Genomic DNA, 72,089 nt, shown 5'->3' with positions numbered 1-72,089 from the left:
CTTGCAAGAGCTGCTGGGTCCTACAGGACCCCAGATCAGTTCTGTATACCGTGTATAGAAGTGTGCAGGAGGCTGTATTCCTCCTGCAACTGGGGCTAAATGTACCAGCTCCAGTTATAGGAGAAATCAGCCTCTAATACAAAAAAAAAAAGTGATCAGATGTTCCCAAAGGTCTCTTATGACCTTAAGGGGACACCATCTGAAAAAAAAAAATATTAAAAAATTAAAGTTTAAAAAAAATATATATAAATGAAAAAAATAAGTAAAATAATACGCCAATAAAATGACATTATTAAAGGTTATAGCCCCACCTCTGACAATGCCATATAAAAGTTACCGTAATGGAGAGGAAAAACTATTTTATAAAGTTTTTCAGTTGTACTTTGTGTTATTAAATTTAAAAAAAAAAAAAAAAGTGAAAACCAGACACAATTTCCCTCCTATTTTGTTTATATTTTCCTGGATATAAAAAAAATGAAAACACATTCGAAAATAAAGACAACATAATTATGGGCTTTATTTATCCCTATGTGTCCCCGAAAAAAGACGCAGAAATTACTTGAATGAGAGGTCTGAGAAAAATGTTACAGCCTTCTAAACTGCACATACAAAATAAACCTAAAACGTGTCTGGTCCTGGACCACAAATTGGCCCGGTACTGAAGTGGTTAAAGAAAAAAAAAAAAAAAAAAAAAAACGGACACCCTAGCATCACTAGTGTCAGTTACTGTCCATTTTTGTTTGTGCTTTCTGAGCATGCACAGAAAATAACGGACAGTAACTGATGGCTATCAGCTACTCTACGTAATAAGTCCATTGCCCATAGACTTCGTAGTTTAAAAAAATAAAAAATAAATAAATAACAGACATTAGCCGTCTGTTTTTTTTTCAATGGACAGAAAAGTCCTGCATGTAGAATTTTTTGTCCACTAGAAAAACAACGGACTTCTGACAGATTGGGTGTAAATGGGCACAAGTTAAATTCCCATTGAAATGAATGGACATTTTAACAGGTTTGTGACGGTTTAGCGAGTGTCAGTTGCTAAAATCCTGTAACAGACAATAGTTATGAACACTGCTGACTGTCACCAACGGCTGGTCCACAGCATTGGCAGCCATCATGCCGGTGGAATGTTGTGGTCCAAGGGCAAGGAGCAGGGGCGTAACTACCATAGAGGCAGCGGAGGCGGCTGCCACAGGGCCCAGGCCATTAGGGGGCCCGGTGACAGCCGCTACCGCTGCGTTTTTTTTAAATCGGCTGTTACGGGCCCTATTTACTTGCCGATCCTGGACATAATACTGTGTGCAGGGCAACTAAGGGAAATAATACTGTATGCAGGGCCCACTATGGGGTATAATACTTTGTGTGCAGGGGCCACTAATGGACATAATACTGTGTGCAGGGGCCACTAATGGACATAATACTGTGTGCAGGGCTTACTAAGGGACATAATAGAGTGCGGAGGAGGGGGTCGGTCAAGGTCTTCGGCGTCAGTGTCTGTTGGGGGGGTCCCATGTCAAAAGTTCGCCACGGGGCCCCGCCATTCCTAGTTACGCCACTGGCAGGGAGCTTACCCTGAGGGGTGCTGGTGGTCTGCTAGGTTGGTCTTCCCAGGAGAGCTGTGGTCAGTGACGCACCCAATAGAGGAGGGACCCACAACACACCATGAAGTGACTAGTGGGCTTATATACCTTGAACAGAATGTATGCTAAAACTTAATTGATGTAGATTTCTCAGAGACGCATAGAGCAATGCTTAATACTGGGCTACGTGGTTCATGTCTAAAATGTTACAGGCTCTACTCCTACTTGTACATACAGTTCAGCAGGGTTGGTCATGTGACAGAGTTGAAGTATCAGCAGGGCAGGCACAGGAACAAGACTCCTCCTCCCCCCCCCCCCATGGTGTTATGCAAACCTAAGAATGGGGTGATGGGGTACCTGCATATACACTCAAAAATACACTAAGTTCTTGGAATCGAATGAAACCTTCTATGTGTGAATCTAATGGTGATATATGTAATTACATGTATAATGTGAGGTCATAGAGACCCCATAAAAATTACCCCATTTTAGAAAAATGTACCCCTCAAATTATTAGAAACATATTTGCAGAACCCCAGAGGTGCCAGAACAGTGGAAAAAAAAAACATAGCCCTCAAGGAATTTATCTATAGGTTTTCTGAATATTTTGAGCACACAATTTTTAACTTATTTAAATTGGGCCTTGAAATTGAAGAAATGACTTTCTATCTATATGTAGTTTTTGATCAATTGATCAATAACATACCAATTTTGTTACACAATTTTTCCTGAGTATGGCAATAATCTCTTTCTGGTCAAGAAAGGGCATATGGGAGGGCTCAGAAGTGAAGAACCATGCACTTAGCAGCAGAAGAACTACAGCAATCATAAATGCAAGGGGGCAACACGGTGGCTCAGTGGTTAGCACTGCAGCCTTGCAGCGCTGGAGTCCTGGGTTTGAATCCTGCCAGGAACAACATCTGCAAGGAGTTTGTATGTTCTCTCTGTGTTTGTGTGGATTTCCTCCACTTCTATAAAGACATACTGATAGGGAAAAAAAAAAGAAAAAAAAAAAAGCATAAATGCAGAGCTCCTGAAGTACCAGTATAGTTGAGACCCCCTAAAAACTACACCCCTTACAGCATTTCCAAAAGGTAATGCACAGGACAAGGTGAAGAATGAGAATTCTAATTCTCATTCTCTCTCTCTATATATACACACAATTTCAGTGCCTGATGTAATACGCCCAGCATATGCCACTGAAGTCATTAATCCTCATGAACTGTAATGTGGGCCCCCCTGGGAATGGAAATTCCTACATGTGGGTGTTATGTGATATCTGAACTCAGAAGGGAGAGTGAAGCAGGATTCAGCTGGCCCCCCTTTTTTGACTCTCCCATTTTTCTAGTTTGGGGACCTTCTGAAAACTGTTGTACTGATAATATGCATGTGTCCTCCTTCCTGTTCTCAAAAAATTCCACAAAAGCATGATACGCATAGCCAGTTTCTTATACCACACCCTTGATTTCCATATGGCACTTTAGAACTTGAAAAGTCCACCCCATGTAGTCCGCAATGCTGTTGTTTTGGGGGATATATTTCAAGGTGGTGGGTTGGGTCCGGGTCTGTACTAGTACATGCTTGTTAGTGTGGTATTTAACACACTATGTTGCTGCAACATTCAGCACTGATCTCACTCCTGTTTGTCCATGAGTTACCAATATTGGAACACAAAATTCAGAACCCCAATCTCTAACAGAAGAGTAACATAAAATCTATGTACACTTTGTAAATGTGAGTCTTCACCTATATTGCATTGAGGCAGATCATACATGCCAACAACCCGCAGACAAAGTCGCGGGTAGAAGCTAGTACATACATAATAAGGAATGAGCATGCAAAAGATTTCCAAAACAGCAATCCACATGAGGCCTTATTGTGTAGCTCACTATTGGGAGATTTTTTCATTCTGGCTGGATCAATAATAAATCATAGTTTTATAATATTTTTAATTATCAAAAGGAAGAAAACTGTGTTTTGATCCACAATAGTGTAGCAGAACCATTTGCAAAAGTTTTCACTCACCTTAATGCCATTAGTAGAGGGGCTGACTATAAGTGTCAACCACTGAGGTAGATGCTTTGAGGACAACAGTAAGTACAGTCATGGCCAAAAGTTTTGAGAATGATACAAATATTAATTTTTACAAAGTCTACTGCTTCAGTTTTTCTAATGGCAATTTGCATATACTCCAGAATGTTATAAAGAGTGATCAGCTTAACAGCAATTACTTGCAAAGTCAATATTTGCCTAGAAAATGAACTTTATCCCCCAAAACACATTTCAACATCATTGCAGCCCTGCCTTAAAAGGACCAGCTAACATCGTTTCAGTGATTGCTCCATTAACACAGGTGTGGGTGTTGATGAGGACAGGGCTGGAGATCAATCTGTCATGATTAAGTAAGAATGACACCACTGGACACTTTAAAAGGAGGCTGGTGCTTGGCATCATTGTTTCTCTTCTGTTAACCATGGTTATCTCTAAAGAAACATGTGCAGTCATCATTGCACTGCACAAAAATGGCCTATCAGGGAAGAGTATCACAGCTAGAAAGATTGCACCTCAGTCAACAATCTATCGCATCATCAAGAACTTCAAGGTGAGAGGTTCCATTGTTGGCAAAAAGGCTCCAGGGCGCTCAAGAAAGACCAGCAAGCACCAGGACCGTCTCTTAAAAGTGTTTCAGCTGCGGGACCGGGCTACCAGCAGTGCAGAGCTTGCTCAGGAATGGCAGCAGGCAGGTGTGAGTGCATCTGCACGCACTGTGAGGCAGAGACTCTTGGAGCAAGGCCTGGTCTCAAGGAGGGCAGCATAGACGCCACTTCTCTCCAGAAAAAAAACATCAGGGACAGACTGATATTCTGCAAAAGGTACAGGGAGTGGACTGCTGAGGACTGGGGTAAAGTCATTTTCTCTGATGAATCCCCTTTTCGATTGTTTGGGACATCTGGAAAATAGCTTATTCGGAGAAGACGATGTGAGCGCTACCACCAGTCTTGTCTCATGCCAACTGTAAACCATCCTGAAACCATTCATGTGTGCGGTTGCTTCTCAGCCAAGGGAATCGGCTCTCTCACAGTCTTGCCTAAAAACACAGCCATGAATAAAGAATGGTACCAGAATGTCCTCCAAGAATAACTTCTCCCAACCGTCCAAGAGCAGTTTGGCAATCAACAATGCCTTTTCCAGCATGATGGAGCACCTTGCCATAAAGCAAAGGTGATAACTAAATGGCTCAGGGAACAAAACATAGAGATTTTGGGTCCATGGCCTGGAAACTCCCCATATCTTAATCCCATTGAGAACTTGTGGTCAATCATCAAGAGACGGGTGGGCAAACAAAAACCTACAAATTCTGACAAAATGCAAGCATTGATTGTGCAAGAATGGACTGCTATCAGTCAGGATTTGGTCCAGAAGTTGATTAAGAACATGCCAGGAGAATTGCAGAGGTCCTGAAGAAGAAGGGTCAACACTGCAAATATTGACTTGCTGCATTAACTCATTCTGTCAATATAAGCTTTTGTTACTCATAATATGACTGCAATTATATTTCCGTATGTGATAAAAACATCTGACAAACACATAAAAAAACCAGAGGGCAGCAGATCATGTGAAAACATATTTGTGTCATTCTCAAAACTTTTGGCCATGACTGTGGTATCGGAAACTGCAGCATTTACATAAATGAAGCTTATGGAAGTATAGAGCTACAAGGGACTTTTAGAAAGAAAGTTAAAATAGTAGGTCTCTTACATAGCACCAATGTAAATCAGGTTTCCTATAGGAGTCTATAACAGTTAACATTAGATTCTGCTTCCTTATAAATATATAGACTCATTGTTTACTTATTGGCATATATAGTGAGAAGAGTAAGTACATTGTGAATTGTGATGTTATGCTGAGACACTACAGCATATAGAGCAGGCAAAATCTGAAACCCAATATGTGTGATCTTAAAGGCAAAGAGCTGCACTGCAAGAAAGAAGAGCAGCGACTGATGGCAACTTGTGTTACATTAAGGTCCTCTTTAACAGAGTTGTCCCACGAACAACACCTTTCAAAGTGCAGCTACCCTGCAGAACACGGAGGTCCCACTCCTGGCAAACAGATATGTTAAATGTAGTATGACACAGCTCCACGTAAGACTCCATACTCATGAGAAGGTGATCTCTCCTTAGGGAGTAATATTATCCCCAGAAACTGGTCTAGAAGTCTCTCACATCTGCTAAGTTAGTTTTCCCTACACTGTGCTGAAGAGATCTAACAAGATCGAAACAGTGTTGTGAACAGGTGGGATACTGACTTGGCAAAATCCTGCATCATTGAAGTAAAGGCTTGTTGGAAAGTAGGGCATGATGTTCAAGGGAGCTACCCCTAGAGGGCAGCAAACAGAGGCATTGTTTCCCTATTTACATCTTGGGAAACATATTTTTCCCATAATCCCATAAGACTCCATACACCTGAGAAGGTGATCTCTCCTTAGGGAGTGATATTATCCCCGGAACATTCAAAGGAATAGTAATAAATGAATACATTTTGTCCAACAAAACAGGAGCAGAGCCTACATAAGAGGCTCTCTGCCTTGGCCGTTTCATTCACTTGCCATTTTCTGGTATGTGCAAAAAAAAAAAAAAGTCTAAATTTCACCTACATTATTGGGTAAGCTCAAACCACAGTTACCGTATTTTTCGGACTATAAGACGCACCTAGGTTTTAGAGGAGGAAAATAGAGGAAAAAAAAATTTGAAGCAAAAAATGGTAAAATATTTAATATATGGGAGTTGTAGTTTTGCAACAGCTGCAAGGCCACATTGACAGGTGACCCTGCAGCTGTACGGGGACGCAGTGTTTTTTTTGCGGGGCCAGAAGTACTTTTTAGTTTACCATTTTGGGGAATATCTATTGCTTAGATCACCTTGTATTGAAAAAAAAAAACAGTGGTTTATGACATATGATTTTCTACTTTTATATATATTCTAGGGACAGGAGGTGATTTAGAACTTATTTATTTTATATTTTTATTATATATTTTTAAAGCTTTTTTTTTTTTTTTTTACTATTTTATTCCCCCCCGGGGGCTTGAACCTGCGGTCACTTGATTGCAAGTCCCATAGACGGCAATACAACTGTATTGCCGTCTATGGGACATTCTGTATATTAGTATTACGGCTGGTCATAGAGACCAGCCGCAATACTAATATAGCAGTGACAGGCCTGGGAGCCTCATTAGGCTCCCGGCTGTCACCCGAACAGGTCGGCTCCTGCGATATCGCCGCGCAGGAGCCGGCCTGCAACTTTACAGGTACGGGGCCGGTGGGGACCGGCCCCGGGGGAGAAGGGACCACCGATACTGACCCGCCATCCGCTGTACTAGAGAGGCGGATGCCGGCACGGGATAGATGCCGGGGCCTGAGACATCGCTGCGCTCCTCTGCCCTGCATGAAGCCAGCGGCGGGGGGGGGGGACGGAGGAGCGGAATAGCATCACTCCTCCCGCTGCTGGCTTCATGCAGGGCAGAGGAGCGCAGCGATGTCTCAGGCCCCGGCACCTGCATCTATCCCTTGCCGGCATTCGCCTCTCTATTACGGCGGATGCCAGGCGCCACATTCAGACTATAAGACGCACCCTTCTTTTCCCCCCAAATTTTGGGGGAAAAAAGTGCGTCTTATAGTCCGAAAAATACGGTACCTACCACAGGCCCCTGCTGGACTTTCCCATTTTCTTTGGAAAAAGCAATTCCTATTACTTTCTACAGTTGTTGGCTGCTCAGAGTGTCAGCCATACTGAAGTTTTTCAGAGAACCCTCGAATAAACAATAGTCCCTCATCCCTACATGTGGATATCATGAGTGATAAATACCAGTTGTACATACTGAAGAATGTGAAGTTTGTGCATAGAACAAAAGTACCTGGAATTACCAGTTAAATTAACAACAAAGCTTAAAAAACAAGATCCCCTTTAATGAGCCGGAGCATAGAGATTAAGATGACACTGTCCAACATAAAACGTTACCACACAGAGAAACTCTAAAATGTTTTTAATTTATATCTGGAATAAATTATAATCTGGAATATAGACCAGTTGGAACATACAGTATGCTAGTGACAAGAAGGCATCTAAGCAGGGAGACCAGTCGCTATATATTGCCTTTATTACACTACAGGGGATTGGCAATAACCATGACCCCTTCAAGCTCAAAGCCAAATCCCTCAACGCATACTATTCAACAATTGGATCCATTGAATATCCTTGTGTGTCAGAGACAGCTGCCGATCTCTCTCCTTTGGTCTTTTAGAAAGCAATGAGGGGGAAAAAAAAGGAGTGAATTAAAAAAAAAAAAAAATCTTTATACACAGTGAGGAAATTGCTTTCCTCTTGTTCCTCAAACAAAATGACAACACGTGTGACCCCACAGAACCTGTCAGAGGGACCGGTGTGGATGTCAGCTTTGTAGAGATGGTTCTTCCTTTGCCGTAGTGAAGAAGAATGCAAGGCCATGCTCTGCAGACCTCTCCTGCAAGTGAAAAGTTTGTCACTTGGGAAAACACCGTAAGGAACCCTGCAACATATACCTGCATTCTTAGGTTCCCAGTCATCTGGCCTTCGTCCCCTTCCAATGGGGAAAGACAATTCACTGCTGCATGCTACCTTCCCACCCTTACCTGGGCAAAGATGCCGAGATCCAAAGTCAGTAGCAGCAGTTATTTAATTTAAAAAAAAAATAATGTTTTAATGAGAACTGGTGTTTCTCATTCCTCCCTACCTGCATTTTTATGTATTTTATTATTTTTTTTTCCTTCTTTCCCAAATATCTTTAGGGAAAATAAAAATAGATATTTATCATTCGTCCGTGAGATCCTGTACAAACAGAAGCTGTGCTCGACTAAGTCCAGCCTCTTGGAGGGTGGGAGGCACAGGGACTTCCTCGGTGGGAAGGCACGGCAACACCCTCCGGGGAAAATTCACCACTATCTGGAAATGTTCTGGAGTCTCTTTCAAGGAGAAGAGAAAATCGTGAATAACCTGAAATGAGAGGAAATATAAAGTATCACCCGGATTGTAACAATTTACTTTATTACACCAGTTATCGAGTATAAAATGTCTTATACATGAGAACTTACTGAAAGGGACTGTGTGAAGAGGAACCTTCGCTCCACTCTGGTGTCATTTGGCATCTTGAAGATTATTTTCAGACTGTCAGGATGGTCTGCCTCAGGCTCTGCAGGCAGACACTCGGACCGGCGTTCCTTCTCTTCTTGAAGGTTCTGTTAAAGGAGGAAGGTTTATTTAGAGGATTGCACTGTTCCATTTAATGCAGAGCTCTGTGTGCGAGAGCCTGTTCTCTGTAATGAGAGTTCAAGCTCCAGGGCTACAATCAATCACAACATTAACTAAAAGATAAAACGTATCTCCAATTATAAAACCACTTCTTATAATTGAGAGTAAGATGCTCTGTCACATATCTTATTTATTTAAATCTGTTTCCTTCTCCACTCAAAGGGTTAGAAGTTTGTAAGGTCCTCTATCAGGTGCCATTCCACGGATTCTGGTATAGTTGGAGTTTTTTCTTTAGTTCCCACCATTCCAGAGCCATCAGTGCTGTTAGTTTTGGTGCTGATATGCTATTAAGGCCATGTAATGTTAGTTGGGTGATGTCTGTCTGCATGCGCTCTCATGTTAAAAGGCATAATGGGAGCTTTCCTTACTTTTTGGATGGAAGAAAAAGGTTAGAAAAGTACACAAACCTCACAGACGAAGAAAGCTTGTTTATGTACTGTAACCGACAAAGACAGAATATAAGTCTGTTGCTCTCATTCTATGACAGACAACAGAAAAGGTACAACGGTAGTGTAAATGTTCCCTTGGTTTGCCTTTTCCAGCAGCCTCCTTATTTATAGACTAATTAAAAAAAAAAAAAAAACAGCCTCTGCTAGATAAGTGATGGAAACTTTCTTAAGATATATTACTACTAGGTCAAATAAGAAACGTTGTAATTAGAGATGAGCGAGTACTGTTCGGATCAGCCGATCCAAACAGCACGCTCGCATAGAAATGAATGGACGTAGCCGGCACGCGGGGGGTTAAGCGGCCGGCCGCCGTCAAAGCGGAAGTACCAGGTGCATCCATTCATTTCTATGGAGCGTGCTGTTCAGATCGGCTGATCCGAACAGTACTCGCTCATCTCTAATTACAATGTTTCTTATTTGACCTGTGCTATTCATTTACGAAAAGTTGCTTTATAATTGGAGGTACGCTTTAAAGGCAATCTTCATTTCTATAGGTTTTATTTCTCTCTGAATTGACACTTACTCTTTTCTTCCTCTCTTCTGCCTGCAGACGAAGTTGTGCTTCTTCCTCCTCTCGTCTCTTCTGCTCCTGTTTCTCTCTTTTTTTACGTTCCTTCTCTTGGTCAGCACGTAGGGATGCCAGATACGCCTCATCCTGCTGTTGCCTGAGAACCTGGGTCTGGTTTCTCTCCTCCCTAAAAATCACAAGAGTCCCAAGTAGATATAAGCCCAAGTCTTCACTTGCATGTTACCAACCATGTTATCAATGGGAAAAAAATAAAATACAGGATTTCACAGAAAGGAGCCAACATTTGTTAATAAAGTATATTTCAAAATTTATTAGTAACAAAAATACAGCTAGAAAATCACAAGTTTAGTTACACTTTAAAAGCCCATTTTTGTTCCTTCCAGTACTGGTGATATTTTTAAGAAGATATGTGGATGTAGATGCAGGCCTAAGCGATATGCATGAACTCTTACTTTTAGGAGGTGTGGTGCATTTAACGTTTTGTTTAGTTTACACATTTTTGCAATTAATAAATGTATATGTATTTTTTTTCTATAAAACCTACACTGTAAATCAAAACTGCACAAAGTTGGCTAAACTCATACAGTGCTAAGTGGCATTTTGACAAAGTTGCAGGTGTCTACTTTCATAAAATATATAGGTACAGGGGTATAGTATGATTTTTTTTTTTCAACTTTGTAAGTTAGGTTTTATTTGTACATCTAAAAGTGTGAAAAATTGTACTGGCTACCAGTGGTGCAAAATGGGCAAAAACTATTTGCCTATGATAAGGTAACTGTTACAATACCGTTTCTATCTGTAACTCACCGTTCCAGTCTCTCAGACACCAAGTATGTCTGGTTGGCCTCCATTATAAATGTCAGTTGATTTATCAAGTCCTGTGGCTGAATTAACCCTTCCAGCCTCCCAACTACAGTCATCCGGCGGTCCTTCAGCATTATCATGGCAAGAAATGGGTAAGTGTTCTCACGTAGAGCCTGGGAAACTGAATTGCCAACAAATAATACACGTATAAATATGACATCACCCACTGTGTTACATTCACATAATAGAATATAAAACTCACCTCTGAACCCCTCTGGCTTGTTGGTGGAGCATGCCCAAAATAGCATTCTGCCATTGACGAACTGAGTGACTTCTGTTGTACAGAGTGTGTTCCTATAAAAATATCACCTATAAGATCAAAAAGTCCCGAGACAACAAACATGTATAACAGAGTATAGAACTCACCGACAAAACTCATCAGAATCCTGATGATCTTCCCCATGCAAATAGACTAATAAGAAGCGCAGTTCCTGTTTGGCATCATTAAGTGCCTGGAAGAGAAAAGCAGCAATTACATGAAAAACTAAAGACCATCGATTGCTTCTCCAGACCACAGAAAGTTTCCCTTGGTCTGTACAAACTGAAGTGCTGACACTGCATTCTCTGTTATCAAAGCATACATGGCTTTCAGTCATAGAGCCCGAGAGAAAACCATATCCCAAATTGAAGTAAAGAATAATGTAAAATAGAAGTTTTTGCAGTAAAAAGAACATTCCTCTAAAGGCCATTGCACATCACAGATGAGAAATGACCTGTCTGTCGTAGTGTCCGTAACTTTTTTTAAATTTAATGTAGATTGTGAGCACAAATATATGAGCCCCATATTTTATGGGGATAAGTGCCTGTAGTGCACAACCCCTGTAAGATCTAGATTTATAATAATGAGATGTATTATAACAAGATCATTCTGTTTTACTCTCTTGTGACAGAGCTTGAACGAATGCATCCATGTACATTACCTGACTATAGGTCCCCTGATAAAACACAGGGTGTGTTCTGCCATATTTTTCTTCAAACATCTGTATAAAGGAAACTATGTCCCCAACTGGGTCAGTGACTCTGCTGCGTGGATCTGGTCGAATGAAACGGAGAGCAAACCTGAAAACAAGATGGAGAGTTGTGCTAGAGTTCTTAAATCTAAACGACTAAGAGGCAAATGTTGTCAGTCACTTACCTAAATATATCAAGCAGTGTATAGTATGTGATGCGGAATGGAAGCATGATCAGGTAGTAACCCCATCCTAGAAGCCCCTAAACACAAGAAGTCTTTGTGAAATGCCTGCGCACAGGGAGATGTACTTGTCTATAGACAGATGTGCAGAGGTGTCTGAAACTTACCCTCGGCTGTGGCCTGGATACCACATAACTATATACTCTGTGGTCTGCAGTATTCACTTGCAGTGGCCGGCTTGGCGTGGTGTTGAAGACACTGGGGACTCCTTCCTGTTCATTCAGCCTGTCCTGAACAGCTGCCTGAATATAAAGTAAACCACAGTGAATTGTAAAACTGTGAGAGATCAACGCTGTATCCACTGCCATCAGGAACCAGGCAATACATACCTCTATATTCCAGTTGTGCTGTTGCAAAGTTTGGCGACATTGGTCCATTGACTCTATTCCTGTCAAATCCTAAATGAAAATATACAGGATGGAGCATTACTGATATACTGGCTGAAAATGACATCACGCATCATAAACAATGTTGTACCCATAATTCTAAAGCCATTAATAAAGTTAATTTAATTAATTTTCCCTGGGTTTTTTTTTTTTTAAAGAATTGTGCAATTCCATTTACCCAACATGCATACAGTATGAGCTTTGTGTATTAGGAACCTTCACCCCATACTGGGGCCTGCAAGTAACGTCATTGAGGTCATCTGTTGGGATTGCTGGACACCAAATGATAAAACAATAAAGGCCTATTATAATGGTATGCTATCAAAAATAAGGGCCTGAAAAAAACCTTTAAACCATCAGCTAGGTCTGTCTTCAGCATCTGAAAATATTCAAGCTGTTCATTGGTTTAACATTTTTGGATTTGGTGTCCATTGGTTGTCACCATCTTTGACCCTGCTAGGGTCAACTAGTATTTATAGGGGGAAATGTGATCTTATACAAAAAAAAAAAGCAAATATGGAGCTCAGTGCTTCTCTTGTTGCTCACAGTCCTGGCAATAAGCCCAAAAAGTAACGAAACCCTCGCTCCATACTGGTTACTACTCTGTTTACACTGGGACAGCTCTGCTACATGTAACAATGTTTACTGAGGACAAGGTGAAGCTCTACAATGAATTCAGTTTTATGACTATTTACCAGAAAACGCCTTTAATAACTTCCCCGGTATCCACATTATTCCAGGCACATATTTCTCATCATGGAGGGCAGGCAGCACCAACAACAAAGATCAGGCTGTCTGCTTCCTTATTTCTTCTCCTATATCAGGGGTGTCAAACCCATTTCACCACATCAGCCTTATGGTTGACTTCAAAGGGCCGCTAGTAATTCTGCGACTGTATAAATGTAGCCATACCAGTTAGGTGTAGTTATATTTATAGTCCGTTGGAGACAACCTTAATAGATGTGAATGTATTGTTAAACAGAAAAAGCTTAGCTATTTTGTTTTCTGACTGGATGTTCCTCCCTAGCCAAGAGTCCCAAATATATCCCACTATAGATAGACTGTAAGCCCTTGTGGGCAGGGCCCTCTACCCCACGGTACCAGTCGGTCATTGTATTATATCTGTGAGTATATTTTGTGTACTGTATGTAAACCCCCAAATGTAAAGAACCATGGAATTAATAGTGCTATAGAAATAAAGAATAATAATAATAGTCCCTTCATAGGTAATAGTGACCACCACCTCCCCCAGGTAATAGTCCCTAATTATCCCCCCCACCTTTACAGGTAATTGCCCCCTCAGGCGCACAGATATTGATGACCCCTCCAGGTACTTGTACTCAACACCCCACATTAAATTACATATTTCGTATTAGCTTTTTTTTTTTCCTGCAGACTGTGTTGTGTTTTCTTTGAGCCAAAGCCAGGAGTGAGTGGATTGAGCAGAAGGGAGAAGTATAAGAAGTTTCCTATAGATTTCCATTCCCTTTGCAGCCATTCTTGACTTTGGCTTAAAAAAAAACCAACAACAAAAAAAGCTGCATTTCCGCCATGTGGGGTCTCAGCCAAACAAGGTTTTTTGGGAACAATTTTTGGTTCTGAAAAAAGGCCTCTCCTGCTTAGTTGTCCCAATACACCTCCCCCACCTACAAGACCACATTCTTTAGCTCCTGCTGTGCAGGGGGTTGTTTACTTTAGTAGTGGCACTAAAAACTACTGTCCCATCACCCAGACACCTCGTAGAACTGCCTCCTATTCCCTTCCTCTTCACCCCTTATACCCTCCTGCTACTCCTTCCCTTTGTGCTAATCTCACTTTCCCCAATCAGGTCTCATATGATTCAATGAACCCACCAATTTCACCAAGATCAGCATCTATCTATCTATTGTGAATGGAGGCCTACTGATTCTCTGATGGCTATTGGACTTCAGCATGCTAGATGGAATTGTTCTGGAGAATACATGAGTCCGGCTAGGTGATCATGGGGGTCAGAGGGCACAAGGGAGCCTGCAGTTGACCAAATGAGCAACAGGTGTCCCAAGTGAATAGCTGGCTGAATGACAAAAGGCCAGCAGGACACTGAACTGGGGGAACCAGTTGGGCAGATTTGGTGTAGATCTTGTAGGAGGTTCCCTTCCCTTACTGGCCATGAGGTCCTTTGATGCCTAAAGGAATTCTGGAGACTGGATGACCATGCAGATTTTATCAGACATACCACTGCACAAACACTGGCTAAGTAGGATATAATCTCCAGTGTGAACACAGCACTAAGTGATGAGTAGAGTCAGTCGCAGCCATGTAAACAAGTCTCCTAAATACTGTACAACCTATAAGCAGGATATAATCTCCAGTGTGAACACAGCACTAAGTGATGAGTAGAGTCAGTCGCAGCCATGTAAACATGTCTCCTGAATACTGTACAACCTATAAGCAGGATATAATCTCCAGTGTGAACACAGCACTAAGTGATGAGTAGAGTCAGTCACAGCCATGTAAACAAGTCTCCTAAATACTGTACAACCTATAAGCAGGATATAATCTCCAGTGTGAACACAGCACTAAGTGATGAGTAGAGTCAGTCACAGCCATGTAAACAAGTCTCCTAAATACTGTACAACCTATAAGCAGGATATAATCTCCAGTGTGAACACAGCACTAAGTGATGAGTAGAGTCAGTCGCAGCCATGTAAACAAGTCTCCTAAATAATGTACAACCTATAAGCAGGATATAATCTCCAGTGTGAACACCGCACTAAGTGATGAGTAGAGTCAGTCGCAGCCATGTAAACATGTCTCCTGAATACTGTACAAGATATAATCTCCAGTGTGAACACAGCACTAAGTGATGAGTAGAGTCAGTCGCAGCCATATAAACAAGTCTCCTAAATACTGTACAACCTATAAGCAGGATATAATCTCCAGTGTGAACACCGCACTAAGTGATGAGTAGAGTCAGTCACAGCCATGTAAACATGTCTCCTAAATACTGTAAAACCCATAACCACCACATCCCAGGCTCCAGATCTCCCCAGGATCGCTACATCTGTCCTTACCCCATTAAGTCAACCATTATTTTACACATAAATCACAAAATCCACAGTAAACCCTCCTTGTATGTCCATTCATATTTAGCATATTTTATGTATTTCTGGAAAGCTGGGTGACAACCAAACTGCATGCAAAGCCATCATTACCATAACTAAGTAGATGTGCCATTCAGGTGGCCAGGAAAGATTTGAGTGCAGCCCCTAATGATGGCCATAATAGTTGCCACCCAACTTTCCCAGGTGTGAGATGCCGGCACAATAGGAGCTCTATTTTGCTGGTTATTTTCGGCCGTGCCTGGATGTGGAGCAGCCGATGGTGCAGGTTACCCCAGGGTGACGAGTGCGGACAGCTGTGCTCTATGTACAGGCATGTCCTCAGCTGGAAGGGGTGCAGGCCTTCATCACCTCTCAGGTGGGGGCCATGACTACAGTCCTAACGGTCTGCGCCATGACACTGATGGCCACCACACGGTACCTGCGCCGTAGTCCATGTCCCCATGGCTCCGGATACCCCGCAGCGCTGCCTCTCCTGGGCCACAATCCTCTGATCACACAACTCATCTCTCCTGACTCCATACAAACCAGGCCGGAGCTGCTGTCGGCCCCGCGGACTCCCCGCTCCCCCACCAAACGTGGCAGGGCCCGCACACACCCGACCTCCAAACACTCCTGCAGCTTCCTACCTGAAACTGCAGCAGCTTTTCGGTCTGCTCCTGGCTCAACTCCCGCTCCTCCGGCGCCGCCATCTTCCCCCTCCGCCTTCTGACCCGTCACTCCCATTCACCGGAAATGACGAAGAGACTTCGTTAGCACCAGGGGATGGAGTTCCGCCGTGTGGCGGCCATTGCAGGCAGTGGGGGAGGATTAGTTGTCTCATAAGCTTAGTGTATGCCAAACACCATGCCAGCCATGGTGCCCAGTATAAAGTGCCAGCAGTCTCTGGACATGAAGCCTATATTGTAGCCAGCACAACTAAAACCTGTCTCTTTATAAATTCTACCCATATATTTGTAGTGTATTACCTGTATATTATAGGAATATAGTTGTAGTGTATTACCTGTATAGTATAGGAATATAGTTGTAGTGTATTACCTGTATAGTATAGGAATATAGTTGGTGTATTACCTGTATAGCATAGGAATATAGTTGTAGTGTATTACCTGTATATTATAGGAATATAGTTGTAGTGTATTACCTGTATATTATAGGGATATAGTTGTAGTGTATTACCTGTATATTATAGGAATATAGTTGTAGTGTATTACCTGTATATTATAGGAATATAGTTGTAGTGTATTACCTGTATATTATAGGGATATAGTTGTAGTGTATTACCTGTATAGTATAGCCTGTATAGTATAAAAATATATTTGTAGTGTATTACCTGTATATTATAAGAATATGTTTGTAGTGTATTACCTGTATATTATAAGAATATGTTTGTAGTGTATTACCTGTATAATATAGGAATATGCAGAATAATTCATTTGTCTGCTTTAACCTCTTCTTTCATTTCTGCAATTTGTTTAATTTATTTTTTTTAAATGTAGATTGTGAGCCTGACATAGAGCACACAATGCACATTTTTCCCTATCAGAATGTCTTTGGAATTTGGGATGGAAATCCATGCAAACACGGGGAGAACATACAAACTCCTTGCAGATAGTTTTATGCCCTTGGCGGGATTTGAGCACCAGGACTCCAGCGCTGCAAGGCTGCAGTGCTAACCACTGAGCCACCGTGTGGCCCCCTATTTCTGCATTTTTTTGTAATTTACCGCCTGTATCTAATTTTTCTATTTCCTGAGCCGTATGAGGGCTTATTATTTGCCGGACAAATGTACTTTGTACATAGTACTAGTTAATAGTTAGTAGGATGGACATGGATATAAAATTCACAATGGGCTGTAATTAGAAAAAACTGCATTTTTGCCTAATTTGCCCTTACAAGAGCTGTTTTCTCACCAATTTGAAGAGCTGATGATGTTTATTTTGCGCACTCATGATTATTTTTCCTACCCCAACTTGCCTGTCATGGCTTCTTTCAGCTCCGATTAGACTTTTACCCCTCTTCTGAATTGGATATCGAACAGGACACGGCAACTCTTTGAACTTCACTCTCACGCATCAGATTCTGTTTCTGTTTGCATTGTTGGATTTTATATTTATGTGATGCGCTGTAAAATGAAAAACTTCAATAAAATGGAATAAAAAAAAAAAAAAGAAGAAAAAACCGCATTTGCGCCATTCCCATATTGGCTTTGTTTTTACAGCATTCACTATGTGGTACAATTGACCTTTTCCATGGATTAGTCAAGTGTGCTCGATCACAACCATACAAAATTCATATAGTTTTTGTGTTAATAGTTTCACGAAACTCAAAAACTGAAAATGCAAAATATTATTTTAGGCCCGGTTCACATCTGTGTTCAGGGAGTCTGCTTGGGAAGCCCTGGAACGGAAACCTACATGCATAAAAAAGGTGGTTACTTAAAGAAACCTGCGGACCCCATAGACTATTATGGGGTCTGTGTGGTTTTCGCTCTGTTCCCGCAAACTCCCTTGATAGCTCATATAGTATCATGCTCCCAAGTGGCCCACCACACAGTACATGCTTCCCAGTGGCCGCCATACATCTAATAATGCTCCCCACTGGCCCCCAGACACATGATAATGCTCCCCACTGGCTGCCCAGGCAAGTTGTAATAATCCCCAGTGACTCCTAGGCAAGTAGTAATGTTCCTCAGTAGCCTTCAGGCAAGTAATAATGACCCATGTGACCCTAAGACAACTAAAAATGTCCACAGTAGCCTTTAGGCATATAATGTTGTCCCCCATGGCTCCTAGAACTTAATAATGCTTTCAGCTGGCCCACAGACACCTCATAATGCTTCTCAGTGGACCCCAGACAACTAATAATTCTTCCCAGTGGCCCCCAGACACCTATTGCTCCCTTGTGGCCCCCATGCAAGTAGAAATATTCTCCCGTAGCCCCCAGACTAGTAATAATGTTCCCCAGTAGCCTCCAGGAAAGCGATAGTGGTCCATTGACAACTAATAATGTCCCCCAGTGGCTCCCAGGCAAAAATAATGTCCCCCAGGTAAGTAATAATGTCACCTAGTGGTTCCCTGACAACTAATAATGTCCCCTATTGGCCACCACACAAGTAAAAATGTTCCCCAGTGGCCCCTGGACCTCCTACCGATTAGGTGCATGGGCACCTCCACTTGCTCCCATCAAGCAATTGCTGGTCTAACCTTTGTAGTTAAAAAAAAAAAAAAAAAAAAAGAATCACAATTTGAATTAAATGATGTAGACACCACATTTCATGGACAGAAAACATAATAATAAATCCATTTATTCATGCAATCCCTGCTACCATTTGTAGTTTCCCAAGTCTGTCAAACAGCAGAGATTCACCGTACAGCCGGAGTGCACCCACAAATAAGAAACGCTGCTGTGAAGCCAATGTTTCACATGCTGTGGCCCATATGCAATATTTGTGAAGTGCCACAATACCACCTTACAACCAGAGCCAAATGTCACAATGGAGATTTTTAAAAACATTTTTTTTCAGTCACATGCTGGATGGGTGGGATTATGTTTCCTTGAACGAAAAATAAAGATCATTATCTAAATCTGTCAGGGTCTTATGTGCTCTGCCTTATCTTCCCACTAAACTACTTCCCCCCACTACCTATCAGCTATCTTCCCTGCTGATACTTAACTTTGTATTGTTCTCTGCCTCCCCCACTAGACTCTTTGGCTCCGCCAGCCTTTTGGCCAGTTTCTATTTGCTTTCCTGTATGTGCACCCAAACTGCTAGATTTCCTTTACATCCACATCTTCCTAGGGTGCATTCACACTAAGTATACGCTGAGCTGATTCTGAAGATAAAGGACGTTCAGAATCAGCATGTACAAGGCAGATCCCATTCATTTCAATGGGAGCCGGGCATACGACCGCTCCCCATTGAAATGAATGGGCTGCTTTTTTCCCTATTGGTTTCAATGTGATACGCGTGTATCGTGCAAGGCAGATCCCATTCATTTCAATGGGAGCCGGCATACGAGCGCTCCCCATTGAAATGAATGGGCTGCTTTTTTCCCTATTGGTTTCAATGTGATACGCACGTATCACATTGAAACCAATAGGGAAAAAAGCAGCCCATTCATTTCAATGGGGAGCGCTCGTATGCCGAAATCAGTTTTTGAAACCATTTCAGGCTTGATTCACACCAGCTCTTGTACTATGGAGATTCCTTCCCCCTCTCCGCATGAAAAAAGTGAAGAGAAATGCGCTGCCAGTAGCGCTTTTCTCTTTGAATTTTTTGGGCAGAAACCACATGGACCCCATTATAGTTGATGGAGTCCAAGCGGCCTCACCAAACAGAAACCCGAATGCAGATGTAAACCAAGCCTTAAAATCCTCAAAAACTGATTTAGGGCCCCTTCACACGGAGTTTACGCTCCATGTATTCTGTCTACGGGCTGTGTATTCCGTACATTTTACACGTGTAAAAATACACATGTAAAATGTAGTTAGCCATTGAGTTCAATGGCTTTTTTGTATAACACGCGTAAAGACGCGCGTTATACAAACATGTCATTGAACTCAATGGCTAACTACATTTTTACACGTGTAAAATGTACAGAAAACACGGAACGTAAACTCCGTGTGAAGGGGCCCTTAGAATGTAAACACAAACCGACAGAGTTTTTGATGGACAACCATTGACTAATCCAGTGGTGTAACTAGGAATGGTGGGGCCCCGTGGCGAACTTTTGACATGGGCCCCCCCCCATCCCAACTGACGCCGAAGACCTCGACCGACCCCCTCCTCCGCACTCTATTATGTCCCTTACTGGCCCCTGCACACAGTATTAACCCCAATAGTGTCCCTCTGTGGACACCCATAAACAATTACTATACTCTGGGGTCTTTTCAGACCCCAGAGTATAATAATCGGAGACCCGGGGAATAAAAACATTAAAAAAAAAAAACCCACTGTTGCTTCTTACCTGTTCCCCGGCTCCTGTGCTGTGCTGTCCTCCTGTGCTGACCACCGCTCGCGTCCTTCGTTAATGACGTCGGACGTCACATGACCCGGGAAGCATGCCGGGTTCATGTGACGTCAGAGACGTCAGACAACAGTAGGACGGAGGCCTGGCAGGATCGCGGAGAGGTAAGTAACAGTTTTTTATGTTTATTACCTCTCCCGATCTGCCGGTCATTATACTCGGGGGTCTGCAAAGACCCCCGAGTATAATGATAGCCCCTGTGGGGCCCGCGGTGTCACTTGCCGATCCCGGTCCAGCCAGGATCGGCAAGTGAATAGGGGCCGTAACAGCCTATTTAAAAAAAACCGCAGCGGTAGCGGCTGTCACCGGGCCCCCTAATGGCCCGGGCCCTGTGGCAGCTGCTACTGCTGCTACCACGGTAGTTACGCCACTGGACTAATCCGTCTAAAAAGACATTCTCCATATATCCCTCATAGGTCGCATTACGGCAGTTAAAATGACCCGCCTCCCGAAATTGCTTTACATTTTCGAAACACTTTCAGTATCCTATTCAGAATTGCGCTCCCTCCAAAAATTGATTTTCTAGTTTATCTGGAATGGTAAACGCCACTGTATCTCCCACTCTGTGATGTTGACTGGCAAAAATGAGGGGGGTTGGCGGTCCCACATATTTTGCACTATTATTAGGCAACCCACTTGTGTTGTATCCCGTTATGGGCCACGCCACAAGCCTTCACTAAGTGGGTTGACATTGAGAAGCTCTGGCTGGCCCCGATCAACCCTAATGCGTTTCTGTGGTCACGCTCTCCTCCCCTCCCTGCTGACCCTCTCTCTTCAGGCCCATTTGCTTCACTCATACTATATGGATGGCTTGCTACAAGCTTTTCCCACTGGCTTCCCTGCGTTCCTCCATATTTTCTTCCTATATAATCTTTAGAGAAGATAGGGCTTTTTCCATGATACAGATCTGGTGGACCAACAACCTTGGAGCTCAGGCCCTTTGACTATTACCTCTGTCCTGCACTTACCCGCATCTGAGTGGTTCCAGTACCAGCAGATTGCTCACTTTGTATTCTTACAGTTTGGTTCCCTGAAGGTTTCACTCCCTACTGTCTTTGAGAGGATTTGTTGAGCTGAAACTTCCATAAGAGGTTTAATATTGGGTATTTACTGACTCTTATCTTCATATATTTATGGGAGGGACCATCCTCTCCCATAAATATATGATTAACGTATATACTCGAGTATAAGCCAATCTGAATATAAGCCGAGACCCCTAATTTTACCATAAAAAACTGGGAACACTTAATGACTCGATTATAAGCCTGGGGGGGGGGGGGATCCACCATTGCAGATAAAAATTCTGGTCATGTGTATTACAGCTTAGTAACTCCATGTGCCTCATAGTAATAGCAGTTAACCCCATCATGTCCCTTACATTAACCCCCTGTGTGCCTCACATAAGAGTTACTGATATGTAGGATATATGGAGGTAATAATTAGGTATCTTCATAATTAAGGTCCTTTATTAGTACCCCCATGTGTCTCACATATAAGTGACCCTTATATGGGGCATACAGGGGTTAATATGATGGACATGATACGGTTAACTGCTATTAATGTGAGGCACACGGAGTTACTGAAACTAAATTAATAACCCCAAATACCTGACATTACTAGGAATAGTAACTTTAGCAGGTACCTGTGTGTTTTACTTTCACTTTATTCTAGCTTCCTCTCCTCAATGCAGAGCAGCAGCAGGGGCCACTTGGGCTTTCATCGCTCTCCACGGAGCACAAAGACCTGCATAAATTAAACGAAGGGGGATGTCCTTTAGTGCTGCTGTGCTGAAAACGTCGGCTTATACTCGAGTATATACAGTAAGTGGTCCGTGGCTCTGAATAGGCAGATCTCGCCTGGACAATGGCAGGTTATTTGGTCCCAAGAAGCTAAGTCCTTGACATGTGTGACCTTCCACACTGGTACGACACCCCTGCCTTGCTTCACTCTCTCAACCCTAGCATTCCCTCTCATTGCTGGTGTTGCCAGGCTGGGGTTGGTACACTATACCATGTTTTCTGGGAGTGCCCACAGATTGGCCCCTTCTGGATGGAGGTCAAACGCCTTAGGGGGCGTTCACACTACCGTCAGTGTCCAACAGATAGTGTCTGCTCCTAGTGTCTGTTCACAATCTCACATGGACATTAGGAGCGGATACTAGCTGTGTCTGTGACACTTGTCATTCATTTAAATGGCGATCGGGTGCGTTCTTTTGCACTCCGTGCCTGTCCTTCACAGCAAAAACCCACATGTAAGGTTTTTCTGTCCGCTTGAAAAGTCGGACATCTTTACAAGCAGATAGATTTGGCCTCCTTTTGGTAGCATTTGTATAATCCGACCTTATGCTTTAGCTTACCTTGCTGGTTTATGTGGTACATATATATATCCTGTTTACCACTCACGTGTAACTACATCTAATAACTATCCTGGGCAGTATTGGACTCTTTGCTGTGCTCTCTTTTTTTGTACATTTATCTGTGTGTTACTCGCATCATATATTTTGTATAACTTTTTAATGTGATACTATTAAAGTTTGTATATTCCTATTACGAGTTTTGGTCTATTTTTGACCTCACTATTTTGAGTGTCTGTATACCTATTTCTTTGTTTTTTCTCTACTAGTTTGTGGTATAGACACGATTTTGGATGTAGGACCCTACTTTGGGAACATACTATGTGTCTCAAAGCTATATTTAGTTTTTCCCTCTTATGTGCCAGGTTTGTTTTTAACTTTGTGACAAACAAGAATTTTTGAAAAAGAAAGATATGTACCCATGTTAAAAAAAAATCCTTGAAAATATAGCCTTCACCTTCAGATTTGATAAAATGACACATTGTACACTCAAGACATCTATGGCACTACCAAAAAATACAGTTTTCAGAAAGCACAAATGCACCAAAATTCTGGTTTAATTTGAACCAAAAAAATTGTCTGGCATGGTGGGTTTTTATAAAGTATCGATTTTTGATTTTACCAAGAAGGGGTGTGGCCTAATGTGCCAAGAACTTTTAAGGCAACTAATAGAAGGTGTAAAATTAGACTAGACAGATTTATTTAACAACATCAGCACTTCGATAAATCTGGTGCATTTTAAGACTGTCTAGTCCATGTTTGCACAGCCTAGGTTCTAGACAGTATTAAAGAGGACCTTTCATCAGATCGGCTTTCCCGATCTGTGCCCGGTGTAAAGCGCTATCGGTCCCGGTACCGTGAATTCAGCGCACTGTCAGCTTTCCAGCAGTATATAAAACTGCATGTGCCCGATCTGATGAAAGGTCCTCTTTAATAAATGCCCAACTACCTTTAAAATACAACTCAATGGGGCAAATATAGTAACATGGTCCAAAAACTTAGTTGCCCATAGCAACCAATTGCAATGTAGTTTTTATTCCTCAGGAGCAGAATGTAAAATGAAATCTGGGCTGTGATCGTTTGCTATGGGCAACATAGATTTGCTTTTACACCGTTTTAATAAATCTGCCCCCACTAAGTGACAATGCCTGTATACAATTTTGAAATCAAACTTTATTTGAAGCAAAGATTTTATGAAAATTCAAATTCTCCACTAGGTAGCTCGGTAGAAGCAGTGGTGCAGACCCAACCAGTCAGAGACAGGAACACAATATATGGTGTAAACAGTTTTGTTTTTGTTTGTTTTTTTTTAAACAGTAAAAATAAATAAACCTTTACATTAGGTACAGAATAAGCAAGATAAAATACAGCCTTAACTTCAGGCAAAAAAAAACAAAACTCGCCTGAGCACTAACTAAACAGTAAAGAACTAACTGAACATGTGGCTTACTACCAACCACATGAACAAACAAAGTAGTACAGTACAGTCTCACCAGACTCTCAGTATCTCAGGACAGACCCAACTGCATCCTCTGACACCTAGGATCTGCTCTGAAGTGCAGACTCTGCAGCCTTTTATGGCCCAACAACAAGCCGCAGGACCCACACCAGGGCTGAGGCCTATTCAAGACCCACACTAGACTATATATATAGTGGCTTCTTGGGTTTGCAAAGTGACCGCCCGTGAGCGTCTTCTGCTTCTCCGTGGCCAAACAGTTTTTTTTTTTGTGTTTTTTTTTTTTTTACCAAACACAAAGTCCTGCATGGTTAAAAAACAAACAAACAAAAAAAAAAAAAACAGTTTCGCCGCGGAGAGGCAGAAGACGCTCATGGGCAGTCACATGTGAATGGGTCAGGTGAATGGGTTTGAAAACAGACCGCTGAGTTTCCATCTCCTTTCCAGTTTCTCTCGGCAGAAGACGGAAACCCGAAAGCAGAGACCGTACGCAGATGTGAACCCGTCCTCACATAGATGTGCAGAAGGGGTCACAGCAGGCTGTACCTGCTTGGGAGGCTGAGGACCTTTGGAGTCCAGGGGGTCACTTCTTAGGGCCTGTTTCAATTCTGTGGTTGCTTCAGCCATCTTCTTCAGTGTGGCCTGCTGGGGGAGTAGTAAACCAGCCACGGACAGAAATAGACTTGACAGGATGATTAGAAGGGCCAGCTCTGTCCTGGGGAGCCTCCTGAACCCAGTACAGGTGGTGGGTGACAGAAGGATACTGTCCATAGTGAGCTCCATTATGGAGGATAAATCCCACCCCATGTATGAGACCTTAATGGCACTTGGCAGCACTGTAAGTGATCGACTGCTTCACCCCAAGTGTGAGAAGGAGCACTATCGGAGGTCCTTCCTCCCAACCGCGGTCAGGCTACATAATCTACATCAGACTAAGCGAAGATCACTCCGCACAGCGAACTACATCATCCTGAAGTCTTCTTTTTCTTTAGCTGCTATGACTCCTAAGATCTTTTTCTCCTATCTGCTATTCTGACCTTATATGTGTCTCCTTCTGTAATATGTTACTGTTATTATCCTGTATACATATTATCATGCTGCTGTAACACACTAAAATTTCAACATGGTGGGACTATTACAGGATTATCTTATTTTATCTATGACCCATTGCAGAGACTTAGCAGGTAAATTGGCTTCTTAAAAACTAAATACAAGATGTTTATTATGTATACATAGCACATTTCCTGCATCTACATGTAGATCTCCACAAATGTGCCAAAGGTGCAGAAATGCAAAATCTTAACTTGTGCATGCGCTGCATTCTCTCAATGTTATTCAGTGGAGTCCACTGATGGCTAGGTCTGGTCACATGACATTCATCAGTAGACATCTTGGGACCAGAACACAGGGAAAACAGGAAGCTATTCTGCAACAATTTTACAGAAAATATCCTTCTCATTGATACACAATATGCAATAGGTAAATGTTATTAATAGTCAGAACCTCAGTAGGGAGATAAAGCTTCTCTCTTAGGCTTCGTTCACATCTGCATCAGAGTCTCCGTAAGAGACTCCATCACAGATTGCACCAAAAATAGGTGGAGAGAAAAGTCCTATTTGGTTCGTGGGTTTGAACTACAAAGAGGACAGTGCAAGTCTGAACCTATAAAAATATCTTTAGAATATATAGGTATCATCTGACTTATGTGTAATACAGTCAGTATACATCACCAGCCCTGCTGTGTAGTGAGTTGCAGTTGAAATTCTATAGGTCTGGAGATCTAATGGTGCCCCCCACTGGCCATAATGTTTATTGCTAAGTAGTTACATGAATTTATTTGGATGTTTCCTTACAAGCACATTTTCTGAATTCTAGTTAACATTTAATATGCAAAACTAATTATATCATCAAATTTTCCCTTTGAGCAAAACATATGAAACAACACAAATTTCTAATGTGTCCAAAATGTTCCTGGATTATCCACTGAAGTCCCCTACTAAAAGCCTGGACGGTACACTTCTACATTACGAAAGCTATAGACCAGTATTCCTCAACCTTTTCAGATTCCTGGCACCCCAGGGACAGGAAACTACTTGGATCACCTCTACCAAATAGGCAAAAAATGTCCTAAGGATGCAGATAATATTGCACAAAGGCATGCAGGACCTTTCCCAACCAAAGTGCTTCTTCCTGGCAAGTTTCCAAGGTGTCCCTGGATGTTGCGGCACCCTTGTTGAAAATTGCTCCTATAAACAATGCATATGCAACAGGAATATGACCCAAAACACACAACTAAAAACACCCAAGAATAGCTAAGAGGAAAACAGTGGACTATTCTGACGTGGCCTCCTATGAGCCCTGACCTAAATCCTATTGAGCATCTTTGAAAGGAGCTGAAACATGGCGTCTGTAAAAGGCACCCTTCAAACCCGAGACAAGTGGAGCAGTTTGCTCATGAGGAGCGGGCCAAAATACCTGTTGAGAGGTGTACATAGTAAGTGACACGGCTAATAGACCCATATTTCTAAATAGCAAAAATGTCAGCTGACTATAGCTAATACATGTAGCAGATCATGAGTGTCTATAGACATTGGTATGTAGTAAATATAAGGTAGTAACAGCTGTCCCATGCATTAGAGAAAGTTATCCAACTTACCCACAGGCATAGTATGCAAAGTGTGGATGTAATCCTGAGAAACAGCAGCAACCCCAACATGCGTTTCACTTGTTAAGACTTTATCTGTTTGTGCAACTTCTTTTATAGATTAGTGAATGATTTTTGGTCATTGTGACAAGAGTCTCAGCCAAAGTCGCTATGTAGGCCAAGCCTTGGCTACTAATACTGATACATTAGATTGTTTAAACTAGACAACCCTCTTTCCAAATGTAGAAGTGCCAGAGATCAGCTTATTACTTCAGGTCTAAAATAACAAATATCTCAAAGACATATAATATGATATAGCTCCTTATACCAGAATTATATAAACTGCAAAAACCCACCACTACAATATCAAAAATAATCATTTATTAATGAATCACATAATTTCAAAGAAACAACACAACCATGAACTGTGCACGATATAACATACATACCTCCCCCCAGGCAAAAGATTGCAGGTCCCATAGACTTCAATACAAATGTATCGTACTCATAGGCCAGCCTCAATAGTAGTATTCCTAAGGCAGTCGTAGAAGCTTTCAGAAGGTTTGCAGCTGTCATAGGAACAGGTCGGCTCCCTCAATCTCACCCCGCGGGAGTTGGCCTGCAAAAAAAAAAGGTATGGGGCTAGTGGGTATCGGCCCCAGGGGGCATTTTTTTATTCGGTGGAGGGGGGCACACCACAGTGTAATGCCAACGATCAGAGTGAATTCAAATTGCAGGCATTAGCTCCAGGCCTCCACTATACATTACAGTGGAGAGACCTGGTAGCTATAACGGCTGCTTTGCAGCAGGACGGCCGCCATCTATAAAGCCCCGTCATCAGCTGTAATAGTACAGCGGATGTCGAGAAGGGGTTAACATGTTATGAACGTGAATTAGTGGAGGTGGTGAAAGGTCTTCTTTACCTGCTGTAGTGTGTTGTCTTATCACAAAAGAAAGCAAACACCAATGAGAAGTCATTGGAAAAACAGTTTTGTGATTTTCCGCACAATTCACTCAATGCATTGTACAGTTACGTAAACTGACAAGTAAATTTATGCTGCAGATTTTATAAGCATCCTGTGGTTGGGATTTATTTCAAACTCTTGATTTTGCCGGTAGTGCAATAATAGCAGAATGGAAAATTCCAGAAGGAAATCAGTAGTGTATCTGTCCTCTGCTGGCATAAATGTAAAGCACCATGGAATTAATGGTGCTATATAAATAAATAATAATAATATGCATATCTGTCTTATCCACATAGCATGGATACCCGACTGATCTTCCCCCATGGAATTCAGGGAGAAAATCCACAGTGTGTACAGCAGAAGAAAACTAGATGTAGCTTTAATAATTCTCCTCCACACACTATGAAACAAAATCTACATGGAATCTTTATGAAATTGACTTTTGCTTCTGATTTTAAATCTGTAACATATCAATGTATGTTGCCGATATTTGCAAAGCACGGGAGAGAAAATCCGCAGCAAAATCTTCATGAATACTAATTCGGAGTAAGATCTTCAACTGGCATTTCCACTGAAATTTACATTGCTTGAGTACATACCTTAATATTTTTTATTTACTTCTATAGCGCCATCAAATTCCACAGCGCTTTACAGACATTGTCAGTTGCTGTCCCATATAGGGCTCACAATATACATTCCCTGTTAGTAGGTCTTTGGAGTGTGGGAGGAAACCCACACAAACTTCTTGCAGAGAGATTTTGGTGTAAATTTACATGCAGGAGTTTGGTGTTAATTTTTAGGCTTCCGGATTCTGCCTGAAAATCAGCTTTAAATCCAATCCAAACTGACCCAGGAAGCTGAATAAATAAGCGGCGTCCTGATCATTCTTCCTAGGGATTCTGCGGCCTGAAGATGAATAATCCCATTGTCTCTGAGGCTAACCAGTGAATAAGCCCGCCCTGGAAAGCACTGTACAGGGCTGAAAAGTGGACAGGTAACAGAGGTGGAAGATTGCCTAAAATTCCTCTTCACTTTTCATTATTGGAACAGGTCCTTAATTGAGTTTTCTATACTGTGCCGCAACTGTGTCTCCTAGTTAAATAATAGCTGTGGCACAGTAGAGGCACCTAGTATTAGCTAGGAGTTGCAAGGTAACCTTGTGGCCTTTGGTCGTGCAATGAGAGCAGTGGCGTAACTAGGATTGGCGGGGCCCCGTGGCGAACTTTTAACATGCCCCCCCCCTGACACCGAAGACCTCGACCGCCCCCCTCCTCCGCATTCCTGCGTGCTCTATTATGCCCCATAGTGGCACCTGCACACAGTTTTATACCCCATAGTGGCCCCTGCACACAGTATTATATCCCTTAGCGGCCCCTGCACACAGTATTATGTCCCTTAGTGGCCCCTGCACACAGTATTATGTCCCTTAGTGGCCCCTACACACAGTATTAGCTCCCTCAGTGGCCCCTATACACAGTATTATGTCTCTCAGTGGCCCCTACACAATATTATCCACCATAGTGGCCCCTGCACATAGTATTATGTCCCTCAGTGGCCCCTGCACACAGTATTATGTCCCTCAGTGGCCCCTACACACAGTATTATGTCCCTCAATGGCCCCTGCACACAGTGTTATGTCCCTCAGTGGCCCCTACACACAGTATTATGTCCCTCAGTGGCCCCTACACACAGTATTATGTCCCTTAGTGGCCCCTGCACACAGTATTATGTCCCTTAGTGGCCCCTGCACACAGTATTATGTCCCTCAGTGGCCCCTGCACACAGTATTATGTCCCTCAGTGGCCCCTACACACAGTATTATGCCCCACTGTGGACACCCATTAACAATTATTATACTCTGGGGGCTTTTCAGACCCTAGAGTATAATAATCGGAGACCCAGGGGGGATAAAAAATAAAAAAAACACTGTTAATCACCTATCTCCCGATTCCGCTGCAGTCCTCCGCTGTAGTCCATCTTCTATGACGTCAGATGTTACATGACCCGTGACGCAGGCAGGGGTCATGTGACGGCAGAGACGTCAGACAACTAGGCCTGAAGCCTTCCCGGATCGTGGAGAGGTAAGTAACAGTATTTTTTATGTTTCTTACCTATCCCTGGCCTCCGATCATTATACTTGGGGGTCTGAATAACTTCTGGTAGGAGAAATGGCCAGTGCCGCAGTTATGAAGTGCATAGAGCAATGTGCACCTGGGAAATGTATTTTGTGGGGCCCGCGGTGTTACTTACCGATCCCGGCCCCTGCCAGGATTGGTAAGTAAATAGGGCCCGTTACCGGCTGGAGTAACTCCAGCTGGTAACGGCCTATTAAAAAAAATAAAAATAAACAAAACCGCAGCAGTAGCGGATGTCCCGGGCCCTGTGGCAGCTGCCTCTGCTGCAACGGCGGTAGTTACGCCACTGAAGGAGAGTCACCATGTATCCCAAGCCTATGCCATCTGCACATTAATTGTGACTTCACCCATCTCCAAAGTGCCCTCTGCCATGATCTGGACACCTATAGCTCCATTACATTTGCATTTACAATGGCCAGAGTACTCACAACCTCCATAATACATTTCCCAGGTGCACATAGAAATAGATGGGAGTGGGCAAAGTCATTATCCCCCTCACACTCACATTGTGCCCCTCTTTGAGTCCCTTGAATGTCTGGTAGTATGGCCATGCCTGCACACTCTGGTCTGAGAATGTATAAAGCAGACAAGGCCATATAAAGGTGGCTACAGGTGCAGAGAAACACTTCCATGTATGACACAAGCTGCCACACACACGACATGTGATACCACAGCAGGCTGAGGACAGTCATGGACATGACACAGCACTCCAGTCCCTGTACAGGTTCCGGGTACGCGCACAGCACCACCTGGCGGCACATCCCGGCACTGCAGCCGCGCTGCTCTGATGTCACGGCTCTGGTCCTGCCTCCAGAGTGGAGCAGCAGGCATAGGGTTGGGTGCTGCTCATTGTACCCTGGGAATGGCTTGCACCTCCTGCTAGGATCTGCCCTCATCTCTGAGTTCCCTGGTCATAAGGTCACACACACACAAGCACACCCCTGCTATAAGGAAGGAAAGATGTCTGACGATTTCGGCTTCTTTTCCTCCTCCGAGAGCGGAGCTGCCGCAGAGACAGAAGAGGACCCAGCCGCAGCTTTCCTGGCCCAGCAAGAAAGCGAGATAGCTGGGATAGAGAATGACGAAGGCTTTGGGGCAGTGCTGGTGGGCAGCCAGGCGTCTTCTATGGAGCAGTCAGATGTGGGTGAGTTACACAGGGGATACAGCAGGTGTATGGGCGATCTTGGCTCCAGAGCTTGCACTCTAGTAGGCACCTCTTCAAGGTCACACAATGGAGGCGCTGGCAGGTGCAGCATTGTTTGCATACAGAGCAGGTATCCATTGCTGCTACAGTCCTGCCTAGCATCGTGTTCACTGTTCTTGAGTACTTATTAGCTGGCATTGTAGATGGTTAGGCTGGCACAAGCTAGGGCAGCACTGGAGGGAGTGGGCAGCAGTGTGCGGCCATGACTAGTGTGGGCTTATATTGATACACTCATCACTTTGTGTAAAGAAGAGAACCATTGGATCCAAGACACCGGACCATTATCTGGTCTGCAAGAAGTGTTCTGGCCCAGTCCCCATTACTTCATGGCCTCATTCATACAGCAGTGCTGTGCATAAAGTACTTTTTTCACTGCCAAGTGTGCACACAAGGGTAATTCGTTTTCATAGATCCCTTACAGACATGAAGAAATTGCATGTTCTATTCTTTCTTGAATGTTCACATGGACCATTAAACCAACAGTCGTGTGAATAGATTCTTTAAAATCTATGGGGCCTTGTGCTGCCCGTTACTACAATGGCGAACAAATGGCCGTAGAATCCTATCCTGTGAATGAGCCCTAAAGCTACATTCAGACAACCAAGGTGCAAAACTGCAGTGAAAACCATTTCTCACGGCAGTTTTGGCCCCTATTTTCCCAGATCCCTCATAAATTACAGTGTATTGAGGGATCTGTGAAAACGGCCAAATGTGGAACATGCCTTGTATTTTGACCTGTATGTATTCCAGGCATGGATGAAATTGGGGCTTGTGGGGTTTCTGCAGATAAATCTGATACCTCAGGACTCTGGACAGGGGCTGCCATCAGTATAAAAAACAGCATTGTCATGAGGAAAAAAACATTTCACACTGTCCTACTGAAGAACAAACAAGCTGGTAATGGGGGTGACTGGGACTGACTATTGTCCGATTGTTATCCTATGTTTATAGCCACCCACATTATATATTGCTTAGCAGGTTCAGACTTTTATTGGGATCTCTCCATAGCCTGATATGCAGTTTACTAGACCATGTATAATGAAGATTTACGGCAAGTCTTCCCCCTCAGTGAAGAACTTAATGCTGCAAAAACAATGGGACCTTTATTGCCCAAGGGGATCCCAGCAGCTGTTATCTCATCACTGGTGCATCCTTTTTCTTTGTGGGCCAACCATGACGAAAAGCTGCCCGTGGCTGTAGTTATTTGTTCCTAAAAAAAAAAGACTTAGGGCATTTTCCTTGAAAAAGGCGGATGTGAGCGTCAACATACTGGCGTATTATAGCTATAGGTCCATACTGCTTGTAGGCATAAACAAGGCTTCTAGCCATGCTCCAAGAACACACCAGACTCCTAGTTCGGATGTGGTTGTGTTTATGAGTCCAGCGCTATCCCTCCACCCCTCAGGATGGTCACTGACAAACACACAGCAGCCTACCAGTCACGTGAGGTGGGGTATGGCATGCCTATTGCTTGGTACATGAATACACTTGGACTCAAACTGTGTGACCATTGTAGCCCTTGGGTAGTGTTAGGGACCAGACAGCTTTGTGTACTGTTTTACCTACTAGTAGTACACAGCTATCATATTAAAGGTGTTATCCACTTTATATTTGTATTATTTATTACTGCTGCTACAGGAACACCAAACATAAAAAACAAGTACCCACCTCTCTGCGGCAACTCTATTGGCCTATATACAGATCTCCCGACTGTTTATGCTAAGTGACCACTGCAGCCAATAAGAGGTCTCAGCGGTGACCTCTTCATAAATATGACATCACAGTAGTCACATGCCTTTTATGAGGTCTGTTATTGGCTGCAGTGGTCCCCTCGCAAAAAATGTTCTCAGCATTGTGTACACAGCGTATGGATAAAACATTTATAAAATCTGGCACTCCATATATACTAAAGCATTGAGGTCCAGGGGACTTGTTGCTGGTGATGTCAACCAGAACAAAGGAGCTGCCACCAATGGAAACAGAGACCCAGGGAGAGGTGAGCAGCATTATTATATAATAAAAATATGACCTGGACAACTCCGTAAAGCAGACAGATCCACTTTAACATGCCTAACACTTAATATTCTTTTTTCATCTGCAAAATTGTCAAATTCCATTCTACATCTTCTTGGAAAACTTGATGGCAACCAATATGGCTGCATAGTCAGGGGTTGCCACGTAGCCTTCCTAGGCTCCAAGGAGGTCATTTATATGTATCTGTTTCATGATGCTGTACACTGTCTCTAGTCATGTTCACAAGTGGAGCCCTTTTAGAAGCTGTAATGGCTGCCATACTGGCTGTCTCCTGGGTTTTACAGAGTCTTATATAGAAAAGAGTTCATATTTTACATCCCTAGAAAGGGGAACTCCTCCACCCAATTTTTGTACCAGCTTTCATAGATGTAGCATTGTAATCCTTATCTTTGTAACCTTGATTTTATTACGGGCACCGCAGCACAAGAAGCCTGGCTGTATGCCTGCCCTGGCACACAGCTCATTTGTAGAAAGGCTGGTACTATGACATGAGGCCAACATGACATCCTGATTCCTGTAGCCACTTGGCACCCAGATGTTTATTAGTCTTGCTGAGTATTTCCATGTGATGAGATATTTGCATTCATCTGTGAAGAGTTACATACACTGCAAGTTCCTTTATAGCAATGACAGTGCAGCAAAAATCCACATCTCCATCTGCACAAAAACATTGCAGGGATTGAAGACTTCTAGAGATAAATATTATTCAGCAAACTCAATCCCAGGACCTCCGTGTTTTAAGATATATTGAGTGCTAGGAAGCAGACTTTATAAATGTTGTATCGATACACTATGTACAAAATGCTACAATCTAACAATATTTGTGTATATTTAAGAAACTAGAAATATCCTAAAAATATTTACCCTTTGGATAGTGTAGTACATTGTTATAATATAATTCGATGCTATGCATTGCTATACACAGTATCTTCTGTATTCTTTTGTTTCAGATCAGTAATACATCACCTATTGAAATCTATGGGCCTATGCTATTCCGCTGAATTCATGTGAAGGCATACAGAGATTTTTTATTAATGGGACGTTCAAACTAGCGTTGTGAATGTCCATTTCTCTCACCCGTCATAGGATGAAAGGGACAGACTTTAACAGTAATAGAGTCATGGACAGAGAAGGAGCCCCCTCCATCTGTGTCCGTTCCCATTGACTTTAATGTAAACAATATGACGGAAGAAAGCTTCATTCATGCTTGTTTACTTTTGTAACTGAAGGATTTTTCCTTCCACCAGAAAGGTAACATGAGAATGAATGCAAATGGCGGAGGCTCAGTCTGCATTCTATGGTGAATGTCCATTGTTTTAATCCTATGATGGAGCGCAAAATAAGCAGGCGGAAATCATCTCTCACTTACTGAGGAGGCAAACAGGAATTTCTGGCACACAAAGTAAATTGGCGCAAAATTCATAATTTTACATCATTTTAAACTTGATCTACTTTTCACAAGAAAATCTGCGCCATATTTCTTCATTTCTGTTTCATAAATGTATTATTAGTTATTTACTTCTAAACCTCGCCCATTCTGGTGGACATTTTTCAAAATTGTGGACCTGTTGTATGTTTCTGTTCTTTCTGGTACACACTGTTCATAAATATGTCAGAAATACTGCGCAACATAAATTATAGCACACATGTAGATGGAAATGTCCCGTTCCGACTTTTATTGATAAATGTGCCCTATTATAGAGTCCATATAAAAAAAAGACATGTGAGTATGGGCCTTAGGTACTGTCTGCAGCAGAAAATTGATTCTAGTGTGATTGTATTAGAAGGAGGCAGGAAGGAGTGAGTCACAGGAATGCTATAAAACATGTTTATAATCATAGCTAAGGGAGGAGGCCGTCTTAGAGGCGGTATACACACCTTGATCATCTGATTACTACTTGCCAGGGCACTAGCTACTCATTCATCAGAAGATTTCTTTCTTCGTGTGTTTAGTTTTCACAACCCTGGAATCAATAGAGGTGCCACATTATTGGTGTTCTGAAAGGGTTCTCTAAACTAAAGTACAACATAATAGGAAACAAACCCAGACACATATCTTGATGCTTGAATCAAGGAAAAATTTATTGATGTACACCCAAACAGATAAGCAAAGATCAAATGTAAGTCCAGCCACCAATATCCACCATTAGATAAGCAATGAAATTGAGACGTTTAAAACCCCTTTAGGGTAAGGTGTCACATGGCATCCCGCAGCAAAAAAAAGTGTTGCAGGAAAAACCATGGCGGCAACGCATCGCAGTTCTTCCTGCAATGCTTTGGACAGAAAGTTTGCTGCGGTTTCTTCTGCAGACTTTCTACTTCAAATATACCTATAGGAAAACCATTAGTGTTTACGTAGGTATAATTGACATGCTTCCATTTCCAAAACTACAACGGTTTTAGAAATCACAGCTTGTACGCTGCGCATATTTTATTGTAAAGTGGGGATGGGATTCACCACTTTGCTGTGACTGTAAAACGCTGAGTTTTTTCCACAGGATATATGCCACGTGGGGCCCCGGCCTCAAGCAGTAGACTCGCCCTTTGAAAAATCAGCTAAAATTAACATATTTGTCTCAGGGCTCATGAGTTGGAGTTCCGGCCAAATTTGGGTGGAGTCAGACTTACCAACTCTGACTTCAAAATAAAATGATTAATTATTTTTAATTATATTATACAACTATTAGAATTGAATATTCTGTTACATATATAGTTTGGGTAAAAAATATGCAAATGTATTCTTTTTTTTACCCAGAATCCCTAGCGGAGCAGGAATGACTTGCAAGTCTCCGTACTGCCTATGTAGGCACACACTCTCACTGATGTGTATGATTATCCCCTGACCCTGATATATAGTTTGTTCATATTTTCTTTAATATGAATTTAATCACTGCCTTAATGAATTATAAGATCTTCACTGAATAAGCATTATTACTAATATATAAGCGGGCCTCCTGGAACTACCATGGAGCATAGGTGGGGAGTAGGGAAATCTCTTTCCTCTGTCTTACCTAAACTCCAACTATAGGTCACATGACTGACTCTGCTCTACGCTACGGACCTGCTGAATGGGTAGATCGGAGTCAGTGATATTACAGAGAGTAGTGAAGTCAGTACACAAAGCTGCCTGGCACCCCACTGTGCTCTAGAACCTGCTAATATATTAGTAATAAAACTTATTTAGTTCAAAGAAATGCACTGGCAAGCTTTGTTTATCTCTGCTTAACCCCTTTAAGCATATACTGTACATCCAAATGTAAGTCCTAACTTAGGCAGAACTCTACATAAGGCTTTTACATAGAGACATTTACTGTTCTACATCAAACCAGCAGACTTGCAAATTCGCAGCGATGAAATGTAACAATATCATTTGCATCACTGGAATATTCCTAAACAGAATCGGCCGCAGATGGATTACAAAGATTTCCAGTTTCTCTAGTTTTCTTTGTGTGGCACACAAATGTCATATTACATGATACAGGGCCTTATTGTAAACCCCCCTCCTTGAGGAATTTCTTTTATACTACGGGATTTTTTGCTGTGCCTTCATTAGCAAATACATTATTATCCTTTTAAGTATTTTCATACTAAATTCTGATGTACAATGTAACCGTTTTATGTGTACAAAAGAAAAGCTTAGTTATTTAGCAAATATATTATTATTTATCATAACTAGTTCATGCTTTAGTCCTTACTCATACACAGCTGCTTTCAATACTTATTCAGAATTATGCTGGTTTTAGGCGAGGGCTACTCCCGTCATATAAGATCGCAGTGTCACCCTGCAAATGCTTCGCTAATGTAAGTGAATGGTGACTAGCAGTCATCAAGGCTGTAGAGACGGAGCTGGGGCCAATTTAGGTTTGAGTTGGAGTTGGAAAAAAGCAACAAAATAAAATGGTAAATTATTCTTCATATTTGTATTGTATAGTTAGATGCAAAACTTGACACATAATGACTTTTAAAGGAATCAATCACCCCGACGGCACTCTCACCTCACTGCTGTTTCGTCTTCACGATCCATCCACCTTCCCTAGGTCTCCACGCCAACGACACTGATAAGTTCCGATAGCATGTTTGCATTGGGACTACTTCTAGCTTGTATACTCCGATGTACCGTTTCAACACACCACGAACACGTAACGGTCGATAATAATGTCACCAATATGCCTTACTGCCCACGTTAGAATTACCCGGCGTCCCTTCACATAAACTAGAACTCAAGATTGGCGTCCCTGTTCTACTAATGCGTAATCTCGATGCACCCCGATTGTGTAATGGCACGAGGCTACGTGTCACACAACTAGGAACAAATATCATTGAAGCCACTATTCTTACAGGAGCAGCTAAAGGTGACAGTGTGTTAACCCCACGCATTCCAATTATACAAAATAATTTCCCATTTCAATTCAAACGAGTACAATTTCCCCTTAAGTTGGCTTTTACAATGACCATTAATAAATCCCAAGGACAAACACTGAAAGTAGCAGGAATACATTTGGCCACACCATGCTTCTCACATGGACAACTTTATGTTGCTTGCTCAAAAGTATCCTGTGCCCAAAACTTACATGTACTGGCGGAAAATAACAAATCATACAATGTCGTATATTGAAGTATATTCACTTGAAATACCTCTGTCCCAAAGACACTATGTACAGTTTCTCAGAACACCGTATAGCAGCTGAAATACTAATTACATTCAACACCAAAGTCTCACGTATTCTCTGGATTACAAGAAAACAAGATACAAAGTTACATTTCATATCCCATACCTTATACACAGTACGAAAACCTTACCCGCGCCTGTATTTACCCACTTCTACAATCACCGCAGACGAAGTCACAGGTACCAGCACAATTTTACTATGGAAACCCATTTGTTTACCATTAGATCCCATATTGTGTACCATTAGATCACTCTTAATTTATTTTCAGTCTTTCTGTTCCCAACATAGAACGTGCCCTTATTCAGCAAGAAATGATATGATTATATACAATGGGGCAAATTTGCTACTGAAAATAGGCCACATTATGATTGTTTTGTTCCAAAAATCTGTTCAACGTGCCTTACACCAAATTTATTAACTGCATTAGACATTTTCTGTCTGTTTCTACTCATTCTGTGATGGGCGGACTTGGCTTATTGAAAATCAGGCTGGATTTGTCAGGAAAGGGTCACTGCACTTTGTACGTTTTTTTTTGTTTGTTGATAACTAAGCCATCTAATAGGTGGATAAATCTGGATTACATTGGCTGCCAATATACCAGATTTATTATCCAGCATCAGTCACTGTGATAAATCTGGTGCATTTTTTTCTAAAATGCAGCATGATTATTTTTCACACAGAAAAAAAACACAGCAAGAAACGTCTAAGAAAATGTGTAAAAAAAAAAAAAAAAAAAAAAGTGCTTCAAAAAAGATTGAGCAATCGAGACTCAGAAGGAAGGCTTATCCTGACCATGAATGTGTTTTCCTTCATAGGGGGATTTGATGACCTTGTGACCACACCAGTTAATGGAGACTTAGACCAGGTAAGAATCACTTACAAATGATGTAACGTAAAGGTCTGTTTACAGTGGGCAATCCTGTTTGCCTTAGTAGATTAATGCTGTGTGCAGGGGCCACTATGGGGCAAAATACTGTTTGCAGGTGCTACTATGGGGCATACTATGGGGCATAATACTGTGTGCAGGGGCCACTATGGGGGATAATACTGTGTGCAGGGGCTACTATGGGGCATAATACTGTGTGCAGGGGCCACTATGGGGGATAATACTGTGTGCAGGGGCCACTATGGGGGATAATACTGTGTGCAGGGGCTACTATGGGGCATAATACTGTGTGCAGGGGCCACTATGGGGCATAATACTGTGTGCAGGGGCCACTATGGGGCATAATACTGTGTGCAGGGGTCACTATGGGGCATAATACTGTGTGCAGGGGCCACTATGGCGCATAATACTGTGTGCAGGAGCCACTATGGGGCATAATACTGTGTGCAGGAATGTGGTTTATGTGGGAGAGAGGATTGGGGGCTGGAGGGCCGCATGTTAAATGTTAGCCTTGGCGCCCCGCCATTCCTAGTTATGCCAGTGTCCCTAGGTCTAGCTTCAGAAAGTCCCTAGGAGAAGTGGTTTAATTGGGATAAAACAGTTGCAAACCACAGGGCCCTGAGCTGAAACCCCCCGCTTTCCCTTCCTGCTTGCCAGTCCTATCCTACATAATAGGCGGCAACTGGGCGACGGGCCCTTACTATATACGTAAAACACAAAACGCAGACAAGTCAAACAACAACAAAAGGAGGTCAGCTAGCCAATGGTCCAGTAATAGTCGAGCTATGCAGTGCCAAATCGAGGTCCAAAAGAATAGTCAATAGGGAAAGCCAAAGGTCAGTAATATAATAGTAGAAGAAGAGACGCTTAGCAGGGACAAAGTCAATAGCCAGCAAGTCAGTGTGGAATGATGGCCTGAAGACCTGACCTAGGCTTGATTGGAAGACAGGCTGTCAGTCACACAGGCTAGGCTAGAATTAACCATTTCATGAACAGAGGCAAACAAGGTGCAGGAGATGGGTGTGGTGGAAATTCAATTACAGAAATAGAGCAGTGTTAACACAGTGCAACCAAAAAGTCTAAGCAAGGAATCAAACTGCACACAACTCCTGCGTCGCAGCGTGCGAGCAGAGGGTGGCGCAGAGACCCGAACAGGCAGAGACATTACAATAGTAATCTATAAATACAGGCCTCCTTCTGGTATCCATTATCAAACATGAGAAATCTCTCGAAATACAAATTTCTGCAGCCCAGAATGTCTTATATCTTATTTAATAGTGCTCCCGACAACCTAAAAAGATGAGTGCCGCCCCAGATCATGTGTATCCAGTCAGCCTCCCCCTGATGGCACTAAGGACTTTCATCTGTAATCTCTTTTGATAGTAGAGACATTTTGGAGAGTAATATAACCTATGTAACGTATTAAACTTACCCTTTTGAGTGGTACATTAAGTTATGTAGATATTTTGGAGGTCAGATTAAGATAACATGACTTGGCGGAAGAGAAGGATTTGAATAGAGAGGAATAGCAAAAAAAAATTAATATTCCCTGTATTTCAGTGGCGTACCTCCGATGTAGGCAGATCACAGTTGCAATTGGGCCAGTGGGTGAAGGGGGCCCAATGCTTATCTACTGCATTTTCCTGCAGTTGCCACTAGGGGAAGCGCAGAGTTTTACAGCTTCCATTTAGTTCAGTGGTAGCTGTATTCATTCCTTTGTACTGAGCTTCTCCTAGTGGCTATTGAGGATTCATTTTGCCTAGTGACAATGATAGCAATGTTCTATTATTAAATGTCATAATGCTCGCGTGTCATAAATGATGTGTATGATATATGGGTATGTTCTATTACATTATTATCTCCTCCCAACATCTTAAGCTGCACTATGGATAAGGCTCAAGAGTTTGCAATTTTCACTAGGCAATGGTTTTTTTCTGTAAAGGTATAATGTATGGCTGGAAGTTTTTGCTCTGGCGATACATTTTGAGGAATGACTAGTTACATGGGTATCATCCATATCTTATTTCTTACAGGAGTCTGGTGGAATGAATGATGGATATGCAGCTATAGCACAGGCTGATAGACTAACCCAAGAACCTGAAAGCCTTCGTAAATGGAGAGAGGAACAGAAGGTGCGCCTGGAGGAATTGGGTATGTTGTGAACCAACCTTTTGAGTTATGTCTATCCTTTTAGCAGATGTTTCACGAGCTTTATTTTAACCAGAAAAAATCCACGTATCTAGTGTACATATTGGTACCTAGACATTGTGATTGGTATATCTATCAGGCAGCTTTCAGTTAACACATTTCAACTGAAATATATGTTATTGCCGCACTGTTCAACTGAAAGGGGTTATCTAGTTCGTAATACTGATGGTATATCCTTAGGATAGGTCATCAATATTAGACCTGCGAGGATCTCACCTGGGACCCCTTCAGATGAGCTGCTCTGGGACAGCGTGGCTCTCTGTAATAATGCCATACAAAGTGTAGCGGTGGTTTAGGTAATCTTTTGGGAATGTTTCTATTCTTTTACAGATGCAGCTGCCAAGGTGACAGAACAGGAGTGGAGAGAGAAGGCCAAGAAGGATCTAGAAGAGTGGTACCAGCGGCAGAGTGAGCAAATAGAGAAGAATAAGGTTACAAACAGGTTAGTGATGTCATTTTATCAACTGTATACTTTACATGTTATACTTATTGTAATGCGGTGTAAAATACAAGATAAACTGTATATATGACAAAATAATAAAACTTACATGTCTGCAAAGCATTTCACCAAAGTGGTGTTGGATTTATTGAGGTGTAGTGGTATTTTTTTGTGGCATTTATTCATTTACCATTAATTCTAAGAAGTGGAGCAGATTTGTTTTTGGATACAGAAAGCAGTCTCTACTCACCCTATCTATATTCAAGTATTGATAAATTCACTCATGTGTATGTCACTACCAAAGTGACTCTGCAGAAGAGGAAAGTGTTTCTCCAAATGCATGGATAGGAATGAGAGCTAGGAGAACTAACTCCTCTGGGTTTCCGATTGTGGACATTAACCCCTCTGGCTCCTCGGTCGAAGTTGACCGATGCGCCATTTTCCCGGCGATTGCAGGCACCCGGAGCAAGCTCCGGGGCCTGCGCCCTGTTTCTATGACAGCTGGGAGCCTTGTGAAGGCTCCCTGGCCTGTCATTCTGTACTTTCCATTGCAGGCTACTCTATGTAGCTTGCAATAGAAATGCCAGATTTTTGCAATCTATTGCAATGCATTAACATTGTAATGCATTGCATTAGTGATCAGACACCCTGGAGTTCAAGACCCATAGGGGGTCTAATAAATCCTCAAATAAATAAATAAATAAAAATATATTTTAAAAAAATTACTTAAAAAAGTACTTAAATACTATGAAAGACATACACATTAGGTGTTTCTGTGTCCAAAAACGCCAGGTCTACAAATCTAGAAAAATATTTTTTCCCGTACTGTAAACACCGTAGTGGGAAAAAAAGTCAAAACTGCCAAACTGTTGTTTTTTCACTCTTTTGCCTCTAATAAAAATTTGAATAAAAAGTGATTAAAGCAAAAGCAGTTCCCCAAAATGGTAGAACTAAAAAGTACACCTGGCCCCGCAAAAAAAGAAGCCCAATACATCCCTGTACGTGGGAGTATAAAAAAGTTCTGAGTGTCAGAATATGGCAACTTTTAGAAAAAAAAATTTTAGGCACAGTTTTGGCTTTTTGTTAAGGGGTTAAAATGTAAATAAAACCATATAAATTTGGTATCCTCGGAATCGTACCGAAATATAGAATACAGGTGACATGTCATTCTGGCTGCACAGTGAACTCCGTAAAAACAAAGCCCGTAAGAAAGTCACACAAATGCACTTTTTCTTCAAATCCACCCCATTCAAGGATTAAATGAACAAAATTCATCAGTTCTTGCATCTGAATATTAGGGTTTATGGCGTTTATCATGTAGGGTAAATGGCATACCAATTCTGTATTTTTTATTTGTTTAGCTAACAAGGAAAATAAATGTCTATTTTTACTTTTTTCTGTAAAACCACTATGGTTAGCATTGATTGCCGCATGTAATGGGTTAAATTTCCATGTTGTGAAGGCAACAAACACCTTAACTAGGCACAAAACAGTGATCAGAAGAACAAGTGCTTCTCTGATCACTCCAAAAAAAGACTCTATTTTGTGACAATGAGAGCAAGTATGCTCTCTAATTAATAAAGGGGACATGGGGTGAATGTCATGAAAAAATCTTCCTTGGGGTTATCTGAAGTCACCGAGTCTGGAGAATGAGAAGTCTCTCCTCTCCCCTGCACACTGGCAAGAGAGAGCTGAGTATATACAGCTTCCACTTCAACCAGTGATAGTCTGGTTCTAATGGGGATACAGGTTAGATTTGTGTCTTATTGTAAAATCCAAGCACCAGAGCTAGAGCTGTAGTTGTACTGCCTGTCTCCTCCTAGGGCTACACTCTAAGGCTAAGTTCAGACAGGGTTTTTTGGTCTGGAATTTGACGCGGAGGCTGCCTCAGGTTCCGGACCAAAAAACAGGTAGCCGCTACTGGATGCCAAGACAGTGCACCGGCATCCAGTCGTGGCACTCTGCTCCGGATTAGGCCCAAATGAATGGGCCTAGTCGGGAGGGAGTGCCTTCAGGCGGAAGTCCAGCCGCGGCATCCGCCTGTAGAATGAGCATGTCACTTATTTTTTCCAGGAGCCGGAACAAACCGCTCGCGTAAAAGAGAACTGACCAGCTCCCATTGAAATCAATGGGAGCCGTTTTGTTGGTCAGGATTTTGTGGCGGATTCCGTCTCAAAATCCTGACAAAAAATCTCTGTGTAAACTCAGTCTTAGGTATTTTGCTGTTAAAACTGTTAAGAGGTTAAAGGGTGCCTAGGACTTTCAAAGAACATATAATTTCCTGTCAAAACTTTATGATAAATACATTGTGTAATAAACTTTAACAAACTGTGGCTCCTTTCTCAATTCTTGACATATTTATTCTTTGCCTTCCTTATCCTACCTTATCCTGGAGTATTGGGGCACGCTCTTGTGTAATGCAGGAGAGCTGAGATTCTGAAGACAGTGTTTAGCCCCTCTCAGACTAGAATGCCCTCCATATTGATTTTATTGCAATTTTTGGAAAGTGTGACTGCACAGGTATATAAGGTGGCCGCTAAATGAAGATAAATTATCACCAAAAATCATGTTTCTCCAAGAGACAATATCATTTTCCCCACTTACTTGTTTGCACTACTATTTTACTAACTTTCTTCTTCATTTTCATTTTTGTCTTCTCTTTCTCTTCCTCCCTTTTTATGCTACTAACCCAGGATTGCGGACAAAGCATTTTACCAGCAGCCTAATGCTGAGGTCATTGGTTACGTGTATGTTCAGCTTGTCTTATTCTCTTCTTTTGAATCGTCATTTGAGAATCTAAACATAATATGAAATAATAACACAAAAGAGTTCGATTTTTATCACCTAGAGTTATATTATGTACTATATAGGAAATGATATATATATACCAGTATTAAGCTATTTGTTAGCTATAGATATCTCTGGCATAGGACCTGTTCTGAGTTTTGCCCTGGACTCTGGTGCATACTCAGGCCCGTTATAATACAAAAGCATCTGTATGGGGCCATGGAGAGGAATGGTCAATGTGCTGTGAAAAACATGGCTAGTACACTGACAGAGCACACAACCATGTGCATAGAGCCTTACAGGGAGGAGTCCTAGTAATGTCTGTGAGCAATGATAATCTGTTGGGGAACCTGGCATTTTCCCTTCAATTGGTTGGTTGAATAGGTTGTTAGTAGCTACCCTCTACTACAGGTAGTTGATGGGGTATGGAAATGGGCACTACTCTAAATTAATTCAGAATTCCATAAGAGGATATGTACAAAAGGGTTTTCTAATAAGGTTAACTTATTTAAAACTGGTGAGCAAGACGCAGAACGGGAGTTGTGACGCACATTTGCCGCAAGAAATTCTCCAAGTGTGCACCACAATACCATCCCTTTACACCAGAAAACTGGCGAAGAGAGAATGACATGACATGAGTCCATGCAGCCTATAGTACTGTACTACAGTGAGTGCTGTATTATGGCTCTGTTAGCCTTCAAGTTGAATGATCATATGCAAATGTGCTTAGTCCTGTGTAGTGTCTACACATAAATGTATAATGTGCTATATAGTACCCATATTGCATAGCTAATATTTGCTGTTTTCTCAATAAAGGGCATCAGATGAAGCGTTAGTTTCGGAGACCAAGGATGAAGAAACTGGGTTTGAATGGGAGCGTGTTGCCCGCCTCTGTGATTTCAACCCCAAGAGCAGCAAGCAGTCTAAAGATGTATCTCGTCTGAGATCTGTACTTATCTCCTTGAAGCAGACGCCGCTCTCTCGCTAATTTTCTCATCCAGCCTCACCCTCCCACCTCCCTGCTTCACACCAAAGAACCCATCCTTACAAGTCTGAGGCCATTCACTTATGCCCTTAATGTTAACAAGATCCATCCCCTGATACTATTCCCTACACATCCTTCAGAAGAACTGTAAATGCAATGTCTATACCAGATCTGATTTCATTCAGTTATTCTATTAGGTTATTGTTTGGTAAATTGAGGCAGTGTTAATGGGAGCATGCGGTGGCCGTGAGCTTTTGCTTGGGGAGATTTGTGTTCTTTTCTGTGTGTGCCTGGCTTTTAACAATGCTTGTCCATATATTTTACTTAAGGTGTTCTGGAAATGAAAAGCCTGTATGCAAGGAAATTGCACATTAAACAGATGGGGTTACAATGAACTGTAATTCCCTGTGATCTGGGGTTGAATAAATCTATGCACATACTGTATAATGCACAAAACATACAGATCAGACAAACTCAAACAAGACACAACCTATCAATAAACATCTTATTTTATCATATCTAAAACTACTTTATGAAGCTGACATGGATATTCAAGGATGTGTATATTTCTGCAACAATTTCTTTTATTACGTCTATACATTTAGAATGAGGAAAACATGAAGCAAATATACAAAGAGTCTTGAGCAACAGGAAAAAATAGTTTGTAAACCTGTACAAATCCTTTAAATTGGTTGTGTGGCATATAATATAGTGTAATATACTACTCTGACTTCTTTGTGTCCCCACTGATATCTCATCATTGTATGTGATGACTTGGTGTCCGTTATATTAAGTCTCTAGTGATGTATATCCTACAACAACCATTGTAGGATACTGACAGCAAGGGACAAAAAGAATTACGACTTTAATTAATATTTAAAATTTTTTTACATGACTGAATGTTGAATAATCCTTATAAATCGTACCATCGTCCACTGCTGCTTCTATCCATTAGATCCATGAAAAAATATTTTAGATGATGTTTTAGGCACACTTGAGTCTTATTAAAGTCAGATTTCAATGCAGTACTGGGAAGAATAAGAATAATTAGTATTACATAACCTGATTTATGTATCCTCAGTAAGTGGATCCTCAGATTGCCTAGCACATATTTGTTTCCCTATTTGACCACCATTTGGGTACATGAAATGTGCCAACAGGAATGTTTATTTTCAGTATAAGAGACTATCTCAGCAAGTCATGCTGGCTTGTTTTATATTCCTACAAAGATGTAGCACTGTTTCCATAGAAAGCAATGGTAATATCATTATTTTTGTGCCTTCTACGTCTGCTTCCTGGGTCTTCGATGCTGTAATGGATTTGATGTCACATAACATGGTGTTACTGATTTCTTTTAGAAAAAGGTTTGGGCTGTGGACATGGAATTCTCTTTTTTCTGTGGCCTAAATTGTGATAGTGCTATGACACCCTGCCCTGCTACTCCACAGTATATAAGTATACCCTACAATGGTGAGAACTCATTGCTACAATATATCTTACATCAACAATCTTAGCTCTCTGTATCTTCATTGTTTTGATGGAAAAAATACAGCCAACTATTAACTTTTGTTACCTCCATTTTTTATCCATTATTTGTCAAAAAGTATTACAGTACTTCCATTCTTGGACATTTGTGGGATATCCACAGGATATGCCATAAATGTGTTATAGATGCAGGTCACACTTCAACAGGACTGTGGAGTTGATATGCAATACAGCTGACTCCTTCACAAATATTTGGCAGCCATAGGGCAACATAGTGGCTCAGTGGTTAGCACTGCAGCCTTGCAGCACTGGAGTCTTGGGTTCGAATCCTGCCAGGAACAACATCTGCAAGGAGTTTGTATATTCTCCCCGAGTTTGTGTGGATTTCCTCCCATTCTACAAAGACACTCTGATAGGAAAAAATACATTTTTGTCAGACAGAAGCAGACTTGTGATTGAATTCCTATAAAAATAAATATGTAACAAGCTATACATCTAATTAATTATACAATATTAATAATTGTAAAAATAACAAATCATTTTATTTTGAAACGGGAGCCTGTGACCTTTTTCCAATTACGTGCAAAATTGGTTTCGACTCCACAGCCACACCCCTCAGAGACCCACACCTATTTTGGGAAAGGGACTAGACCCCTGCCTTGTAGTTGCTGTGTATGAAGAGGTATCCTCATAGCTGTGGCTCTCTTGATTTAAAAACAACAACAAATAGAATAGACTCAAAGCACAGTCACAATAAACTCAAAGCACTTCTCTGAGAATCTCAAAAATACCCCAGCCCTGTAGATATACTGCAAACGTCTGTGATAGAAATACCCCTTAAAATATAAATCAACCCCAAGGGATCAGGATATCTCAGGAGCCATGTGGAAAAGGTGATTTGCTATATTATTTGCATAAAAAGGAAAAAAAATATCTATTTTTCCTCGTATTAAATATATCCATTATTAACACTGAGTATTGTTCTATGTGTAAAATTATTTATGTTTAGGCTAATGGAGAACATTTTTGTTTTGGACACTATTTTGCATACAAAATCTTTTTATTGGAATAAATGATGTAGCTGCAGCTGTTATTGCTGTTGTTTATTTTCATCTTGGTTTAATGATCAATTATAGAGATTTTAGAATAATTCTGAGGTAAGTATATCAGGAGTAAATGGCTGCTTGTCTTGTCTGTGCCCTCGCCACTATAAATATAAAACATATAAAACACCAGTAGCTGTGACACTACAACTACTGCTAGGTAAAGTGAATCACATGGATTATCTAATGACAAAGAGTGAACTAGATGAGCAACATGTTGGCTCAGTGGTTAGCACTGCATCCTTATAGCGCTGGAGTCCTGAGTTTGAATTCTGCCAAGGACAAAACATCTGCAAGGAGTTTGTATGTTTTCCATGTGTTTGCGTGGGTTTCCTCCCACACTCCAAAGACTAATAGGGGAAAAGAAGAGAGGGATATATTAGGCAGTGTAAGTGTATAGAAGGTTTATCCTACTAATATAGAAGTTGGTCCCCTGTTATGCCGAATCCAAGGTAATAGCTCTGCTAGGAGACTGCAAGGCTACAATTTCAGTCTTCTATTCTCATGCTCTGACTCTGTCATGTGACCAATCCTGCTCTACTCTTGCTGCTTGTACTTGGAGTAGATCAGGTCGGTCAAATGAAGAAGAGTTGAAGAAACAAGAAATCAAGATAAATTAGGAGACTTCAGGTCTACCCAGGTAGTGCTATGAAAGGCTCAGAATAAATATAACAGGAGACATACAGATCAGACAAACTCAAACAAGACACAACCTATCAATAAACATCTTATTTTATCATATCTAAAACTACTTTATGAAGCTGACATGGATATTCAAGGATGTGTATATTTCTGCAACAATTTCTTTTATTACGTCTATACATTTAGAATGAGGAAAACATGAAACAAATATACAAAGAGTCTTGAGCAACAGGAAAAAATAGTTTGTAAACCTGTACAAATCCTTTAAATTGGTTGTCTGGCATATAATATAGTGTAATATACTACTCTGACTTCTTTGTGTCCCCACCGATATCTCATCATTGTATGTGATGACTTGGTATCCGTTATATTAAGTGACGTACACTCACCGGCCACTTTATTAGGTACACCATGCTAGTAACGGGTTGGACCCCCTTTTGCCTTCAGAACTGCCTCAATTCTTCGTGGCATAGATTCAACAAGGTGCTGGAAGCATTCCTCAGAGATTTTGGTCCATATTGACATGATGGCATCACACAGTTGCCGCAGATTTGTCGGCTGCACATCCATGATGCGAATCTCCCGTTCCACCACATCCCAAAGATGCTCTATTGGATTGAGATCTGGTGACTGTGGAGGCCATTGGAGTACAGTGAACTCATTGTCATGTTCAAGAAACCAGTCTGAGATGATTCCAGCTTTATGACATGGCGCAGTATCCTGCTGAAAGTAGCCATCAGATGTTGGGTACATTGTGGTCATAAAGGGATGGACATGGTCAGCAACAATACTCAGGTAGGCTTTGGCATTGCAACAATGCTCAATTGGTACCAAGGGGCCCAAAGAGTGCCAAGAAAATATTCCCCACACCATGACACCACCACCACCAGCCTGAACCGTTGATACAAGGCAGGATGGATCCATGCTTTCATGTTGTTGACGCGAAATTCTGACCCTACCATCCGAATGTCGCAGCAGAAATCGAGACTCATCAGACCAGGCAACGTTTTTCCAATCTTCAATTGTCCAATTTCGATGAGCTTGTGCAAATTGTAGCCTCAGTTTCCTGTTCTTAGCTGAAAGGAGTGGCACCCGGTGTGGTCTTCTGCTGCTGTAGCCCATCTGCCTCAAAGTTCGACGTACTGTGCGTTCAGAGATGCTCTTCTGGCTACCTTGGTTGTAACGGGTGGCTATTTGAGTCACTGTTGCCTTTCTATCAGCTCGAACCAGTCTGGCCATTCTCCTCTGACCTCTGGCATCAACAACGCATTTCCGCCCACAGAACTGCCGCTCACTGGATGTTTTTTTCTTTTTCGGACCATTCTCTGTAAACCCTAGAGATGGTTGTGCGTGAAAATCCCAGTAGATCAGCAGTTTCTGAAATACTCAGACCAGCCCTTCTGGCACCAACAACCATGCCACGTTCAAAGGCACTCAAATCACCTTTCTTCCCCATACTGATGCTCGGTTTGAACTGCAGGAGATTGTCTTGACCATGTCTACATGCCTAAATGCACTGAGTTGCCGCCATGTGATTGGCTGATTAGAAATTAAGTGTTAACGAGCAGTTGGACAGGTGTACCTAATAAAGTGGCCGGTGAGTGTATATCCTACAACAACCATTGTAGGATACTGACAACAAGGGACAAAAAAGAATTACGACTTTAATATTTTACATTTTTTACATGACTTCAGGTCTACCCAGGTAGTTCTATGAAAGGCTCAGAATAAATATAACAGGACACAAGTGTCTATATTACACTGCCAGACCTTTTTCTTCACCAAATAACCCCTTGCGAATCCCATGCCCACTTTGCGGTAAATTTCTAAAACGGCGCAGTTTTGGAAATCGCAGCATGTATATTTTACCTATGAAAACGCCGGCGGTTTCCCCGTAGATATAATTGTAACAGAAAGTCCGCGGAGGAAAACTGTGCAAACTTTCTGTTTAAAGCGCTGTGGGAAGAACGGAGATGCGCTTATAATGCGAGCTGTGCATTATAAGGCTCCGTTCTCACGGAGTAACGCCCCGCTCATTTAGACACGTATACACGTGGAGAGCGCGGCGCTTCAAAACAGATCCCATTGATTTCAATGTGTTATGTGCGTAAGCCAGCACCCATTGAAATCAATGGGATCTGTTTTGAAGCGTCGCGCTCTCCACGTGTATACGCGTCTAAATGAGCGGCACATTACTCTGTGAGAACGGAACCTTAGGAATATTAACCACTTCCAGACCACCCATAGACTATACACATCCAGAAGGTGGTTATCTAGTTGTCTAACTGCCCTTGCAGTTTTCAGCAGCTGCTGAAATGGGGAGACGGCTGTAACTGTATCCGGAGCTCCCAGAGAGAAGGCAGGGAAGCTTTATTACCATCCCTGTCCCTGTGTAGACAGCACTCAATGAGCGCTCAATTTGACCTGCACACTTGCCCCTTGACATCTAGTAGAAGATAAATTATCCCATAGAGTCCCGCTTTTTTTTTTTTTTTTACCAATCTCTTCAGTTTCTAATTATCATTTTCGCTAAGAATTTTATAATAGACTGAAAATGCCCCAGGACAAAAGAGATCAAGAAAAGATTGTGACGGAAAAATGCTTCATGTGAATGAGCTGTTAAGTCATGGCTATGTTTTGTGGTGGAATGCTGCACAAAGCAACGCTCCAACAGTAACACAGAGCATAACAAATTTGCTAGAAAAATGTAGTGTTTTTACAGAAGCAGTTTTACTAGAGGCTTGTCTCTATAGAAAACCATCTTTATTTTACATGCATTTTATTCCTGCTGCATTCCTCCCTATTGAAGCCAACTAGCAACAGTTAAGACTGGTTTTTGTAAACCTCTTTGTCTTGTATATAATGCTGTCAGCAGAATGTCAGCAGCTATCTTGCTCCGACCTACAAATGCACACTCTGCTCAGCCCATGTATGTGTACTGAATTGGAGAGAGAAAGATGCTGCCAGGTTCTTTGGCAATGTCGTATCTACTCAAGAACAAAAGGATTGGGCAGTTGAAATCCAACACCTAAATACTAATGGTTGGCCAGTCCCATCCAAATCGGTGAATCCATCTTACAATCGTCTAATGTGTATGTATGACCAGCTTTATACAGTATATGTTTCAAAGAAAACATTCAATCAACTTTTTTCACTTCCAACACAACCAAGATGAGGAAGATGTAACTTGAGTGCTATCCAGCTACTTGTCCCATCTGTACTGTCAGAACATTGCCAATCCATGTGCTTGAGACTGAATTGGTACTGAGATACAGGTGTATAAAGTTAAAAAAAAAAAAAAAAAAAAAAAAAAAGAGCCAGAGAGACTGGAACATATGTGAAAAAAAAGAAAAAAAGATTTTCAACTCAAGTATTAATCAAGTGTATAAAGAAATACATAGAGAGTGATAGACAAAGTTTGGTAATGATTTTATTTACTTTCAGAGTACAGACTGCCATAAAGCAGCCCACATCAGTAATAATGAAACGCGGCCTCCTAGTATAGCGTGTAAAGAAACTGTGGGGCAACCTAGGAAAAGAGGGCATGAAACCATGGGGGCAACCTAGGGAAAGGGTGTATGAAACCCTGGGGGCAAACTAGGGAAAGGGTGTATGAAATCGTGAGGGCAACCTAGGGAAAGGGGGCATAAAACTGTGGGGGCAGACTATGGAAAGGCGGCATGAAAATGTGGGGGTAACCTAGGGAAAGGGGGACAGGAAACTGCGGGCAACCTAGGAAAAGAGGGCATGAAAACTGGGGGCAACCTAGGGAAAGGGGGCATGAAACTGTGAGGGTAACCTAGGGAAAGGGGGCCATGAATCTGGGGGCAATTTGGAGGATGGAACATGAAACTGTGGGGTCAACTAGAAGGAGACAGGTTAATGTGTGAGGCATGCAAGGGCACTGTGTGATAGGCCATTTAGTGGAAGCTATATAGAGCCACTAGGGAGACATTATACTATGTGGGGGCCGCACAATGGTGGTAATAGGGGAGCCCCCATTGTGTTTTAAACAGCCCTGGACCACTATATAAAGATTCACTTGCAGGTATGTCATAGAATGTAAGCTCTTGCAAGCGGGGCCTCACTCCTATTGTGCGATTTATTACTCTGTGATGTCTCATTTTGTCTGTACATGAACCCTATGATTCATAGGGAAGTGTTAATGAAATGTTGGTGCTATACAAGTAATTAAAAAATTAAATATATAATATTTTTATTACTATTAGGGTACAGTTACATCTGACAGCTGCATTTTTATAAACAGAACAGCTATAAAAAAAAAAACAAAAAAAAACAACATGCTACTTTTTGACTGTCCATTCCTGTAGGAAGGGCCAATGGTTTTATTTGATTTGAGTGGGTCAAAACCTTGTGACAACACCACAACCCATGTGACCACTGTAGACCAATCACAGGCCTTCGCAGAGACTTGAAGGCATGTGATGTCATCCAGAGGATGCAAGGGGAGGTTGGACACCCATGAGAAGTCAGGCAAGGTGAGTATATAGCTGTTATTTTCACTCACCTCTCCTGGTCTTCCATTCATTATACTCTGGGGTCTGACATAGAACTTTTGGTTTGCATCTAAATAAAATGATTCTCGCGAAGTTTGTCTATGGATTTGTTTCTTTAACGCAAAACTAGATTCATATTTGTATCCCTTCTCAATATTAAAAAAAATCTTCAAACAAATGTGAGAGGTGCAGAAGTCTCATTGACAGTTACAGGAATAATTTGGTTGCAGCGATTGCCTCAAAAGGTTGTGCAACAAAATATTAAGTACAGGGAACCATCATTTCTGTCCAGGCCTGTTTCAGGAGTTTGTTTTTTTTTTTTTAATTCTGTTAAAGCGAAAATCAATGTCTGACTTTCATTTGTTCATTTTCATAGAATTTTTTATTTATTATTACTTTTCTCCGATTCAGGTTATTTCTGTGACCATTGTGGGTTTTTCTTTCATTAAACGAGGAGTACCAACAATTTTGTCCACGTGTGTATAATTTGTCTTCATACATCTAGCAGTCTGTTTTTTTGGGTGCCTTGCTACAAGCAGCCTTCTTCTCTGGGTGACCATCCTATGTAGTTCTACTTACCAATATATTGCTTCGTGCTGAACAGTTTTCCATGTTCTTCAGTAGCCCATCTGAATATCAGAACAGAAATAATACAACCAAAGGAGGGGGGTGGGGGGTTGTCTGCATGAGAGCCTTACCTTACAGTATGATGGCTGCAGTCTGGCTCAGCAGTCCTCACAGTACACATATAACTTCTTACAAGAAGAGAGATTCGCTGGTTCTGTGTTTTCATTTTATTTCCTACAAATATTTAACATTCCCATTTTGAGTAATGGGGTCTTGGTTTTCAGAGTGAACATTGAGTGTTTAGGTTTCTAGTTTCCTTCCTGCTATACATGCAGCTAAAATGAGCAAATAAAATTGCAAGCCGCCCAAAATAGCATTCCATACAGTAGCAGAGAAAAAAAACCATCACAATGGGTGAACAGAAGAATATTTTTTACATGTGTTCATTTCCTATCAGGCCAATATACAGAAAGAATTCATGGTTATGAACCAAGGCCTATAATCCAATATATATGCATATATGTGAACAGATTTGGTTATTACACATTCATTCCAATCCCCTGTAGGATACTGTATTTGGTCATCTATACATGTAGTCATTACAATGACAATTTCTATACACAAATTATTTATTTCCCTATCACAAATTTCTCAGCAGTACTGGTGAGCCAATTATGTTTTCCAGGGAATGGAAGATGTCTGCAGACCAAAGGTTGTTGGATAAATGTCTTCTCCATCTTTGCATTACTTTGGATTAGTCTTCATGGCTGCCATAACAACACCGACCATAATGGCAGCAACAGTAAATCCTTGTGAAAGAATACGTGCCCGCATCAAAATCTGAGACTGTCTGGTTTTCCCCTGCTTGAAAGCGATCAGTCCATATGTCAAAACGCCAGCAGTAGCAAGGCATCCTGGGAAGGAGAAAAGAGACATCCATTCACAGATACTGGTCAATTCACTAGCAGCCCAGCCTGTTCTATTCAAGTAAGGTGATCCAGAATTACCCAAAATATCAGACAGGGAGTACCCTAAAATGTCACTTTTATTCCATATACACACAGAAGATCAATGACAATTATCTCGCACTTAGTGTTTCCTAGATCACTTGTTCTAAAGTACAGTCCAAGTAAACAGGAGACAACTAAACCAATTTGAAGGCTAAGGCCCCACATAGGAAGCCGCAGCCAAAAAAGTGCTGCAGGTAAAACAGCGGCAGAAATGCACTTTGGTTTTTCCCACAGAGCTTTTCACAAAAAGTCCACAGAGTTTTCCTCTGTGGACGTTCTGTTTCTATTATACCGATATGGAAAACACCAGCATTTCCATAGGTATAAGTGACATGCAACGATTTACAAAAACACGAGCCTTATTGAAATCTCAGCATTGCCGCTGTGGATTTTTTTTCTGCAGTGTGTGGATGGGATTAGCCAGAATTCCATCTGCTTTGCAGGTAATGTAAAATGTGGCGGTTTTTGCTGCAGCTAAAACGCGGCATTTAAGCTACGTGGAGCCCCAGCCTAGAGAAGCACTACATAATTCTATGTGATATAGAACAACCTCATGTCTTCAGGAGTAATGCAGTTCAGCATGATCACTACTAACTAAATGGTCACACTGTACTTGTGTCAATGGATCAATAAATTGATACGATCTCACACATCATAGAAGCCACTCCTCATGCAGTCTGTTTGGCATACATTACTGGAAATTTACTAGCCATCCTTGATTACTCCTGATGTAGAATGATGCCTATCTGTTCCCAGGGAACGCAAACCGAAATCTAAACCATTTTTTTTTTTTTTTTTTTTTTAACGAAATGAAAAAGGTTTAAACTTTCAACTTCTGATATATGTTCTACTGTGAATAAAATATGGTTTTATGAGATTTTTCAAGTCATTGGGGTTATACACTAAGGGAATTGTACCAACTTGTAAGGGCACAAGATCATAGACGGGAGTTTTCCCCTTAAGCCAAAGGGGCAGACTCTCCTATTACCTATTTGGAGGGGGTCACAGTGCTTTACCCATCAATTTATCTTCCTGGAAAGCCCCTTTAATCAAATGATTGGTGGATATACAATGAATCTGACCCCTGACAATATCATATTGAAGGCTCTCCTAATGAATTTCACACAGAGAGTATTACTTGTGGGACTTGAAGTAAGACACCATAGCACAGAAATACCAAAGTGAGACAAGGCAGAATGATCATGCCTGCACCCTAAAACACAGCTGTGCCATCCATCAAAGCCTTCAGCCAGCAGGGACACACAATTTACAAAGATATAGTGGGACTACTTATTTATTATGGCTTGTGTTGCTGCTAACTGAAAATTGAAGATGACCTATTGACCAGTGGAATCAGTGTAGAACTTGTGAATCTTTTAATGGTAAACATTAGTATTTTTTGGCTTTATTGCAAACACGATATGGCATACTTGCTGCCACTGCATGATATGCTCTCTTGCACATATTACTCAGCAGCAATATAGTGATTTTTATTGTCGCGTGTTACTGGGCTGTACAGCGGAAGATGCCAAGGTGACATTACGGAGCTCTCTGCTGAATCATTACCTTACAGACTTCCTGCATTCACTGGCCATGTGATACAGTCATTATAGAGAGCCCTGTGCATCATTATAATTTCTTCCTCCTGCACCACACATTGATAGTGATAAGCAAAAAGAACGCCACGCTCTAAAAATTACCAATGTAGGTAGTGTGACCTGAATTGTCCATCAGCCTCCTCCAATAAAAAGCACTGAACATAAGACAGTAGCAGGAGGCCGATGGACAGGTCTGGTCACATGACTTTTCATCAGTCACCATTACCTGAAGGGAGCTGTGTGTAGCCTGAGGAGTGGGTGGTGCTCCAGGATATAAGACGTTCTAATATTACATTAGAAAGTCATTGATACACTGTTTTCCCTGCACTAAAATAAGAGTAAAGCAGCCGCCCCCTTTAAGGACCTATAGAAAAAAGAAACCCAAAGAAATGTGTAAGGGACCAAAGTGAAAGACTAAACAGACTAGAACTATTACATCTATCTGACTACCTATTTAATATACTATTCCAACCAGTTCTATGGGAGTGTATGGGCATTCACGTCACCCCAGTCACAAATCAACAACACCCTGCGCAGTTGAGCCCCTGCTACTTATACCCCCCAACCCCCATTCTGTATTTTACTTTAGACATGCTACTTTAAATATAATTCTTACTCATTAAAATAAAGTAGGTTATTCCTGCCTGAAATATTTATCACCTACCTATTAGTAAGTGATAAATGTCAAACATTGGGGTCCAACTGCTGAGACCACCACCAATATCCAAAGTACAGTGTGTATCGGCTTCTGCCAGTGGACTTGGAATGGAGTAGACGGCTCCGCACGCTTGAGATGGACTACAGTCACACTCCTCCTCACTGTACTTCTGCCACTGACAACTGGAAAAGGGGGCCCACCAGACAGAATCCACCAATGCAGAATTTATCAACTATCCAATGTACTGGTGATCAAAGCCTCAGGGGTGTGAATCTGGGGACTGTCATTTTTTTAGGGGTCTACATTAGCTCAGGGTTTTCTGATCTGGGATATATGTTAGTTTGGGGGGAAAAGTGTAGTTTCTTTTAGTTTATAGGCTTATATCAGTCAGGATGAACTGTTTGTATACAAGGGGGGTCTGCATTCATTTTTTAGGTTGTGATGATGGGGTTAATTGAGATGCAAATGTTGTATATAGACAGACAGACACACAGACGGACAGACAGACACACCAAAAGTTGGTAAGAATTCCTATACGTTAATAATGTAATGTAGATGTCTGACCACAATGCTGTATCCATATTCTGTAAGCCCATCAATAAAAGAGGGATGTTCCTTCTCAAACATGGATACATTTACCATTCATATATAAAGTTCGTTGGGTACAGTGTGGATCTGCACTTTACGTTTTAAGCTCCCCCCTTCCAGAATGGAACATTCCACCACTAGCACAGTCCAGAGCAGACATGACATCCCCTTCCTCTGTATACTTCATACTACCTGGGCACTCCCCTGCACTTACCTAATGGCACAAAAGGGTTCTCCCGCACTTTCCTCATGAACTTGCTGGTGAACTGTTCCCGCTCCATATGGGGTGATGGAACGAACCCCTCTATCACTGGAGGCTGGGGTGCCGCCATGCTTCCACTGTCAAGGACACTTCCAAATCGCTGTTCACCTACCAATAGGAAACAAGTTCCTGCCACTTACATAACAGGATGACACTTCCGGTCACATTGGCTCAGGTATCACGTGTCTACGGAAAGTCGGAGTATATTGTTGTTACTGTACTGCTTCAAAACATAATGTAGTGCACCACCTAGTGGCAGGAGACGGTAAGACAGTCCTAGCTGGCTGGTAATGTATCCCCTGTATGTGCAGCTAGAACAAGAAGCATGCCTTCTGAATGCAGAGGGATGGACAGTCCCTTTTTTTATCCCAGTCCCTCTTTGCTCTTTAAATGCCTCACTTTTTTAAGATTGGAAATAGATGTGCACAGGGGTGTAGCTATAGGGCTGGGGTACTCAACTATTTCTAGTAAAAGTTCACTGACCATGGTCTGCCAGCGGGTAAAGGTCCAATCTGAATAGTAGCAGAACATGTCCTGTATTTACTGTATGAACGATAAGACTCACCCCACATAATGAAAATTAAAATAAGGAAATAAATATTTCATAATTTTTTAACTCTCCTGTGATGAATCGGACCCCAATCATGATTCTCAGCTATATTTATAACTACCTATGTATTGTATTGTGTTGACTGACCCTCAACTGTATATCTTGGAGAATGACTTATCTGGTCTGTATTTGCCATTTTTTAAGTCACCATCCTGCTAAGGAATCTTGTTATCTCAGTAGGATGTGAAGGCTAGTGACCCAAATGGGTGAATCTGATTATCTGTGGCCAGTTGCCAAGATCAAAAGCCATTGTCTCACCCTAGGCATGTCATTAACATATCTGTGCTAACTTCCTTGATTCTTAGCAGGGGGCCATCCTGGCTCTGAAAGTTCTAACACCTAGTAGTAGACTGCTTGACTCCGTAAAAACTTCAAACAGTTATGGTTTTATGATGATATTGCGCCAGGGAAAGATGCTACCATTATGACAATTAGATCTTCTGGTGCGTAGTAGTGAAACGCACGTTTTTAACCCAAAAACTTTAAGCCTACGGGCCTGGGAAGAGCCCAGGCCCAGTTCTCGTTACTCAAAGGGTATTGAGTTATCATGTTTGGTGTCAATATGCTGGGAAACTTGCTATGAGCAAAGACAGGCAGAAGTGGCCATGTGCTGAGAGACAAAGAAAGCCATGCGGCCAAGGGACTTTGAAGGAGAGCCATATACTACTTTAATGCTAATGGACTTATGGAATTATGAGGCCTATGATGTAACGCCTATCTGATCATGGATTTATGGACTATGGACTTTTTACATCGGTATGGAAAAACTCTCTTTATTGCTATATGCTATGTGGGGGGGTGCTGTGGTGCCCCCACCAGAGACTTTAATGGACTGTATCTCCTGCCTTGTGGGTACCATGCGTTGGCTGCGGAATCGCCGGGTGCCTAAGGACTGTTTCTGTTTCTAATCTTTTAATCTCTTTAATCTGTTTTATCTCACTGCACTGTAACATACCTTCTCTGTAACCGTATAAGCTTGTGACCGCCAGGGTATATCTTTATATGTATTTCTGGCTGACCTAGTATCGACCATCTTGGGTTAATAAAATGTTAAAACTTTAGAAGGCTCTTCTCGTATTATCCTATAAGGCCCGGTCCTCTCTCTGGGTTTGTGGGAGCGGACGGTATAGTTAAAAAGACGATCGCGGGTTCCGCCTGCGGCGAAGGCCGGGTGGGCCAGCGGCTGCGGTTGGGTGGCGGAGGCCAGAGTCCTCGCGCCTTGTGGGGCCGGAGGCCGGGGCGGAACAGGGTGAAACGTCACACCTCCCTAGTGGTCAAATCTAGTAAAAGGGTCTATGTCACTAACTAATGAGATTGTATTACAGAGCATTATCCTGTATGGGGGGCACTAACGTGGGATTCTACTGTACGGGGGCACTAAGGAGCTTTATATTGTGTGTGTGGTCACTAAGGAGCATTATACTGTATGGGGGGCACTAACATGGGATTCTACTGTGCGGGGGCACTAAGGAGCTTTATAGTGTGTGTGTGGTTAGTGAGAAGTATTATATTGTATGGGGGGCACTAACGTGGGATTCTACTGTACGGGGACACTAAGGAGCTTTATATTGTGTGTGTGTGGTCAATGAGGAGCATTATCCTGTATGGGGGGCACTAACGTGGGATTCTACTGTGCGGGGGCACTAAGGAGCTTTATATTGTGTGTGTGGTCACTAAGGAGCATTATACTGTATGGGTGGCACTAACGTGGGATTCTACTGTGTGGGGGCACTAAGGAGCATTGTACTGTATGGAGGGCACTAACATGGGATTCTACTGTGCGGGGGCACTAAGGAGCTTTATATTGTGTGTGTGGTTAGTGAGAAGTATTATACTGTATGGGGGGCACTAACGTGGGATTCTACTGTGCAGAGACACTAAGGAGCTTTATATTGTGTATGTGGTCAGTGAGGAGCATTATCCTGTATGGGTGGCACTAACGTGGGATTCTACTATGTGGGGGCACTAAGGAGCTTAAAGGGATCCTATCACTCAGCCACAATTTTTTCTAGGTACCACGTCGGAATAGCCTTAAGAAAGGCTATTCTTTTCCTACCTTTCATCGTCCTCTCTGGGGGCGGGCCCCAGCACTCAAACAGCACTGGAGGCGTCCCCAATGCTGCGAGAGAACTCTCTCCAGCGCCACCTCCATCTTCGTCAGCAGCGTCCTCTTCAGCCTCTTCTTCCGGTGGTGGCTTGTAACTTCTAGGCCTCGGGCCTTGGACAGAGCAGACTGTGCATGCCCACAGGCCACGAGAAAATGGCCGTTTGCACAGCTGAAGAGGACGCTGCTGACGAAGATGGAGGCGGCGCTGGAGAGAGTTCTCTCGCAGCATTGGGGACGCCCCCATTGCTGTCTGAGCGCTGGGGCCTGCCCCCAGTGCTGCGAGAGAGATAATTTGCATACCGAGAAAAATCGGGATTGGAAGACGAAGAAAGGTAGGAGACGAATGGTACCTAGAAAAAATTGTATCTGAGTGATAGGATCCCATTAATATTGTGTGTGTGTGGTCACTAAGAAGCATTATACTGTATGGGGGGGGGGTCACTAAAGTGTGTTATATTGTGTGAGAGAACTAATGTGCCATTATACTGTGTAGGGGCACTAAGGTTAATTATATTTTGTGGGGGAGCACTAAGGCGCATTATACTTTGTGGGTACACTAACATGGCATACTGTGCAAGGAGCATTCACATGGCATAACGCTGTGTGGGGGCACTCATGTGAGGGTCCTAAGAAGCTTTATACTGTGTTAAGGGACTAACGTGAATTATAGTTTGTGTGGAACAAACACATGGCGATATACTGTTTTGGGGCACTAAGGTGCATTATACTTTGTGGGGGCACTGACGTAGCATAATATTATGTGGGGGAACTGAGGGACACTAATGTGACGTACTGTGTGGAGGGCCCTAAAGAGCTTTATACTGTGGGGTGGCACTAACATAGCATTATACTGTGTGGCATTATACCATGTGACACATGTTTGGTGCAAGAAAAGGCCATGTGCCAAAGATGTGCCACATTAACACCCATCTATGCGAGAAAACTAGCAAAGATTGGTTAATAAATTACCTCCAAGGTCCACATTATCATCCATTATCTTACCAATGTTTACCACTAGGTGGAGCACTATACTGTGTTTACAAACAAGGGCTACTTTAAGCATTGGGCAAACAGTGCGCCTGGCCCTGAGGCAGTGGGTGACCCTTTCTCAGATATCCTGGATCCAGCGCGACAGTCCCAAATTTCAAATTATGTCCTTCTGTCCTCGGCAGTGGATCCCGATTTCAGCTCTATTTGTATCCTCAGATTTCTGATAGCATTGAATACAATAGTGGAGTATGGAACTATCAGCTCCAGCTCCATGTTCACACTTGCCAACATTTTAGGTGAGGCTATGTCTTATAGGTCACCTGCACAGGGAATACATGGAAGATACATGACTTTAGCAGAATTTTTATTTCATCCACTATTTAAAATAAATGCTGTGTAAACCGCTCATTGCGAACACCGTTGTGGTATGGTGGTCCGCAATATAGCCAATTCAAGTTATCAAGCAAAGTTTAGCTGCAGTAACATGGGTATGGCTCGTGCTGTGTCTCATACTGCAGTGGAGGGGCCACATTGATCCAGTAAATTTAGTAGGAAATTACTTTCTGAGGAACACAACTGTGTAATTCTTGGAACTTGAAATCTGCCTTTATGGTGAAGCATGATTGTCTGGAGAAGAATAGGTGAGGGCTAGCATGAGTCTTATGTCATGCCAGTAGTAAAGTGTCCTGAGACCATTCATGTGCGGCGTTGCCTTTCAGGAGTGGGTTCACTCACTGCCGTAGGTAAAGAATGGTATCTAATCATCTTCCAAGAACAACTTCTCCCAAATATTCAGGAACAATTTGGTGATGAACAATGCTTTTTTTTTCGTATTTCCCCATGTAACAAGGAAAAGTGAAAAGCTAGTAGTCCAATGAACAAAACATTGATATTTTGGGTCAATGGCCAATAAACTCGTCCCCATATATCAATCCCATTGAGAACCTTTGGTCAATCCCCAAAAGTAGGTGGACAAACAGAAATTGTAAAGAATTCCAAGCACTAAATAGAAAAGAATGGGTTGTCATCTGTCAGGATTTGCCCCAGAAGCCGATATACAGCATGACAGGGAGAATCGTAGACGTCTTAAACAAGGGTCAACACTGGAAATATTGAGTATTTACATAACCTTGATGTATATTTCATTAAAAGTATAAAAGCTTATAAAATAGTTATAATTGTACCTCAGTAATAATAGAAACACGTGACTTAAAGATCTAAAGCAACGAGGCCTTATGCACACAAAAGTGACATTTTTGACAGATCTAAAGGCAGTTAAAACAGACATACAGTACATGTCCATTTACAATATCTGTTTTGTAGCGTTACATTACGTTTTTCTGTTTTTGATGGCCGAGTGTCATCCATTGTACATCATATAGGGCTCACAATGTACGTTTTCCCTATCAGTAAGTCTTTGGAGTATGGGAGGAAATCCATGCAAATAAGGGAAGAACATACAAACACCTTGCAGATGTTGTCCTTGGCAGGATACAAACCCAGGACTCCAGCGTTGCAAGGCCACCGTGCTGCCCCCACATCATAGTTATTTTAACAGTCTGTTGTCATGGACCATCAAAATATCAGTCATGTCCTATATTTTGCCATTTTCCTGGATGCCTCCATACACTCATGTATGGGGGATCCGTAAAACGGGTGCCCCTCCAGTGTAAGGTGGACGTTTTTCACAGACGCTTTGCGCCTTGGTCGTTTGAATGTAGCTTAAGTCTCAAACTTTTGGGCATGACTGTATATTGCAGCATCAGTTTGCTTTAGTCTGTGACCATAAATACTGAAGACACAAAACAAAGGATTTTTTAATGAAAAGTTTCTTTGCAAAGTTGTTCATTTTTTTATTTTATTTCAGAAGCAATAAACATAACTGGCAGAGAACATTGCACATAACTTTTATTCATAGCATAGAAAAAGAATCTGGTTTGCTCACTGCTTGGTTCTCAGAAAGGCAATGAAAGGGACAAACATTATATCATGTATGATCAGCAGAGCACAAAGTAATATAAGGAAACTGTAAGTTCCTAAAGAAGACAGTCGGTCCAAACTTTTCTGGATTTTTTCTTTTTCTTCCTGTATTGAAAACATTAAAATGCCAATGAATTGCTGAGGGCAATAAATAATGGAGGTGCTTAGTATTTACTGACATTTGACATTCAATAATCTTGGAAATCTGTCAATGTATCATTATATATTATAATAATCATTTAGAAATCAATCATTATTTGGACAATAAAATATAATATAGAAAAATATATAAAATATAGAATTAAGCAAGTTAAGGCTAAGGCCCCACGTTAGCGGGTTACAGCTAAAAAAAACCCCGCAGTGTAGAAGGCTGTGGTGAAAACGCACTGCATTTTTTCCGTAGTGTTTTTCCCAAAAAAGTCTGCAGAGTTTTCCTCTGCATGCTTTCTGCTCCTATTATACCTATACAGAAAAACACAGCGTTTCCATAGGTATTATTGACATGCGGCGATTTTCAAAAACACAAGCGTTTTTTGAAAATGCATCTTTGTCGCAGCAGATTGTTTTCTGCAATGTGTGGGTAGAATTAGCCAGAATCTCATCTACTTTGCAGATAATGTAAAATGCATTTTTTGTAAACAGGTGATTGAGGAAAGTCATTAGAGATGAGCGAGTACTGTTCGGATCAGCCGATCTGAACAGCACGCTCGCATAGAAATGAATGGACGTAGCCGACACATGGGGGGTTAAGCGGCCAACCGCCGTCAAAGCGGAAGTACCAGGTGCATCCATTCATTTCTATGGAGCATGCTGTTCGGATCGGCTGATCCGAACAGTACTCACTCATCTCTAAAAGTCATCAATATATAGTGCTGAAAAAAACCTTTAGGGTCCATTTAAACGGAGGGATTTGGCATGGATTCTGACACGAAAAAAAGCCTCCCATTGATTTCAATGGGTTCCACGTGGAAAACGGAACCCATTGAAGTTAATGGGAGTCTTTTTTTCAGCGCTGATTCTAATGCAGATTCCGCGCCAGAATCAGCGCAAAATTCCTCCGTGTGAATGGAGCTTAGACCCCATATAGCAGGCTGTAGGGAAGTTTTTCCCTGGGTTCGTTGCCACCTGTATGGGCACATGATTATACACGGGTGTGTATATGGGGCCACTGAAATTAATGGGTCATTGTGCTAGCCATGAAAAACACAACAATCGCAATAGCAAAGCACACAATTAAGTGCACAGAGTCTTAGGCTAATAGGTTGAACCTGAATGACCTGTGCCTTTATTCAACCTTATTAGTGGGGATCCAGTACCTGGCACCCCCACCGATCAGCTGATCAGTACTTCACAATCTACTTTACTGTCCACAAGATTCGTGTAGGCAGTGCGCAGCAAGCACACGGACCCCATTTTAGTGTATGCGTTCGGTAGTCCGTTCGGGGGGTTCCCATGTGGACTCCCTGAATGGATTACCAAACGCAGTTATGAACCAAGCATTAGGCTAGCTGGCAGTCCTCATAATCATGTACAGAAAATAGAGTTGAAAAATCCAAAAGGACATAAAACAGATTAGAAAAAGTGATATACTTTTCTAATAAATAAATAAAAACACTGGTGATACATGGATACTGGAACTAAGCTGCAAGACCCAATCACGGCTACTATACAGTGTATGAGGTCATCTGTTTCCACCTCCCTATACTTTGTAAATCCTGCGGCTTTTAAAAACAGCTGATCAGTGAGGGTGCCAGTGTCAGATATCAATCATCAACATCATAAGGCTGGAAATATATTGTAAATATATTAAATATATTGGAGCAATAAATGCACATAGACAACATGATAGATAGATAGATAGATAGATAGATAGATAATACATATGTATATATATATATATATATATATATATATATATATATATCTTACCTTGTCTAACGTCCAAGTATTCCAAGTATATTAGGTGCTCCACCACCACCACCACCACCTAAAAGTCCACCTGTCAGTCCACCCACTCCTCCAAGCAAGTTTCCTAGCAAATCTCCATTTTTTTCACCACCTCCAAGTAATCCTCCTGTTAAACCACCAAGAAGTCCTGTAACTCCATTCCCTAAACCTCCAACTATATTTGTCACTCCGCCAAGCCCCCCTAATAAACCTATAAGCAGTTTTAAAACAGGATCAAGTAATGTTATTACTTTCCCAAGTATACTAAGTATGTTTAACAGTCCTCCTATTCCATCAAGAGCCCCTGTTAGTCCACCTAGAAGACCAAAAAGGTCACGAGTGGTTCGTTTATTTACTTCCACTTCCCCTTCACTACTCTGTGTGACAATGTCCGATTTTCCAATACGATCCTGTAAAAGATAAAGTCAATATTACTGTTGAAACAACATTAAGGAATTAATGGGTTATGGGTACTGCATTTAAATCTGACACCACTGCAGCACCCATAACAGCAACTACTAAAAGTATAATAAGTGAAACGCACAGCGCATGGCGTAAACAAATCCGGGAGTTGCGAGCGCCAAGAAATAGCTGATCTGCGAGCAGTTGAACCCCTGCTAATCTAAAATTGGTCGATCTTTAAAAGAGTCTGTAAACAGAAACCAGCATATAAACCCATCCCCCAGATAGATGGGTTTAGGTGACCTGAACCAAATTGTATTTTCACCTTGAGTATTAGTGACTCTTTTGCCGAGATATTGACCACTTTGAAGCAATGAGGGTGTTGCTCCATTGAGGTAAGCAGCAATGTCTTGATTGTACCAAAGAGTTGATCTGCTTATTGATAATAACAGCTTTATCTCTGCAATGGAGGTGCCGATTCAGGGGACCCCAACCTACTGTATCTATCCACAGGGTTGTTCTGGTATACGCGTTCTGGTGACAGGCTCTCTTTAAGGATAGTCAATGCTAGATAACCTGAATTTCTGCATTTGTTGTAATCCAATAAGCTTGCAGTGTCAATAGCACATTGGATAGTACAGCATACCCAAAGTGAAATACCCAACTTTGTATTGTGGTTGTGGTCTGCTATGCCTTCTTGAACAGCATTGTATAGCTACGAAATTGGCTATTATGTCAGAGCTCCAACTTCTGCTCATCCTCAATCTTCACAAACACTGAGACTCTTGCCTTATTTTCACTTAGACATTTGTGGCATTTCAGCTCAAACAGACATGTGCAAGTGCCAGCATCCAAGGGCGTAGCTATAGGGGTACAGAGGAAGCAGTTGTCAGTGGTCCTGTACCCAGGAGGGGGCCTCAAAGCTTCCTATGCCCCATAAAATATACCAGTATTCTTAATTGCATAAAAGTAGGTAGGAGCCCCATTACAGATTCTGCATCGGGGCCCAGGAGCTTAAAGTTATGTCTTTACCAGCAACATTACTCAGGTCACAATTATGGGAATCTTCACATTCTAGGTAATAAAACACTTTCTTCCTTCATTTCAGAAAATACAATCAACTGCCAGTGATCTTACCACTATAGCACATACGGGTTCTGTTATAGGCATGATAACATGACTTTTCTGTAAAAAAAAAAAAAAGAGAATACCAAATGCTATCATCACAAATAACCATTTAGAATCTAAATAAAGATAGATAGATAGATAGATAGATAGATAGATAGATAGATAGTTAGATAGATAGATAGATAGATAGATAGATAGATAGATAGATAGATAGATAGATAGATAGATAGATAGATAGATAATACCGGTATTTATTTTACCAGCAGTTGTTCCATGATGATTTTCTGGCTTGTAAGAACTCCATCCACATCCATAGCTAACTTCTCCTGGGGAGCAGCAGATAAAGAAGACAACCATCATATTACACAAATGTGTCTTTTTTTTTAATAGGAACTTTTTAAAGTAATAAGATGTAATAAAATGCATAAGGCAAGATAATGCATATAAATTTATATGTATATGTAGGTATATTTATGTTATGAACGCGGTAATTTGATTATGTACATAATAGGGTTGAGTTATTAAAACTGGCATATGCTATAATAGTCTTTATAACCAGCTCAGCTGGTGTTAGATGAGCCAAAATTATTAAGAGATGTATGCCTCTTTTTATGTGACTAAGTATATGCACTTGAAAAAGGGCCTTTGTTGGCCCGAAATGCATTGTGCTGTTGTCAATAAAAAGTTGCAGTCAATATCTCCCAACTATATTAAAGGGTCGGGTATGGCTTTAACCCCTTCCCACCGATGGCATTTTATGATTTTCGTTTTTCATTTTTGACTCCCCTCCTTCCAAACCCCATAACTTTTTTATTTCTCTGTTCTCAGAGCCATATGAGGTCTAAATGTTTACGGGACAAATTTTCCTTCATGATTCTACCATTATTTATTATGTACAATGTACTGGGAAGCTGGAAAAAAAACTCAGAATGGAGGGGGATTTGAAGAATAGTGCATTTGTGCAATTTTCTTATGGGCTTCATTTTTACAGCATTCATTGTGCAGCCAGAATGACATGTCACCTGTATTTTATGTTTCGTTACCATTCTGCAGATACCAAATTTATATGGTTTTACGTACATTTTAACCCCTTAACAAAAATTCAAAACTGTACTAAATTTTTTTTTTTTCTAAAAGTCACCATATTCTGACACCCATAACTTTTTTATACTTCTGTGTATGGGGATATATATAGCGTCTTTTTTTGCGGGGCCGGGTGTAATTTTTAGTTATACCATTTTGAGGAATTGTTATTGCTATGATCATTTTTTATCCAAATTTTTATCAGAGGCAAAATAGTGAAAAAATGGCGGTTTGGCACTTTTGACTATTTTTGCCACTACGGCATTTACCGTACAGGAAAAATATTTTTATAGCTTTGTAGAGCAGGTGTTTTCGGACACAGGGATACATAACATGTATGTGTTTCACAGTATTTAACTATGTTTATATGTGTTCTAGAGAAAGGGGGGTGATTTGAAATTTTAATACTTTTAAAAAAAAAATTATAATTTTTTTTTAATAATTTTTTTTTCATTGCATTTATTAGACCCCCTAGGGGTCTTGATCCCCAGGGGGTCTGATCACTAATGCAGTGCATTACAATGCTAATGCATTGCAATACATTGCAAAAAATTGTCATTTCTTTTGCAGGCTGCATAGAGCATCCTGCAAAAGAAAAGCACTGCAGACTGGCCAGGGAGCCTTTACAAGGCTCCCGGCTGTAATGACAACGTTACGTCGGCCCTGGAGTATGCTCCTGGTAAACATCTGCATTCCCATCAACCAGCGTTGTATGGTACAACGTTCTCATAACAATATTCATAGCATAAACATGCACTACAGAACTTACAGGCTAACTGTTAACATCTAATATTCTTAAAGGGATACTGTCAATATGGATTCCGGATAGTCAACTAATACCTTAGCACTACACTATCCTTCATCCTTTGACCAGCAGGCGCGATCTACTCTCTCCTGTGTTTGGTTTTAACACTTCCACTCTCTTTTTAAAAAGTGACATGTATGCTGAAAACAATGTAAGACTGAGGCCCCACGTTGCAGAAACACAGCTTTTTTGTTGCAGATTTTGCTGCATTTTTTTTCGGCAAAAGCCAAAAATGGCTACAAAAGGAATGGAAACTATAAAGGAAGCTCTTATATTTCTACCCACTGCTCAATCCACTCCTGGCTTTGGCTCAAAAAAAAACACAGCAAAATCTGAAACAAAAAAAGCCGCATTTCTGCAATGTGGAGCTTTAGCCTAAAAATGCACAATTTTTGGTGAAAACCTGCTGTGCTCTAGAACTGTCCATTTTCTAAGCCATAAAACTGTTACAAATACAATAATAAATTTCCCTCACAGTCACACCACATTCATATGACTAGGAAATCTATCATAGTTTGTTTATTCACATGTAGTTCTGATGTCTAGCCAAGGGCCCTATTTGATCACATCTGTCGGGCCACTGAATGTATATCACATAGGTTCAAGAGCATTCAGCCGTACATGCATAAAGTTTAACTACTACAAATAACCATACAACCACAATACTGACAAGATAAAGAAACATTTCCTCTTAAAAAGAATATTATGAAACAAATCTTACCAGATCTATTTCTGTTCCAAAAATGTCTTCAGTGCCGCATCCAGTGACATTCTAATTCAGATGGTAAATATTACTTCAGATGTACTTTCCCATTGACAATGTCTCCCCATTCTGCTTCATATATATTCTAATAGGGGATCCCCCATAATGATTGGAGCTTTTTTCAAGAGAGTGACTATAGTTCTGTCATCTATATGTCATGATCAGGAGAAAATCATCATCCGTAGACTGCAACCTGTGACTTTCCCTCTGTTGGGAAGCTACATTGTGGGAGGTATTAGGTACCCAACAACTTGAGAGCCACAAAATACTGATCTCTGGTCTACATAAATCCTGTAACTCTTAAAGGGGTTGTCCAGGATAACCTGGTTTTTTTTTGCATGTAGGTGGGGGAAGGTAAAAAACAAACAAACCCATACTCACCTGCACCCAGTGATCTGGTGTCTTCAGTGTCCGGTCCTGCTGTTCCAGGGTCTTGTTTTGGTGGAAGTTCCTGCCACATGTGAACACTGAGGCCCATAAAGGCCTAAGGAAAGGACATGGGTTGTCTAAAGTAAAAAAAATATGCAAGTGGCATCCCAGGTCCTTTACTTAGCCTGCTGAGGTCACATGTGGTGGGGACGTTCCTGACCCCCGTGCAAAAAACTCATGATCCTGGACAACTCCTTTAAGGCTGGGTTCACACTACCGCCACTGTCTGCCCCGGGGTTTCCATCGTAAACCCCAGGGAAACTGGACAGGAGACGGCTTGCCGGCAGTCAGCTTTAAAACTTATTCTCTTGAATGGATCTTTAAAGGTGACCGCCGGTGTCCGTATGTGGCCTTTCCGCCCGGAAACAGGTTTTTTTTTTTTCTGCATGGACACAAAGTCCTGCATGTACGACTTTGTGTCTGTGCAAAAAGACCGGACAGTGGTGAAAGTGTGAACGTAGCCTACAAGTGACCTGCTTGATGCAAGCAGAGCACAAATGTAATTTTGAGACTATATACCCAATATAGAGAAAATACTTGGTAGAATTGAGGCATACAATATGATTACAATAGAGAGCAATGTTAACACAGAGCAAAATCCATGTATAAAGCTGAATGATATAACTGAGATGAAGATAACAACATTACAGCTTACTTACCTTCAGAGTTTCCATTGCTTGGATGAGTTCTTCTTTGTTAGTCATATTCTAATAAACAATTGTATGACATGTATCAGACGTATGAATTATACTTTACAACACAGACAACCCTAGAATAAAATAAGTATTCTCATCTACGGAGGATCCTGCTATTCCCAAGAAAGAAGGGCCTAAGAAGCTGTGTGATTCTTGGCACAGCAAGTTGAAGCTATAGAAGGACCAGCAGTCATGCGGCGATAAGCCTCTATAAAACATTGAAGCCTGAACAATACAATACTGAATATTTATTCACCTTGGACTTCAGGTATGAACACAGGAATTCTATCACAGAATCGATAGCTTTAAAGTTTTTTGCCTAAAAAAGAAACAGTACACTTAAAAATGATTTGCTCCTGTCGGCAGGTGTTGTATGCAAGATATAGCCATCCTATATGCAGTACCCTATTCAATAACATGACAAACTAATGTAACATAGGTGCTCTATGGATACTGCCTATACAGCATATACTTACCATGGCTCTCTGCAGGCAGCTTGTCGCTGCATCAGATCCTTCATTGATGCCCTCATTGCCATTGTTAATGGAATTTGATGTGGCAGGGTCTAGAACACATAAATAAAGGTCGATGGAAAATGAAAAAGATAGCCAATAAATATGAGGATTATAATATGAGCCACATTCACTTTCACATTGTTGAGCCAATTAGATTATGTTCTTGAGATTATAAACCATAAAGGTTATGTTCCAGTGGGGTGGGAGCTGCATATGGGTGAACCTGCATAGTTTTGCAATGACTGGTGACCACATGCAGGCGGGGTTTTGTCTGCTTGCATCTGCTGCTACTTTGGATCCAGTGGCGGATCCAGGGTTTGCGGGGCCCTGGGCAATTGACTTTGGCGGGGCCCTACGCGCAGCAGCAAATTAGGCCCCACCCACTTTTATGTTGACTCCGCCCATTCTCATTCATTTTTCATGTGATTCCACACAGTATAATCCTTCTACAGTCACCCGTAAATTATATGTCCCCCCTCCATCTCTCCCCATTTTCATATACACCCTTCATCTACCCCTAGTTTCATGTCCCCCCCCTCTATCTCTGTCCCCAGTTTCATGCCATTCTCCCCCTTTATCTGCCCACAGTTTCATGTCCCCCCCCGTCTCTGCCCCAGTGTCATGCCGTTCTCCCCCCTTCATCTGCCCCAATGTCATGCCATTCTCCCCCCTTCATCTGCCCCAGTGTCATGCCGTTCTCCCCCCTTCATCTGCCCCAGTGTCATGCCATCCCCCCCTTCATCTGCCCCAGTATCATGCCATTCTCCCCCCTCCATCCACCCCAGTGTCATGCTATTCTCCCCCCTTCATCTGCCTCAGTGTCATGCCGTTCTCCCCCCTTCATCTGCCTCAGTGTCATGCCGTTCTCCCCCCCTTCATTTGCCACAGTGTCATGCTGTTCTCCCCCCCTCCATCTGCCCCAGTGTCATGCCGTTCTCCCCCCCTTCATCTGCCCCAGTGTCAT

At 41.7% G+C, this 72,089-nt stretch overlaps 3 protein-coding genes across 4 annotated transcripts; 1 reads left to right on the top strand and 2 right to left on the bottom strand.

Annotated features, from left to right (window-relative positions):
- Positions 1-8,367: 8,367 nt before the first annotated feature.
- Positions 8,368-16,174, bottom strand: FAF2 (Fas associated factor family member 2). Its single transcript, XM_075274643.1, has 11 exons — positions 16,078-16,174; positions 12,291-12,359; positions 12,069-12,203; positions 11,905-11,981; positions 11,690-11,828; positions 11,136-11,221; positions 10,972-11,063; positions 10,713-10,890; positions 9,900-10,071; positions 8,711-8,854; positions 8,368-8,612 (listed from the first exon to the last, which is right to left on the bottom strand). Exons 1-11 carry the CDS (start codon positions 16,138-16,140, stop codon positions 8,430-8,432), a joined length of 1,338 nt encoding a protein of 445 aa, XP_075130744.1. The 5' UTR covers positions 16,141-16,174; the 3' UTR covers positions 8,368-8,429.
- A 14,654-nt stretch (positions 16,175-30,828) lies between these two features.
- CLTB (clathrin light chain B) lies at positions 30,829-45,652 on the top strand. Of its 2 annotated transcripts, XM_075274698.1 has the most exons (6): positions 30,829-31,172; positions 38,752-38,801; positions 40,856-40,973; positions 41,361-41,472; positions 44,163-44,216; positions 45,073-45,652. In XM_075274698.1, the coding sequence occupies exons 1-6, from the start codon at positions 30,989-30,991 to the stop codon at positions 45,242-45,244; spliced, it is 690 nt and encodes a 229-aa protein (XP_075130799.1). In that variant the 5' UTR covers positions 30,829-30,988; the 3' UTR covers positions 45,245-45,652. The 2 variants fall into 2 exon arrangements, with proteins under 2 accessions (XP_075130799.1, XP_075130800.1); XM_075274699.1 differs by lacking the exon at positions 44,163-44,216 and having other exon boundaries at positions 30,832-31,172.
- Positions 45,653-53,767: 8,115 nt separating this feature from the next.
- Positions 53,768-57,804, bottom strand: HIGD2A (HIG1 hypoxia inducible domain family member 2A). Its single transcript, XM_075274703.1, has 2 exons — positions 57,624-57,804; positions 53,768-54,469 (listed from the first exon to the last, which is right to left on the bottom strand). Exons 1-2 carry the CDS (start codon positions 57,739-57,741, stop codon positions 54,300-54,302), a joined length of 288 nt encoding a protein of 95 aa, XP_075130804.1. The 5' UTR covers positions 57,742-57,804; the 3' UTR covers positions 53,768-54,299.
- Positions 57,805-72,089: the final 14,285 nt, after the last annotated feature.

The sequence above is a fragment of the Leptodactylus fuscus genome, chromosome 5, assembly GCF_031893055.1.
Source record: "Leptodactylus fuscus isolate aLepFus1 chromosome 5, aLepFus1.hap2, whole genome shotgun sequence".
NCBI classification, from domain to species: Eukaryota; Metazoa; Chordata; class Amphibia; order Anura; family Leptodactylidae; genus Leptodactylus; species Leptodactylus fuscus.
This window is presented reverse-complemented; position numbering and strand designations above follow the sequence as displayed.

What these genes read in the sequence shown, in the direction of transcription:
- FAF2 (XM_075274643.1), bottom strand. Translation starts at nt 16,140, where the DNA reads ATGGCGGCGCCGGAGGAGCGGGAGTTGAGCCAGGAGCAGACCGAAAAG. An exon ending in AGCACAACTGGAATATAGAG is followed by an intron (nt 12,204 to 12,290) that starts GTATGTATTGCC and finishes CTTTATATTCAG; the next exon opens with GCAGCTGTTCAGGACAGGCT. An exon ending in ACACTGCTTGATATATTTAG is followed by an intron (nt 11,829 to 11,904) that starts GTAAGTGACTGA and finishes TCTTGTTTTCAG; the next exon opens with GTTTGCTCTCCGTTTCATTC.
- CLTB (XM_075274698.1), top strand. Translation starts at nt 30,989, where the DNA reads ATGTCTGACGATTTCGGCTTCTTTTCCTCCTCCGAGAGCGGAGCTGCC. An exon ending in TATGGAGCAGTCAGATGTGG is followed by an intron (nt 31,173 to 38,751) that starts GTGAGTTACACA and finishes TTTCCTTCATAG; the next exon opens with GGGGATTTGATGACCTTGTG. An exon ending in AAGAATAAGGTTACAAACAG is followed by an intron (nt 41,473 to 44,162) that starts GTTAGTGATGTC and finishes CTACTAACCCAG; the next exon opens with GATTGCGGACAAAGCATTTT.
- HIGD2A (XM_075274703.1), bottom strand. Translation starts at nt 57,741, where the DNA reads ATGGCGGCACCCCAGCCTCCAGTGATAGAGGGGTTCGTTCCATCACCC. An exon ending in GAACCCTTTTGTGCCATTAG is followed by an intron (nt 54,470 to 57,623) that starts GTAAGTGCAGGG and finishes TCTCCTTCCCAG; the next exon opens with GATGCCTTGCTACTGCTGGC.